Source organism: Periplaneta americana, chromosome 8, assembly GCF_040183065.1.
Source record: "Periplaneta americana isolate PAMFEO1 chromosome 8, P.americana_PAMFEO1_priV1, whole genome shotgun sequence".
NCBI lineage: Eukaryota > Metazoa > Arthropoda > Insecta > Blattodea > Blattidae > Periplaneta > Periplaneta americana.
The window spans coordinates 75,190,095-75,262,183 of NC_091124.1; the positions used below are offsets into that span (position 1 = coordinate 75,190,095).

Sequence of the window (72,089 nt, forward strand, 5' to 3'; positions counted from 1 at the left end):
CATGTGACAGTCCATTCCGTGGCTCATAGTATTTCATCTGCAGTCGGCATCATGGAGCAGTGGACGCATGTTTGCGTATGATTGTTTTGTTAGGAATGGCGAGTCGGTGACCTCGATACGGCGTGAGTTTTGCTACAGATTCAATATTAATCGCAATGATTCTGTTCCCGTGCGTGACACAATCTTATTTGGGTTAAAAAATCTAAAAAAAAGGCGCAATACTGAAGAATAAATCGCCCGGCCCCCAACACGGAGTGCGTACTCCAGAAAATTTTCAGTCAGATAAGCGATACTGCGCAACCCAGGCCGCTCTGCTCGAAAACATTCAGCTGCTCTTGGAATCAGAAATCGTACGGTAAGACGGATTTTGCATGGCGATTTACATTTACACTCATACAAGATAGGTGGTTTCAGCAAGATGGGGCCACGGCGCATATCTCCAGAGCGTCAATGGCAGTTCTTTGCCTCCTGTTTTCCAATCGTCTCATTTCGAGATTTGGTGATGTTCCATGGCTCCCTCGGTCCCCTGACCTGTCCACGTGATTTTTTTTCTATGTGGGTACCTAAAGGCACGTGCTTACGATGATAAGCCCCGAATATTAGATGAATTAAAGGACAGAGTACGTCAACACATCACCCAAATCAACAGAGATCTCCTGGAAAGAATAGAGGTGAATTTTCGTCAGCGCCTTAAACAATGCGTCAACACAGACTGACATCACATGCCAGATGTAATTTTCCGCTCATAATTGAAATGGTATGTTCTCACAAACGTTGTTCTACCAATAAAATGTGTTGAAAACAAAAACTAACTTTTTTATGATTATTTTAAAAACACTTGGTTCCTATGCCCCACCCTGTATGAATATTAAGACTCGTTCATCATATTGTGCCCATCATCTTTCTAGACCTATGTCTCCTATTGGATGATAAGAAAGTAATAGGTATGAAAAACAACCGTGTTCGTCCCTTGGACTTGCTCTAATATTGTTAGTATTTTGTGATATCATGCATTATTTTTGAAATATGCTATATATCGCAAAACTTGTCTTTTCGTTATCGGTTCAGTACAACATATCTCAGTAAAGGGCGTAGAAGTCTTGTATGCTCAGTTTGTTTCACTTATAAATTTATTTCAAATTCCTAATTTACTGGCCTCTACTTTGCAGCGCTGGGGAAATGCAGTTAACGTGTCTCTGTCACTGCAGTCCTACTGCATGTATCTGATATTTATCTTTCTTTTCTGCTGGTTTCCAAGTGAACTCACCGATCAGGTAAAGCATTTACTAAAACCTATATCTATCATGACACGTTCCGCTTTCCCAAATATAGTTAGTGTACATATTTAATATTTGAGTAGCTTAATATCAAAGACGGACATCTGACCTCAATCGAAATTTAGATAGCTGTGGTGTTTATGCAATTTTTCATGCTCTTTCCAGTTATAGTGAAACTATATGCAAACTCTAACACTACATTTATAAAATAAATTGTGTTAAATATTACAAAGAACACTGTGAATTAAAAAATTGCCTCTAGATCAAAACTATGGAGACGGCAGATGTCCGTCTTTGATGTTAAACTACTCATTTGTTTTCTTTTATAACTTACTTCACGTAAATTTACACAGTTCTCATATATACAGTTCATTATTTGGAGCTGTATATTTTTAAGTATCGTTCGCTCAGCTCTTATTGAAATAAATTAAATCTCCTAAAATTTATACATACACAAATAAAACTGCGACATCGGTACTCAAACTCGCGTCTCCAGCACACAAACCAGAAACGTTAACGCTTCAACTAAACGTAATCTTGCCAGAGAAATGTAAGTTCATGGACATTTGTATCCCTGATACAAATTCATTTTTAAAACTTTTTCATTCTTTACCATTCTTCCTTCCTCTGATTGAGATTCTGATATCTATTATCAGGTAGTTCATCTCACTTGATGACATATCCAATGACGTGTAAGGGTGAGAGGAAGGGATAAGTCACGTGTTCTGGCTTGTGACGTGTGCCATAATTGTAGCACAGTTTTGCATCCCTGATCTAGTGACTATGTACAGTAGAACTTGGTTATAGCGACCTCGTTTTGTGCGACACCTCGCCTATAACGTCACATATTCTGTGGTCCCAACTAATTCCCCATAAGACATATGCTTTTCTACCTTGCTTAATACGACAAACGTATATGCGTCTACCTCGGATGTAACGTCATTTTCAACCTCAGTTTGGAATAAGACTTTCTAAGAACCAAAGGATTTTAAGAAATATTTTGCTGAAATCTGGCAAATTCTTTACTTTTCCCTTCTATCATAGACCTCTGGAATGCAGGCAGATTCCCCACCCCATTGTAACCTGCCCGAATTCATGCGGTATTAATGGTACCTGCATGCGATCAGTTTCGACAGGAAGTTTTCACTAAGTGCACGCATTTTAATGCAGTATGGCCACTAAAAGAAGTGACACTTTAGAAGCCATAAGAATTGTGAACATTTATACGAAGCTAGAAGAGGGAGTATGAAGCTAGGAGAAGAAGCAGTAAATTGCAACTGAAATAATGAACATAGAATTTAATTTAGAAAGTGTATATTGGGCAAGTAGGAGACAACAGAATAAAATGACTGATTACTTTACTCCTCAGTAAATAAGTTTGGTAAGTAATGAACAAACTGTTTTAATACAGAATACTGTATTTATAATTGTACGTGTATTTTATTGTGTTCATGGTATGCTTAAAAGTGAATACATAAATCTAAAATAAGCTTAATTATGTTTAATATTTTTCATTTTCCACCTCACTAGACTGATAATATGAATCTCGGTTACTACGACACTCGTTTATAACAACATAATTTTCAAGGTCCCTTGGATGTCGTTATAACCAAGTTCTACTGTATTTAAATTTCGTAAGTTTCGTGATGTCCTCAAACGGTAGTAAGACAATAGGCTACAATAAAAAGAGGTATTATGAAAATGCTCATGAAATTAAAATGCAATTACATGAGCTATGTTGCTATGATAATAGAAGACTGGGCATAAAAGGCTGTAAGTGTCAGTATCTTTTAAAATTAGTTTTCCCAAGGAAAAAAGTCTGTGTTCCTGGCTCAATCCACTGAGAAAAATGATTAGTGCGAATGTAATTTTATTTAGCCTAGCTTCTCTCATAGATGTGCAAAATGTATGATATTACATTACTAGTTGCAGCAGAAAGCTGTTTCCTACTGTTCGTCTCTTTGGCACTTACAGCTTTTTCATGCCCAGTTCTCAATTGTAATGAAAGTTACAAATTTAACAAATTGCGTAAGGAAAGTTACACTTGGGAATTACTAAACTCTCTGTCCCTTTCTTTAAGAAAAAATATATTCCTTTGAAAATTAAATGAATGGTCGTAGATCATGAGATGATAATTCAATGTTTACCAAATAGAATAGGGGTCAGAAAATTTAGAAAAAATTTAACACAACGGCGTATCTTACAAGATTATCTCAAACTGTCCTAAAATAAAATTCCAATGAAGATTTAGGGACACCACTATTAGCAGAAATCGTAAAATAAACAAGATTTCTGTATTTTCAGGGTGAAAGAGTTCGAGATGCGGCCTGGAGCTGTGATTGGATTGGTACTCCAGTATCTTTCCAGCGATCTCTCTCATTAGTGATAGCCAGTGCTAACAAGGAATTCATATTAACTGCTGGAAAGTGTGTTCCAGTGTCTAAGCAAACAATGCTTAACGTGAGTGCTTCAATTACTATTGATAAATGCTTATTTATTAAGAGCATAAACCGTTCTGTAATTGATTTAATAACGAACAATAATGACAAGAAAAGAAGTACTATACTTATGCATTATACAGTTAAAAATTAAGGTGTCTGTATGCACGTCAATGTGGAATGAGTAAACATAGTCCTATAGTTTTGTCTACGGTACAATGTATCAATCATCTTCCGGTACCGAAGAACTCATTTTTTCAATTTCTGATCCGTTATTGCCATTTCTCTCTATCATTACGTCATTATTCTATTTTTATTCTGTCCTCATCTCTCTCATTTTTGTTGAATATCATATAAATCCACACAAGAAGTAGTTTACTCTCTACAGTTTTCCAGGTGGTATCCATTCTAAAGGTGTTATAGGTAACCCTATTTAGACATTATTTCAAAATATTCATAATATTAAAGTTTTTATGCTTTTTATACCCCAGTCTTTCCCCTATGACTGCGTTTCTAATTTCATTCCTTCTTGATATCATTGCTAAATTCTCCAAGAATTCATTTGTTATCAATAATTTTGTATGATTTTTTCCTTCAAGTTTCAAATATCTGATCTATATGCAATTGTTATACTTTTAACTATTGTGACAAATAAGGCAAATTTAGCTCCTCCAGTAATGCGTTTGCTCCAAAGCAAACCAATTAAAATAGCTATAGCTAATCTTCCTAAATACTCTTATCATTATTTTATTAATTTCATTCTCTCGTTTTCAATAACTTTTAATGTTCACATTTCATGCTTGTATCCACCACTAGATTCTACTGAATCTAATCCATCTTTTGAAATCAAATCTCGATATACTCATACATCTCCTATTGCTACGCAATTTCGTCCGTAATAATAACAAAATCTCGTTCACCATATTTCTCTATATAATTATCCTGATCATTGTACTTCCTATCAAACCCTTGTGCTACAATTAACTGATCATCAGAAACCTGTAAAACATGTATATTAGATTCTCCTGTTTCTATACCCATCAACTTTGAAATTTTTTTTTCCCACATTGTGAAAGTGAGAGAGAACAACCTTTTACATTTTGTTATTTGAGAGGCATTTGCTAGAAATTTCCTTGTCTTAGCTTTAAAAATGAAATTGCAAGTAAATATTCATTTACATTTATAATTGTTTTGTAAATACGAAATACGAAAAGCCTGAAATCCCATAACGGCAACGGCCTCCTACAGGAGAGTGTAGGGTGAGCTGAAGGTCTACTACACTTGGGGAGCCAGTCCAAGAGAGCTTACACTATACTTACAAACTAAACACATAAACAAACTATACCAACTAAACACAAAAAAGTATACAGTCTAAACACATAAATTATGCAAACTAAACATCCACAAAAAACTAAACAAACTAAACACATAAATTATAATATTAACACACAACTATCCACACTAAACACAAAAAATATACAAATTGAACATGTACACATTTTTAACTCAAACACAAACTAAACACACAAAAACCTATACTAATTGCACACATAAATTATACAGCCTAAACACACAAACTATCTAAACTAAACACACAAAAACCATACAATTGAACACAAAAATTATACGAACTAAATACATGAACTATACCAACTATACACGGACTCAAACTATCCAAACTAACACACACAAAAATAACTATATAAACAATATACAACTATACACAGTTTACATAATGTTCGTAATTTCTTCCAGTCTTTTCCATGCCTGCCTGTCCCTCGCTGTTCTCGTCCACTGCGTTCCAGTCTCTCTCCGGAACGCGTCCGTCCACCTTCTCCTTGGACGTCTTCTGCTTCTTTTCCCAATGCGTGGGTCCCACATGGTCGAAGCATACGTCCATATGCTGCAGTCCATCCTACTCACGTGTCCGCCCCATTTCCATTTGAGACGTTGCGACTGCATCCTGCACACAGCTTCTTATTCGGATGTCGGTGTTTCTTATCCTGTCTTGCAGTCTCAGCTGGAGGACTTTTCTTTCCATTTTTCTTTGGAACACACGAAGCTGGTTTTTCTGTTGCTCTGTCAGAGACCAAACTTGGCATCCATACAACATTACTGGGATTACGCAGGTTTCCGGAACTTCAAATTTCAGTTTGGTGCTGATACCAGTGGATTTTAATAATATATAACATAGGGTTTCCTAAGGTAGTACTATTGTAAGCTTTCCCTAAATCAACAAACAAATGTAATGGTTGTCCTCGAAGTACTTTCTTTTGAATCAGCTGTATTAGGCAAGTTATGTGATCAATAAAATTATTGCTGATTTGTCTGCTCTAATAGGTGTTTGTGCTTCTATCTCTCTTTGGGTATATTCTTCATTCAAAAATATTTAATTATTTTTCCATATGAACTGCCTAAAGTAGGCCTACTTGTTACAGTTATAACATTTTAGTTCTTGCCATGATAAATATCTACGACCCAATATTATTAAAAGCTGAATGCAATTGGTAATTTGTGGCGAGATGTTCCATTATTAAGGTATTTTAAAATAGTGGTGAAGTATTTGCAACTCAAATTCAACTTAAAATTTAACTTGTGTGCTTATGAAACTTTGAAGATTGCATAACCTAATTCATGACATATTCTGTCTATTTATAAAACGCAGTTAAACGTAAAGAAGACGTTGGTTAAAATATAGCTTAAGTCAATGTTCTTACGTTCATAAGTCACACTATTAATATACATTTTTGTTAATGTTTGGGATTTCAATTCATCCAGCTACTATTTACAATAGAATATGATTAATTATATTTCCAATTTGTCTCTTTGTATCTTAATATAAGTAAACTTCGTACATTATCTAGACTAATATTTTTATGTCTGTCATTAATACATGTAAGACATACACGTATAAAGTGTTCAAAATAACCAGTATTTATTTCTTTCTTTGTCTTGTTTTACAGATGATACAAGAATCAATTTCTCTCTTCATGTTTCTTATGCAAGTAAGAGGGGAAGACGAAAGCGAAGAATAGATTACAGGCTGTATAATACCTTTATTGTTCAATTTAGATGTTACGGTTTATCAAAATATTAAATTAATACTCATCTATATCCTAAGTTTCAGAATATTTAGATTTACTCCAATTTTCTGTTATTCTTCTGTTTCAAAGCACTTAGATTTATCATATCTTGGTGTTCTATTTTACTGCAGTTGTATAATATGAAGTTGAAGTAATTGTTGTTACTGAAGTAATGAGTAAAGAATTTAATGATTGATCAGTGAATATTTTTTGTTAATCCTTTTTTACGAGTTGCTTGTTGCATTGACTGTGGGTCTCTGTTGCTTTTCCTATTCACTTTTGTGAACAGGTCTGCATGGAGCACGGGCATTGAAAACGAGACAAGATTATTTTATTTATACATAGGTATGATTGTGACAATCAGAGGCTTATGTATATCTATAAAATGTATATTAATATTTTTATCCAGTAAATTATACCAAAAGAGTCTATTCTTTTTTCATCTCAGGTCCAATGTTGTGTAATGAAATTTATGCTCGACCATGCCGAAATGTAATAATTATACACCTGGTAGCAGTCCTTTAATGCATGTCATTAAAGTACACCTATTCATTAAAGTTCAGGTTTTCGATTATTCTCGGATATGCAATCGAAAGACAACTAGCAAAACGTCACGCAGGCTGGAAATCCAATACTGTCGCAGAAGGTTATGTTCTCTTACTATAATAATTAGCGTTAATTGTAAATAATATTCAAATAAATTCAATTTGTCATCTCGTTTTTCAATGTCGAATTCAATTTCAAGGTTATATCAAGTTTAACGTTTATCTTACTAGATTATATCAAGGTCGTCGACATTCGTAGCCCGGAAAAAAAATCAATATTTTCGCGTCTGCACACATCTCACAATTTACGAGATTGCACAAGGTCAGTTTGCTGCCCAGTCACATAACCATAATGTGAATAATTTCAAATTTCAAATTAGAAATATGGTCGAGCATAAAAAGTCGTATGAAACTTGCATATAATGGTAATTAAGACGCTCGTATGAAAATTATGAAACGAGCGCAAGCGAGTTTCATAAACATCCTCGCGTCTTAATTACTATCATTATAGGCTCGTTGCATAATGTCTATTATAGGACAAATATACGTAAATCACGATTTATCTTACATTCATTAAGAACAAGATTTAATGAATATACTTATTTAGAATATAGTACATGTTTTTGAAAGAATATTTATTTGTGTCTCGTAAAAGTAAAATGTCTTATCAAAGGAAGTAATTCATAGTGACATGTGTTTTGTGTCAACTAATCTCACCAGTATAATGTAATTAATTCTCATGTGGAATAAAAGGAATGAAATAACAGTTTTATTTATCCGTTTCCTAGGAAACGTCTGCGAGCAGAGTGCAGAATTTTATTACTGTTTTGTTGTTTATATGATTTACACAGCTATTTATAACAAAGTAACAACAAAATTGTATTAAACACACATCAACGTCTCCACAATATAACGCTCATATGTAAGTTGATGAAGAACATTAGTTTTTTTAACAGCTTGTCTATTAACCAATATTAGGATATTACGAGAAAAAAATTATTCCTATTTCATCTGTTGCAATTTATCTTCAACAAAGAATTTTGTAGTTTGGAGGTCTTTTCGAAAATTTAATTTTTTTTAATAGTGATTTCAATTTTTAGCCAGATATCTTTACAAAAAATGTCATTATCACTTTTGAATATTTTCTACAACAAACAAATTTCAGCGTCGCCGATGTGCCGGAATATTGTCCCTCAGGAGTTCTTTTACATTCCAGTAAATCCACTGACATGAGCCTATCACATTTAAGCACACTTAAATTCCATCGACCTGGGCCGGGATCGAATCCGCAACCTCGAGCACAGAAGGCCAGCACTATACCGACTACGCTTCCGAGGCCGATCCCCGAGTTGTATCCTCTGTTAAGGAAAATAAAGAAGAGCTTTTGAAATACTTCAAAAGGGTTGCAGAGGGAGATAACTCAAATAAATGGGATGATATAACAGTGAGAGAAGTTTTGGCAAAAGAACTTGTTAAATAATAATAATGAATAATTTTTCCCTTGAAATTATTCAAATCTGCTTTACAGGGAGCATTACCTGAAAGACTAGATTTGCATAATATATACGTTACTGTGTACGTTAAAAGAAAGCCACAATTCCAAGTCACACAGAGATTGTGTGCACTCGATGTGGGTCTCTGGCGTTTCGTCAGCCCACGCGAGTTGTGTGGATATAAAAGGAAAAGTTGAGACGGTGTCGGGTGGAGTTGCCGTGTAGCTCAGTTGGTAAGAGCGCTGGTACGTTCAACCAGAGGTCCCGGGATCGATACACGGCCCCGGAACAATTTTTCCCTTGAAATTATTCAAATCTGCTTTACAGGGAGCATTACCTGAAAGACTAGATTTGCATAATAATAATAATGAATTTTCGTGTTTTCTAAATTTCTTTTATGACTCGATGAAACGTGTTAATATATTATACAATTTAATACAGATGCAAACTGCATGTAGATTGAGCATATCTGACGCATTACAACATTCTGAGTCAGCTGTAATGGAAATTAGAGCATTAACGATATAAAATAATGAAGAAGAATGTTCATTTCCTCCAAGAAAAAGGCTGAAAGTCAGTATGCAAGTAGGCTAAACTTGTCGGCAGAAGCCAAAGAAATGTGCTATACCATCATCAACCAATTGAATGGATGTTTCTTGCATTCACATATATTTAGCAGCTTTAATATATCTGATCCAAAGAAATTTCCTTCATACAGAGATAAGTTCCCTATAGACCTTGCTAATATTTTCGTAAAAAATTTAAGTCCTTTAATTTCGAAAGAAAAATTTATTAATTATCAGTAATCTATCGAAATGATACATTTAAAGACATCTTCCTAGTGTGTGATTTGTTCAGTTTTTTATGAATTACACCTTTGAATATTCATTCTCTGAAGTAGGCAAAGTCCTTCGAAGCGAATAAACATCTGTTTCAACAGTTCAGTTAGAACGGAGTTACAGCAAATTAAACAGGATAAAACATTTCTCAGAAACACCATGGGTCAATACAGGCTGAATTCGTTGGCTTTCTGTTCTATTCACAAGGAGCATCTCCATCAAATTCCGAACTTAAAGAACAGAGTTATCGAAAAGTTTGCTAGCCAAAAGGACAGACGAGCACATCTTCTTTATAACTAATTCTGCAAATTGGCGAGTTTAATGTTGAATTTGCATTATTATGTAGTTGGTGGTTTTAGTTGTATTTTGCTGAACTAATTTCTAAGCAGAAACAATTAACTGAAATGAAATAAAAATCCTTAGTGCATTATTTAAAGTAGAGCGCAAAATTTCTGAAATATCTGGCCTCACCAACAGAAATGATCACAACCCGCCACTGTATGTAATATAGTTTCAATTAATTATTGTTAAAAACTTTCAGTTACTTTGTAAGTTCATAAGAAGGGAATAAATAATACAACTAAAAGTTCGTTGTGTTTAATATATTATTAATATTAACTACACTCACTTTTCTACTTTTATAGAACTCTAAATTTGATACGCTATAATAGATTATCCACTGAAAGAATATGAGTTATTTAAGTGAAGATTTTATTACATCAAACATTATGTTATTACCGACGTAAGAACTAATATGTGAAAAAATTACATAATAATTCATTATTTTTTATTTATCAGTTAACATGATTTGTGCATCAAATATGAAAGAAGAAAACTGCCATTCAGAGTTCATATGCAGTATTTAGCTGTAATCATGTTGCGTTAATAATAATAAAATCCGCCTGTCATAACAGGTGAGCCTATAGGTCCGGAAAACAATTAAAAAAATACATATATGGAATAGAGAGAAAAATCAATACAGTAGGTAGCAATCATAGTACATTTAGAAAGTTTAAAAGATCAAAACATTATATAAATGATTATGTAAAATGCATATGGATTTCTTGAAGATATTTAAACATATATTTTTAATATCTTGGATTGTCATATAATATTGTTTTAAAATGTCAGTACTATATTTATACGCCGATCCGCGGGCACCAAAAAGCAAACCCCTCATCTCCCATGTGTAATCAATTGCATTATACCTCTCACTCAAGTGAGAAACACATGGGCGGTAAATTAATTGTTTTTCTTGATCAACCGCTAAGGCTTGAAATAATCCTTTTCGAACCGTACAGTTGGGTCCAATATTACTGTCTTCTTCTTTCGTCTATTAAGAGCAACTATATGAGCTCGTCTGTTACTGCCATCCTCAGGTATACAATGTACTTCTTCACGTACTTCAAGAGTGTTATTTTTCCTTAAATGTGAGGCAGTATAAGAGCAAACATTATGATCACGTACATTCCGCAATAAATATCCTTTAGGACATAATCTTAGCACATGACCAAGAGTCTCAGTCGCCTCACATCCTGGAGTTCTACACTGTCGTGAAGTCGTTGTTCGTCCTAATACTGATCTTACTGCTGCAGTATTGTATGGCATTTTAATGGCAGTGGTCCATTCTGATGACGATAATCCTTTTCTGTTACTCATCTTGGAAAACTGATACTCCTTTTCCTTTATGCTGAAGACTAGCCCAAGCATTATAGAGTTCCTTTTGTAAATGTTTTCTAATTTGACTTCCAGTTTCTGGAACAGAATTGTTATTATATTGGATTGCTAAATTTCGTAAAGATTCTTCAATCTCGGACACTAAATGTCTACTAATATGAAGATATTCATTATCAACTTGGAGTAATGTAATATTAGCCTCCCATTCCATTTTAACAAAGTTCAATCCCCTTAATATTTCGAGGAGCATAAAGCATATTATTCGAACAATCATGTGTAGATTTAACATATCTTTAACAGCTGACCGAATTAATTTATCGACATCTTCAAGAAAAGAAACTGAAATCTTGTTCAATGAAGTACACTGTAAGTGACGAGTAAATCCTGGCCATATAGCCTAAATTGATTAAGAATGTGAAATTTTTTATCTGGTTTCAAACGCATGGAAGTTGATAAGCTATTTAGATCACTTTCTAGTTTTTTATTAAGATTAGTTTTATCAAGAACTATCTCATCTGCAAATGTAACCCCAAGATACTTAATAACATCACCATTTTTTAAAAATTGATATTTTGTCCATTTGGTAATAGTAGTGTTCCCTCTTCCATTTGACCATTAACAATATTGATAATGTTACACTTAGCTGGATTTATTTGCAGACCAAGGGAAGCTAAATTACTAATAGTGAGATTGATTAATTCTTTAAATTTCTCAGTCTCCTACTAGATTCTGTACCTTTCAGATTTTATAAATTACAATAATATTCATATATGGATAATTAGGCTATGTATCTTATTCTAGCTTTGTAAATTCAGATATTAAAATACTAACGTAAGTGAATATTTCTCGAACTAGATCCACGAATAGACTTTCCCATCATCAATGTTCTGAAGTGACAATTCAAAATTCTTGCAGCCTAATTGGCTGAAAGTATATATTTCAAACAGTAAATTTTATTCCTTGGATTTAAGGTGAATAGTAAATATTAGCAGAACAAGGAAACACTATAGATCCAAAATAAAATTAATATTTCTTTCTAACACACGAACTTTAAGTAATCATAAAATCACAAATTGGTATTCGATAATTTAGAAAATTTGCTTTTGGGACATAGACCGAACGCAATTAGTTAGCATTATCATTGCTTTAAATTTCAAGAACATACCGTCAAGGTAAGTAAAAATAACTAAGCTAGACACATAATATAGATGGTAGGCCCTACTTAAGTTCGAGGCATTATCGACACAAGACGCCATTAAGCACTTTTTAACTAACAAACCCAATTATCTTTATTTATATTATACTTGTATTATATATTTTAAAAATATTTGTACAGTTTCCTAAGTGTCAATTAATCAATATCCTGTGCCAAAAATTGTTTGTGTTCTCGTGAAGTTTATTTCAAAATTTAAAAAATTTAAAATATTAACCTGTTAAATTTTATACCTTTAATTATTTTTGTCATAAACGAGTTACGTAATAAGCAACAATATAATTCTTGATTTCTTTTGACCAATTCGTGTATATTATTACAAGTTGTAACAAAAAATATAGCTATGTAATTTATATATTACATTATGTTATATATTAAAATTCAAATATATTATATAAAAATGTTGCAGTTCTATTTTATTGAGTTGTATTGAATTTAATTATATTAACATTACTCTTTTGGTAGAATATAATATACAGACAAACCAATACTATGGTGTGGTATTTCTAATATGTGAGGTCTTAAAAAAATGATAATTTTCTTGTGTTATTTATTAGCGAATAATTTATGTGATAACTTAAATTTATTAAAATATTTTTATTCAAATATTAATGTAGTGGATTTATATGGTTTCAAAATTATTGTATATTGAATTAACAATTAAAAAGATAATCACTTTAGAGGCTGGTAAATCCAAAATCTAATTTCTCTTCCCCTTCCCCAAGGTTATGACGGTTGTGTTGGGGTAGATGAAATTCTTGTCATGGTGATGATGACTTATCTAGAAGAAGGTCCTTTAACTATGGGATTTCTGTGGTAGGGTGGAAATCTACCCATGTTAAATAGATTACACTCATAAGTTTCAAAGTATATATTTAGAATGAATGACGATGTAATACCTCATAGAGATGGAGAAAAGAGCTCTAAATGGATATAAAAATTTTCAGAACCACGTTCATATAACATATTTTCATCCCCTGCATGTGGGGAAGGCTTTCCTAAAGTATTGACATACATTTTTTTTCTAGAATAACTCACCTGGCTGAGAACCCGAGAAGAGTTATTCTACATCAAACGCCGGGAAAGCCTCAAGTCATACATTTTTTTTCTGTATAATACGCATTGCGGCAGACTGGCTAGAGCGTCGACTTTTCATGCTGGTAACACGGATTCGAATCCCTGAGGATCAAAATGGAATTTGTGGTGGACAAAAACGATGTTTTGTTGTAGATTTTCGCGAGGTATCACGTTTAACTCTACAATAATTCCACTATTCATTAATTAATAATCATCATAATATCTTACGTAGTTCGGCTCATATACAGTAGTGCACCAAACGCAACGTCTACGTAGCGACTCAAAGAACTACAATATTCGGCGCCTTGCCCACTAGATGGGGATGTCAATTTCTCGCCATTAGTTAAAGAAATAGCAGTACACTTGACATTGCAATTATTATTATTATTTTTATTATTATTATTATTATTATTATTATTATTATTATTATTATTATTATTATTATTATTATTTCATTCAGTGTTCTGTCCAAGTGCACTTTTTTCACCGCAAATCCAGCATTCTCCTATCTTTCCTATTTCCTGCCTTCCTCTTTGTCTCCTCATATGATCCATATATCTTAATGTCGTCTATCATCTGATATCTTCTTCTGTCACATACTCTTCTCCCGTTCACCATTCCTTCTAGTGCATCCTTCAGTAAAAACTTTCTTTCCAGCCAGTGACCCAACCAATTTCTTTCCCTCTTCCTAATCAGTTTCAACATCATTCTTTCTTCACCCACTCTTTCCAACATAGACTAATTTCTTATTACAGTATGTCTGTCTACTTCACACGTTCCATTCTTCTCCATATCCACATTTCAAATGCTTTCCTACTCGCTTCTCTTCATTTCGTCGTAATGTCCATGTTTCTGTCCCGTACAATGCCACATTCCAAACAAAGCACTTTACTAGTCTCTTCCTTAGTTCTTTTTCCAGTGGTTCGTGGTCCGTGGTCCGCAGAAGATGCTCCTTTTTCTATTGAAAGCTTCCTTATTTTATTGTTGTTATTGTTATTATTGTTATTATTATTATTATTATTATTATTATTATTATTATTATTATTATTATTATTATTTTGGACTAAATTTGATCAATAGTTACTACAAAATTACACAATTAAATTTGCTATGGTTTTTGTGTGATCAATAACTAAAACCCAACCAATGTATTACAATTCACACTAAAACACAGAGCAAATTAAATTATTGACATATTATAAGGATATCCTAAAACTTTCTAAGTGATACTACAAAATTTGTGACGCAAATATAAAAGCATATAATGGACCTTAGAATATCCCTGCACTATATCCTACTCTGCATGGGCTTTGAGAATAGTCCCAAGACAACATTGTTGCTATTTATGAAAGAAGAAAGATTAGAATATTTTAAGCATGAAGGTGAAAAACTGTTTATTTTGGCGAAAATGTCAATTTTCGGCTCCAACACCTTTTCCTGTTTTGAACCTTTTCTTCTCGTCCTTCATAGGCTTTTCTTTCTCTCCCTCTCCCTCCCTCCCTTTCTCTCTCTCTCTCTCTCTCTCTCTCTCTCTCTCTCTTATACGGAGGAGGCTTATACTGTAGCTGAGGCTTATTGTTCTTACCACTCCTATTCTGTGAATGACTGGGTAGCAGAACTGCCTCGCTCTTGTACAAGTACAGCACGTCACACAGTGAACTAAATCCGGGCTATGATATGGATGATGATACCACAGTCTAGTAGGCCTATATACAGTCGCGAAGCTTGGGGTGATTTTTTGCATTTCTAGCGATAGTTGCTAGCCGCTTGGAGCGCTGTGTGTACTAGGAACAATAGACTGTGTCACTGACAACGTGATCAAAGTGACTCGCTTAACCCGATTACGAAGGGCGGCGTTTCAACCATATACATTAATTGGAATGCATAAAGAGGTCTTTAAAAATGTAGTGTAATTGCATTAATAAAATTTAAAACAATGATTAGGAGACACTTCAGACATAATTCCTTGCGAGTTAAGGTTAATATTATTTTTGGTGTGAAAATTACGTTGTTCGTATGTGTAATAGACCTACCTGCCCTTATTTCGATTAAATTTTGAGAAATTTTATTATATTACATTCATTTATGCACGATTCAATAATTTTCAGTTCCACCGCACGAATATTTAGATACCGTATGTTGAAATTATAGATTATTTTTATTGTCCTAGTTGCCCCTTTCTGTCTAATGCCCTGCCATTCATATGGAAATATCATAGGTTATGTTTACTATATCTTATATTCCTAAATTCGCAATTATAGACTATAATTAAGCATAAGAGTGATATGACAATATTCTGTCTTTATCAAGGAAGGTAGATGTGCTATATTAAAATCACAATATAAATTCTTTTTCATTAAACCTCAAAATAGCTTCCATTCTAAACTTAAAATATTAATATTGGAGTGTAGGCTTTCACGGCCGGCGTCAATAGTAGAAAAGTTTTCCGGGCTATGAGGCCGTGGTCTGTTGGTTGTGAGACCAAACGTTTCGTTCACTGCTGCGGTGAACATCTTCAGTGGTGTCTATTGCTGGTGCGGCTGGTTCTACTGCGTGTGCCGATTACAGTTTGCGCTGAATGAATGAATGAGTGGGGGGAAGTGGGAGGAGAAACTTTAAAGGTACGTGAAAACACGTCCTTTTTGCAAGGGGGGAGTTGAGGCTGTGAAAAACTGAATATGTGAGCTCCAAGCCTCTTGGCCACTTGTCTCACTTCGGGTTTCGCCGCCCCAGTGAAGGAGCGCTAGAAATTTCCAGTGGGTAAGCCGAAAATGGACGTAACTGATTAGCTACAACATACGGGATGGGAGGAGGGGCAGAAGTACAGCGACCTGATCTGGAGGAGAGACGCGATGGAGGAGAAGTCTAGGCACGAAACGGTGATAGCCAGTTTGGCTGTTTGAAGATTCGAACGCGTAGGGATTAATCTTACAATAGCCAATTGGCGCTTTGATGATTTTTCTCAGATCAGGAGACCAGCCAATTGGCTCCTTGATGACTCCAGTGATCTGTACAAGGGGATGATTGAACCCTGCCAGGGCCCGAGTTCGATGTGAACAATCATTAATCTTGAGCCGTCACCAATGTCTGGGGAAGTGAATGCAGGTCCGTGGCCCATTTCTTTTAGGGCTCATCCCGACATTTGTCTTAACGCCTTAGGAAAACCACGGAAAAACCTTAGGCAGGATGACAACCGCCTGCGCTGGCTGCATCGTTGTGTATATAGTGCGGGAGGGGGGGGGGGCTTGCTGTTGTCGCCTCGGTCCGCGCTCGAATAAAATATTAATGCGAAAAGATTATGTTAACATGTAAAATTCTGTTCACATTAAAATAACACAGTTTTGTAATTATTTCTGCAACATATTATGCAACAAGAAGTAAACGGAACTTATGGACACATTACACTAAATAAAACTTAGCTATGATACGCAATAAAGTTATAATATAATAATTCACTGAGCTCCATACACTGAAATAGAAAACCCGAACATATATCACGGCCTGGTCTAGCTCGAAAAGCCATTGACTGTGCCGTATTTCGCACAGTTGTGAAAAGTTGTGTAAACTGTGAAATGTTCGTTATCGGTTGTAATAACTATAAATGGCTAAAATACAATAATTTGAGTAATAATATGGGACAAGGAGACGTTTGTTGCACTATAAATTCTAAGAAAAAGAGATCAGAGTTATCCTTCCGAAAGATCCAGGAAGGTGAGTTTATAAAATATAATATATACTTTATGAAAATAATATATAAACCTTATGTATTTCGTATTTCAATAGTGGTAGGAAGGTGTTAATTTTTCAATAGAACACGATATCAAAAGTACAATACATTTTATCGTCTGCTAGGGAAAGAGTCTGTGATGAGGCGATAGTAGCGATCTTGGTGGCTAGCAACTATCTACGGATGCATATTTCAACTGTCTATGTTTGCATATTTAGTAAGTATTTGCGTATTTAGCAATATTTTATCTTCGCAACTGCATATACTAAACTGTGATTATACGACGTCAAGGTCAGAAAAATGCGCTTGTTTTGACATAACTGGTCTAGTATATACAGTTACGAAGCTCAATACGTCTGGAATATGCATCCATAGATAGATGCTAGCCACTAGGATCGCTACTATCGCCTCATCATATGCAATGTGGAACAGTACTGGCACAGTCTATTCACAGTCTACTATATACAGTCGCGAAGCTTGAGGTCTTTTTTTGCAAATCTCGTGATAAAGCGCTCCAAGCGGTTAGCAACTAGAAACAATAGACTGTCCATGGTCGACTTTGGACTGTGTCGTATTTCTATCGAGTGCTAGCTCGTTGCGTATTTCATATTGATGCTTGTGAAATGTTCGTTATTGGTTGTAATGAAAATGTTAATGGCTAAAATATAATAATTGGAATAATAATATGGGGCAAGGAGGAGACGTTTGTAGTGCTATAAATTGTAGCAACAGTGAGAGAAAGAGGCCAGAGTTATCTTTTTTCCGATTTCCGAAAGATTCAGAAAGGTCCCTGGGTTTCCACAAGAATGCTGTGCAGAAACAAAACTCTTAATTTTGAAGTTCTTTGTGACTGTTAGAATACATTATATCCTTAAATTTCACAATGAAATGTTTCAATATAACCGAAAGGACATTAGATACGGGTTAAAGTTCTGTCACTTAGGCTGCTAAATTTCCAGAGAAATAAAGGTTAGGTCTATTTTTTTTCAGAGGATATATTTTTAATTGTAGCTATTAATTTTGTTATTATTTTTATGTGTTATTTTACTAAATACGTAGAAAAATTAAGTTCGTTTTAATGAAATTTATTGATCACGTTTTATTTTCAATTCTGGTGGGATTATTATTCCTTAGGCCTACTTTTTTTTTCAAAGGATATGTTTTTAATTATAGCTGTTGATTTTGTTGTTATTTTTATTTGTTGCTTTACTAGAGACGTAGAAAAAGTATGTTACAATAAAATTTATTGATCACGTTTTATTTCCAATTCTGGTGTGATTATTATTGCTTAACCTCATCCCACTTTGTTAACTACGTAAGCCTATACTACAAGTACCGGTACACGTAAGTTACTCCATTAATTCACATTTCCATTATTATTGTTGTAAAGGGAAATGCAAATTAATATTTATTGGTTTCATAGTTCATTATCGCTATAATCTTGAATGAGTGAAGCTATTATAGTAAATTTCAGTTCGTTTTGCACAAACAAAAATTATATTAACTTATTTCTTGCAGGTATCTTCGAGTTTATGGTGGAATTCGACTTCATTAAAATAATAAATTAACTTTATGCATTTAATATTTCAATAATGGAAGGAAGGTGTTAATTTTTCCAAAAGAACACGACAACGAAAGTGTAACATATTTTGTCGTCTGCTAGGAGAGAGATCTGCGATGATGAGGCGATAGTAGCGATCCTAGTGGTGGGCAACTACCCACGTTTGCATTTTTACTACATATTGAGCTTCGCGACTTTATATAGTAGACTGTGGTCTATTGTTCCCAGTACCCTCATCAACTCAGGCTACGTGATCGTAGGCCTATAACTAGACTGTGGTATTAGTCTTAAATATTTTCAATAGAGAGGGTTCAGGTTGCTTGTTTTTATGACCTTAACAGCTTCGACGTCCAGTCTTGTTCTCCTGCTTTATCTGTGCGTAGTTAGTAACGGTGCGCTTTAGTTTAAGTGAAGTTTTTAGTGTGTTTATTATTCAGATGTTGATTTCAGTGTGTATAAAACAAACAGGAATGTTGCACTATGTTTCATTGATTATAAGAGATGGAAATAAGGTTAAATATGCAAATATTTTCTGCAGATGTAGACAAAAACAATGTTACTCCGTTTTTTATACGACATTTCTGTTGGCTTCGGTAACTTACACGAATTGCTTGCAGTAACCGAAACAGAATATCATGTTCACATTAATTTATAGAAATAATGAAAGCACAGAGTTAATTAAGTATAGTTTTGAACGTACTAGTGAAAGTTCAGACAGTAGCTGATATCACTAAAAATATTTCGTACTTACAGTATTTATGTGTATACGCGCGAAGCTATGTAGACGGAAAGTCTTGTTTTACTGAAGGTGGCAGTGTTGTGATTTCAGCTTTTAAGATATATCTTGATTATATGAACAACGAGAGTGTTCTAAGAGGAGATAATTTTGCGTGTGTTGAGTGAAATAGAAATACGGTCTACAAATTATTCAAAATGACTTATACTTACGGAACAGAAAATCAGCTCTATTAACTAGGCTTATGTAAAGTTGTACCTATTCATGAAATAGTGTAAGTAGCCTATATCGTTACTAATTTTGTACTCAACACGTATATTTAAAAGCATTTAACCTCCGTCGAACCCTTTTACTGCGGCAAATGTGGCGAGTCGGACCACAAGCATTTGAAGACAATTAAATGGTACAACCTTCTTTGCGCGTACTTGCAAACGTTTTGAATGTATAACAATAAACATTATTTAATGATTATTTTCTATCGTTTACAAACTAAAAAGAGTTAAGAAAAGGGAAGAAGAACAGTTCGAAAACAAGGACGGTAGTGATTACTCCAAGAAAAAACTACAGGTATGTTGAGGCTCCTACTGATGCTCCTATTAGCTGAGCCACAGTTTTCAACGAAGTAAAATGTAGGCGCTACAATATGTCACAGAAGGTGAGTAGGTCTACTTTGTTTTTATTGTAACTTGAATGGCTCGTGCTTATGAGCTCTGTGTTATTACTAGAATTTTCGAGCGTTTGTCCTGTATTCGCACTTTTAATTTGTTAGGCTTGTGGGTCCAACTGTGGTTTTTGAGTTCATGGGCAGGCGCCCATTCTGAGCCTGTGTTAAGGTAGCTGTATTGTTTATGGGTTTCATGCCAAAAATTTGAGGCTAAAATGCAGAATATTGTTACCTGATTTGTAGAAGTTTTTCTGTTGTTTCTTGTAGTGATGATACTCGTTGTTTCAGTTATTGTTTTGATGCTGAGTGTTATGATTTAATTATTGATGATGCAGTTATTATGTTATTTTTATATCTATTTTATTATTGTTAATGCTACTATTATTATTGTTATTATTGGTTTTTAGTTGCTTATTTAACGACGCTGTATCAACTACTAGGTTATTTAGCATCGAAATTGGTGATGGCGATTTAGTATTTGGCGAGATGAGGCCGAGGATTCGCCATAGACTACCTGACATTCACCTTACGGAAAACCTCGGAAAAATCCCTACCATGTAATTAGCCTAAGCGGGAATCGAACCCGCGCCCGAACGCAATTACACATCGGCTCATTCATATTTTTAGTATTACTACAAAATAATAATTATAATTTATTCTTATTATTATTAGTCAGAGTAGTAGTAGGAGGAGCAGTCCTGTTAATGTGGACATTTGGTAACCGTAGGACGTAGATGATGATGATGATGATAAATGAATTGATTGAGAAATGAGTCCAAGCCACCAGCGGAGTTGCGCTTGGGCGCATGTTCGATCTCTGCTTGGACTCATTATCTGGTTGGGTTTATTCAGAGGTTTTCCCCAAACGTAGGGCAAATGCCAGGTAATCTAGGCTAATTTTCGGCCTCATCTCGCCAAATACCAAGTCGCTCTCACCACTTCCATCGAGAATAAATAACCTAGTATATGATACAACATCGCTAAATAACCAAGAAAAAATGAGTCCAAGGCCGCTAGTCCGTGATTTATGAAACCCAGTGGTAGGCTAATTATCTATAAATACTGGCTTTGGTTTTTTATGAAATTAATATTTTAAAACCTTCTGATTATATTATTCCTAATGTGGAAACACTTAGAAAAATTGAGCTGGAAACAATCATAGTTTAGATTTATTATACAGTATTTACGTACTTACTGATATCGGCCGATTGGAATTGGTGGTCACCCATTTTGTGTTCGATGTTTATAACAGGACAGGAACCGTTTGGCTATGACGCATGCGCCGACCTCATGCAGTGCCGGAGTGATCCTTACGTGAATTTATTTTCACGTGTACATTCCAGATCAAATCAAGCAGTTCCCTTCGTGCTCTGGTTACATATCTCGCATATACGAAGGTTAGGTTTGATTAGTTTAGGTTTTTATTAATAAAGTCCGCGCAAGATCAACGCGAGCCTAACGTGTATAAATACATGTTTGATGACGTCACATTAATTCGATATTCCATTGTTTTCATTTTGTCTGTCACTTTGAGATTAGCTCTTGTGATGGAGCGTGTAGTTCTACATCTCGTGATAGTGGTTTGTGTGGAGCTTGTCGGATATTTAGCAGAGTTGATGTAAAGAGCGCATATCCAGATCATCGTGAATGCATAGGCCTAATTGTTTTTAATGGAAATGGGAGAAATTAATCCACGTCTTCATTAATGTGAGATAAGTGATCGTAGTTAGCTATTAAATTAAACTATTTCGTCGTTGACATAGGTTAGGTTAAACTATATTAGCTTATCTATATCAGTCTCCTAACTGTCCATTGTGCAACTCAAATCAAGAAATAGATTCAGAACATCTCAAAATCTGTGCGTCAGTGGCTAACCATGACAGTATCTCTGAAAAATATTGGAGTGCAAGAAGTCGAATGACTTTATTGTCAAATGCATGGCATATTAGCTGATCGTTACTAATAACTGAAATGTAGCTCTGAAGTTGTCTACATTTAAATTGTTTTGTTTTTGCACATTTTTTGTGTTCTGAATTTGAGAAAGTTGGGAGTTATTAGATTTTATTTCAAGTTTGCCTATTTCGAATTTTAAAGTTTTCCACTCATTTTTTCTTAGTGATTTAGTTTTTGGTGCAACAATCGGGGATTTTTGGAATATATTTTTCTCGAAAGAACAGAACCAGTACGTATAGAACGTAAAATTAATCCGCGGCTGTTTAAGCCCATTAAAAGGCAGAGCCGACCATCCGACTGCTGGCCTCACGTTCTCACGTTTCTGTAGAGTCATCCCACCATACCGGAGATATCGTGTCGTTAGCAAAAAAATTCCTACCCCAGTCGTTATAGTTGGTTGCCGTAACCGGATTTCGCTTCCTAACATAGCTCTCCGAATAAATTCATACATGCATAGTGTTATGCCAAATGACAGGTCTTTCACTGCAAACTTAGTTTTCTTCAGTCTTTCCTATCTTCTGCCTTCCTCTCAATCTCCGCATATGATCCATATTTATATCTTAATTTCGTCTGTCATTTGATATCTTCTTCTGTCCCGAACTCTTCTCCCGTTCACTATTTCTTTCAGAGCATCCTTCAGTAGGCAGTTTCTTCTCAGCCAGTGACCTAACCAATTCCGTTTCCTCTTCCTAATCAGTTTCAAAATCATTCTTTCTTCACCACTCTTTCCAACACAGCTTCATTTCTTATTCTGTCTGTCCATTTCATACGCTCCATCCTTCTCCACATTCACATTTCAAATGCTTCTAGTCGCTTCTCTTCACTGCCTCGTAATTTGCATGTTTCTGCCCCAAACAGTTCCACACTCCACACGACGCACTTCACTAATGTCTTCCTTAATGCTGTGGAATGGTGTAGGGTGAAAGAAAATCGGGGGCGGTAGCCCCGATTGAATCGATATTTTAAGTATTGCCTTCATGCGTGACGTCATATCGCGTCATCGATCTCCTATTGGTCGGAAAAACAGCGACTGATTCTTGGACATTACTGACAAGAAAAGAGTATGTTTTTTGAGGACATAGTTAAGAGATAGGTGGCTGAGGACTGTAACAGTTTTAGTGAGTTATACTGGTTGATCCAATTATTCTATGACCAGAACTGCGGGACGAATTGTCCAGAAGTTTCCGGTGTTTGACACGGATACTTGTTTTGTACTTACCTTGTCTCTAATCAGCGTCTGTTTTTTCACTTGTACTGCCTGTCATAATTCGTGTATATTCAGCTGTTTAAAACCTGTTTTTTCCGGACCCTGGATACAATTTGTATGTCTCGTGTAAATGGAGAAAATATTCAGACAGTTTTAAAACTTTGAAAAAGGAGGGAGGTGTACCGAGTGATAATGGCGATTTGTATCTGTTTAAGTTTTTGTATCGTCAACTCTTAAAATGGAGAGGCTTCCTGTACAGTTTACGGCAGTAGATATATTTATTTATATCGTTATTCAGCAATATTAGCAAATTGTATCCAGATTATCGCTTGCAATATCTAAGAGCAATAACATAGACCTGCATATAATATAAAGATAAGTATTATTAAGGTAATTCAACTACCGTTTTATACCGTTGGAGTATTTTAGCCACTATTAAGGAAATGAACTCTAAGCCTGCTTGTTATTAAACAGGAATAATCTCTGTAAACGAATGTTTGTTACGTTGTAACATTGTCAGAGATCATTTCTTCTGATGCAGAAAATATGCAGTAATCTAAATTTTGTGCTAAACATCCATATGTTTCATTTCCATATAGGATTGTAGCGGGTGTAAGTGTCATTATTTTAACTGTTGATTATTCATGTCATAAAGAAGAAAAATGCCCTTACAATTTTCTTCTAATTGCAATATTTAACTAATTACTAAAGTTCACAATGTTGCACGTTTGACGTTGCTGGATGGGGTGGAGGGGGTTTACAAGTGCACAGTATAGCTCAAGCGGGTACAGACATACCGGTACAAAACAGAATGCAGGGGCGGACCAGGACAATTGTTGTAAACAAAAAACGAGCAGCAAATACAAACTTTCAATCTCATTAATAGAAAATTATGGTAAATATCCATTTTATTTAAAAATATTGCTCCATGTTTTATTGTACGTCTAATACAGAAACAATAATTTTATTGTTTACTGCACAAAATCGCACGAAATTGTTCTCTAGTGCAAAATTTTAATCTCCACCGCGTTCGTAAAGCAGTATCAATGTTTAAAGAAATTTCTAGTTATGTGATTTTCCAAACGGGATAAAGATTCCCAGTTTCTAATAATCGCTGAAAAACTGCTACAGAAGTTCGCCGATTAGATAACATTCTTTACGGTAAACGTTGACAGTACATTCTTCTTGCCGCACTTAAATTATGACGATTTTCCCCATAAATTAATAAAATATGGTGTTCTTGAACTATGAATTGCATTGTAAGTTCTTTATCGAATTCCTGTACAGGGAACTGTCATCCACTCGGCAGGAGACTTATGGACAGGGAGCTTGAACTCAGCTGAGATGCATAAATCCCGTTGAACGTTGCAACGTCTCTCACGCCAGAATATTAACAAATTTAAGCATGCATTGTTATTTAATTTCACGAAAGCGTAATAGAAGACACAAATATTCTTACTTACTGGCTTTTAAGGAACACGGAGGTTCATTGCCGCCCTCACATAAGCCCGCCATTGGTCCCTATCATAAGCAAGATTAATCCAGTCTCTACCATCATATCCCACCTCACTCAAATCTATTTTAATATTATCTTCCCATCTACGTCTCGGCTTCCCCAGAGGTCTTTTTCCTTCCGGCCTCCCAACTATCACTCTATGCATTTCTGGATTCGCCCATATGTGCTACATGCCCTGTCCGTCTCGAACGTCTATATTTAATGTTCTTAATTATGTCAGATGAAGAATACAATGCGTGCAGTTCTGTGTTGTGTAACTTTCTCCATTCTCCTGTAACTTCATCCCTCTTAGCTCCAAATATTTTCCTAAGCACCTTATTCTCAAACACCCTTAACCTATATTCCTCTCTCAAAGTGAGAATCCAAGTTTCACAAGCATGGAGAACAACCGGTAATATAACTGTTTTATAAATTCTAACTTTCAGATTTTTTGACAGCAGACTGGATGATAAAAACTTCTCAACCGAATAATAACACGCATTTCCCATATTAACTCTTTGCTAGATTTACCTACTGATGTAACTGTTTTCGTAATTTTACTAACGATATTCGCAATATAACGTAAATAAAATAAGGAAATATTTTTTTTCTCAGAAAACATTTAAATTTTGATCCTATGTTGTATGAACATTTTTTGATACTGTATACCGTACCCGACGACTGTGAGAAGGACGGCATTTATACCCCTTGCACTTTGTGTGGAAGTGAAATTGCCTTGCAGATTTCCAGAGCGAATAGCTCATGTTATACAGTATGTAATAAAAACTATAATATCATATTGGTGAAAAGTTTTTTTCTGAAAATTTTTTTCCCCAAATGTTTAAAAATCTCTTATTGGGTAAGTATTGCGAGTAGGATCGTGATTTTTGTCCATACTGACAGGAAATCTAATAAAGAATAATTGATCCCTTTAGCGTATAATAATAATAATAATAATAATAATAATAATAATAATAATAATAATAATAATAATAATAATAATAATTTATTTATACTAGCAGTATTTCAATAGCGTGGACGGTTTTCTTGTAAATTTAATTTTAAAAACTTATAAATTCAAGCCATTGCATGAAGCGAGTGAGTGGCAACGTCACGGTAGAATGTTGCTTACTTACGGAGACTCACTGATTTCGTTGACCTCTTACATCTGTATCACGAGTAGACTGTATTAGCGACGATGTTGCCGGACTGCTCAAACTTCAAAGTTAATTTCCTAATTAATCATGCATTTAAGCACAAAATATAATAAAAGTTTTTCCATTAATGTGTACACTTTCGTCCCTTTGAAGCTGCAAGGTTATTTCACTTCCACCCTGCATACATTCATATCTAATTATAATGTATTATGGTTCATAAGAATTTATGCATGACTGAAACATAGTTTTAATATTGACCGAAGTTTTAACACTTAAGGGGACGATCTTGTCATGGCCCTAGTTATTACATACCATGGTACGCAAGGTTACGAACACGCCAACACATATCTTCTCGATATATAATGGAGTACACCCACTTTTCGGTGAATATAGTGGGTACGCCACTTTTTGGCCACTCTATATTTCGTATTTAACCCGAGACACGACGTCCATGCAAACCCAAGACCGACCAGTGGGCTGCTAGCCTAACGTTCACATACTTCAGCAGAAGTGAACGATCATGTAACCAGTACAGGGGGATAACCGGTGCAAACTTAATATGGTGAGGAAATAAATATAAACTGCCCAAACTAAATGTAGGAATGTCGGAAATTACTTGGAATATTGCATTAGAAAATAACGGCTCGTTTTTCTTTAAAGACTGGTCGAGTTTTCATTCTATGTAAATACTTGTTTGTCAAAATGCGAGATAATTACAACCAACACTGTTCAGCATCTGAGTACCTCCTACTCCAAGCCAACAGATCGGGACTACTAAAATTTTCGATAACCTTCATCGAGGCTTTAATTTCGCAACCTTTACATTAACATGGACAGAGAAATTTATATTGGCCTCCATTCTATCGGCTGTGAAGATTTTTAACTAGCTATGTCCATAGTTTCCGGAGAAGTTTCGACGTGGGTTCACTAACGCTTTTCTCAGGTCCTTATCTGCTAAGAAATTTCTCTTTTTTTTCCGTTGTCACGTTGTACCTCTTCATTTCATAACGATTTATATTGTTGAATAGGGAAGATTATTATATAACAGTGGATGAACACTTCAGAAGAATATATGGCAAGCCTCCCTGATCTTGCGCTTAGCACAACACATGACCACCACTGAGAGAACACAGGACAGCACATGTCTGTATTCTGTCTTTATACGCTGGCTTTCTGTTTCGTATTAGTGTTGGCACCTGTAGGAGGAGGGAAAACCTGACCTTCCAACAAAAACTTAGAAAACATTGGAATGAAGAGGCAATGCAACAAGCCATAAAACAAGTTCGAGAAAAGACGTGAGATACGATTCATCTGGATTCAGTATCACGGTTGGGAAAACACTTTCTAATGAAGATGCTGAATGATTTTTCCTGTGCGTTTCATTTTGACTTAGCAGTTTTGTTAATCTTGTAACTTGTTAATGGTTTTTCATATTTGGACCTCATTTGTGAAGGAAATATGTTAGATTTTGAAGAAATTTGTTTTTTTCAAACATTTTATAAAATTTTACGAACTTCTAAGTCCGGTGTATCATTCACATGGACATTCAGCAAAAAACAGGACGATAGTTTACGTTAAATTTCAAAACATATGTTCCAAAACGAAAAAACAAAGTGGTATATTCCATATTTGCAACACTTTCTCTACTATATAGGGCTATTTGTTGGGATCTTTGCTGATTCTTATTAATGTCCTGTTCGTTTGCGTATCTTACACTGCAGCCCATGCAGATGAAATTCATCATCTGTTCTACCGTTTTATCATCTATCACTATTTCACTTCTTACAGGATATTTCTCTATAAAGGCTATTACTTCAGTGTTCCTCGCTGGTATTTCCATATAATATTCTCTCGCTCATTGTATCGGTTTATATATTACTGCTTGTAAGTTTTGTTCTATATTTAGTATTGAAATCCATCATCAGCATAAAAAAGAGTATTGGTTTCTATATTATTAATTTAATAATTATCTTTAACATCACTTTTCCATCTCTTAATTATGTCGTCAATCGTAGGTATTTGTCATTATCACAGAAAAATTTTGTAAATTTTCATTTTCCGGAAAAATGCAAAACTTAAAAAAAATATTCAGGATACAGTATATTTCGTACGGAGCCAACACATTATTGTAAGACACAGTACAAAAATTAAGGATTATTCTAAAATAATATGAAGAAGTAAGCGAAATATTATGACGCTATAAGAGACTGATCGCCTAAATATAATGCATAATAAAGTTGAGTTTATTTCAAGATATTTTATTGACGTTAATTTTTGGGAAGTATATAAATCTTAACCCGTATTTCGTGCCTTTAGTTCTGTTAGTGCTGATTTTATAAAGTTATTTTTGAAGTTTACATCGTCAAATTCTGTTGGTTTGTGTTTATGTATGCTACTGCAGACCATAATAATTTCATTTCGGCTATCCAGATTATTATGTTGTATTTTTCTGTTAGTTTCCAGCATTAAGAACATCAAAGCGAATGAAGTAGTATCAAAACTTTGTAAAACTTTATTACAATATTTAAGGCATTACTTCACTCAGAGTTCCCCTTTCATTGCAGCACAAGCGGTTAGACAGTGATCAATATTTTGTAGGCTTATGTATCGACTTGTTATGCGATCTGTTTGTAATTCTAGTAATTCATGTCCTCAACTTGCAGTGTTTTTTATTCTTGTATTATATACTTTGCTCCTACTGATTCCTGTAATTTAAAAGTTGCAATTTCATATTTTTTCTTTCCAGTATCATTTGATGTGGTGATATGTATGTATGGTGATATGTATGTATGTATGTATGTATGTATGTATGTATGTATGTATGTATGTATGTATGTATGGTGATATGTATGTATGTATGTATGTATGTATGTATGTATGTATGTATGTATGTATGTATGTATGTATGTATGTATGTAAAGTCACACTTGAGAAAGTTTTATGATTTAAAAGCTGACATTAATTCTCTTGAAGCGTTCCTTAATAAATTACACAGTTTTTCTGAGTACTTGTAAGCAGTTTCAGAGAAAATACAAGTTTGTAGAAATAATCGCATTGCTATTCGAATAAACAAATTCAAATTAATAAGCACAAACTTCTTTTCAAAACACCCGAAAGTGTGAAGTAAATTAATAAGGGAGACAGATTACTGTGATTTAGAGGTAATAAGCGGAAGTCATGCTCTTGTTAGCATGTAGTCAATAAACATCTGCATTCTCTTGAAAACAGCCGACCGAACTCTCCGATTAGTCCTCGGTTGTGAAGAAGCTAGCAGGGAAATGATACGCTCGAGCATATTCAGTCGAGAATTTATAACCGGTCGGTTGAAACGTTTATTCGAGCGGTTGTGAGCGCTCGAGGTCCTTGCACTGCAATTACATCACCTTTTAAAGCCTGATACTAAAAAAACCTACCTAAGAAAGTTACGATTTTGTTTTTATTTCAGATAGCACGAAAATTAGAAAGTATGTGAATATTTAAACAAGGACATATAATTTTTAAATAATACAATTCTTTAAATGAAATGATGTTCTATATTATCAATACTATTATTCGGAATTGATTTTATCGAACTCATAAAAATAACGAAAATGTCTAATGTAGCTTAGTAAATATGTGATAGCATAAAAACAACAGAGATTTTGTGATACGTGTGAAATTTCTTCAAAAACACAAATATTCTACTTCAGTCAATAAAAATAAACCTAATCTACATGTTCACTTTGCTTAACATTTCTACAATAGTGTGAGTTGCTTAATCGCAGACAATGATTGACGTTGGAGCTACTTATGGTAAGATGCATGCAGATTCTACTCGTATTATTCTACCATATATACAACGATCATATCACGAAAAGTCAAGGATGGAGCAAATGAAATTAGTGCTGAAGTTATTCCAAAATAAAAAACAAACAATGGACAAATTGACATTTCGTTTTAAAATTAATAATCTTTGTTCAGTCTTATATAGAATTTCCTTCTTGGTTTCTTTAATGTATTTACTTTTGTCCTGTGCCATTACGAATATTAACTTACAACACTGTTACAAAATATTATAAGTTAACTGTTCAATTCAACTGGAGGATAAACACGAATATATACAGTATTTTTATTTTATTTTTTTGTATTTTATCTTTTTATACTTCATGTTTATATTATTATATACAACACAGTTTGGTAAAACTTTATTTCATTCTATTGATGTATCAATTTCTTATTATATAAATATTTTATTGTAATTTTTATTCAATCTGATAGACTGTACACCCTCTAGATCCAGTAAACAGCTGATAGGGCATCAGGCAGTTTATTAATTTCCATAGCTCATACTGTAAACATATCGATCGAAGATAGTTTTCAGTCTATGATACCTTTCATATGACGGGACGACCGGTCGTCTATGATGTTGCGGTTGGGTGTTTTGTTTTCAGCGGAGTCAGGACACGCGACAGCCAGCCTGCGGAGCGAGCGGCTGATTGCGCTTATTATCAAGACTCTCGGTCGGAAGTTCTTAATAAAATGCAAAGCTCTAGTAGTCAGGCATGCGTTAAAATCCGGTTTTGGATATTTACATGGTTGCATTTTATCTGAGTTTTACTCAACTGCAAGGGAATATCAGGAAATCTTATGCTGATTGGTCGGGCTCATCTCGTCAAATACAATTTCGTTATCATCAATTTTTAACTCGCACTATACCAAGGTACAGTATACTCGCGTAGTCGATAGGCCTACACTGTTGTTGCACTACCGAATTAAGAACGATAGAAAGAAAGAAAGAAAGAAAGAAAGAAAGAAAGAAGAAGAGAAGTAAGAAAGAAAGAAAAAAAGAAATAAAGAAGGGAAGTAAGAAAGAGAAAAAAAGAAAGGAAAAAGAAAGAAAGAAAAAAGAAAGAAGGGAAGAAAGAAAGAAAAAGAAAGAAAGAAAGAGCAAGAAAGAAACAAAAAGAAAGAAATAAAGAAAGAAAGAAAGGAAGTAAGAAAGAAAGAATGGAAATAAGAAAAATAGAAAGAAAAAGAGAAGTAAGAAAGAAAGAAAGAAGGGAAATAAGAAAGAAAGAAAGAGGGGGAAGTAAGAAAGAAAGAAAGAAAACATCAAAAGGTAGAAACAAGGAAGGAAAGAAAAAGGAAAAAGGAAGAGAAAATGGAAGGAAGAAAGAAGGAGAGAAATACAAAAGAAAGGAAGAAAGAGAGACATGCGCAGAATGCTACATCTGTACAAGTAAATCACATTAACCGTGCTGTAATAATAATAATAATAATAATAATAATGATAATGATAATAATAATAGTGATAATAATAATAATAGTAATAATAATAATAACAATAATAATAATAAAAATATCTGAAAGTTAGTTGAAAATAAATTATAGAAACTGGTTTTCGATCGTTGCACCCATTTTAAATAACTAACGCGGAGTAATACATCACAGAGAGTGGTGGAAAATTGCGAGCTGAACTCGTGGCACTACGGTACGACTGATAAACGACTTTTGTTATAGGCCTAATGACATTTGAAGCTTTGCTATCCGTTGATTTCCCTTTGCTTATAGCGCTTCAGATAATATAAAAACAGTTAATGTTTCCCCTACAATTGGTGTGCATATGCTTGATTGTGTGTTTGCGCGCCTTTTTGGAGTACACATGCACACTGTATTTACGTAAGTGTTACAGATCAAGAAATTTAAATAATTCGTTTTTTTGCATGATTATTTTGTATTCCAAGCAGCATCACAAGAATGGAAAAAAAAACAGTGGGTTGTTAATTTTTCCGAAATTTGTAGTCCCTCAATATTACGTAAGTTTAACATGAATTAAATACTTTTATGCTCAAATTATCCTTCTGGATGTACATACATCAATGTTCCCCTATTTATAAGCAATTTTCTTTCTCCATGCTCGAAGTCACTATAGTATGATTAAGGAATCGTCCAGCCAAGGGTTTTAAACTGGTCTGATTAGTACAGTACGATTATTTAGTCCTGACAGTCGCCAGCGAGTCCATTAAGTTACGCCAAGATACCTTCAGGTTAGTCCGTTGCCTGCAGTCAGAGCAATCGGATGTGACGCATGCGGTATATCATTGTGTTTCCAGTACAGTTAAGTTGTACTGCATTCCTTTACCGACCGCTCGCCCTTATATATGTACTTCGGAACTCTCCCCACTACTCCTATTACTTGTCCTCTTTCGTGTCGCTGAGCTGTCAGGACTAAATAATCGGTATGTAAGCCAATGACATTTAGGGGTTGCAGCTAGTATGAGGCAGGACACAAACAATTCCTAAATGTCTTTGGCCTTCTAATTCGGCCGGTTCTAAATTGCATCGAATTATCGTCATATTGGTGTACAGAATTACACCATGAAGCACGCACAGATCAATAATCGTGTCAAACTAACAGATATTCAAAGTACGAAAGAAGTTCCTTGTGATTCGAGGAAGGTGACTATGAGTACCGCGGGAACACAGTTCGACTATTTTCGGCTGTCGCCGATCTTAGTAAATCTTGATATTTGTTCTATTTTGGAATCCAATCTTATTTTTTTCACTTCTAATTTTACATTTAATATTTATTTGCTATTATTTTTAAAACTTTCAACTCGGTTGTCTCTAAACGACGTCTTGTTTCATTTGTCTCAGGGCCGGGAAACAGCCTCTCTCCTTACCTTAGTTACCGTTATGCAGACTGCTGTATTTACAATACGAGTTTTCCTGGACTGTGCCCTAGTTTCTGTTGTATATGAATTAATTAATCTTATTACTGAATTATATATTCTTAATTTTGTATCAACTTTTAAAAGTTTATTTTCCAAATAGTTTTCCTTTATCGATTTGCATTTATATTGACTTTATTTCTTTGGTTCAATAGGTTACTTCCTCTTTTACACTTGCGTAGCTGGTAATATTTAAGGCCAAATATTTGAATTTTAACACTTGTTCAGTAATACACACTAAATTATTATTTTTTTTTTATTATTGGGTTATTTTACGACGCTGTATCAACATCTAGGTCATTTTGCGTCTGAATGATATGAAGGTGATAATGCCGGTGAAATGAGTCCGGGATCCAGCACAGAAAGTTACCCAGCATTTGCTCGTATTGGGTTGAGGGAAAACCCCGGAAAAAACCTCAACCAGGTAACTTGCCCCGACCGGGATTCGAACCCGGGCCACCTGGTTTCTCAGCCAGACGCGCTGACCGTTACTCCACAGGTGTGGACCACTACATTATCCATAAGTAACTTCCGCCTTCAGGGGAATCGAATTATCCACAAGTAATAAGTAATTTGCACCATGAAAGAAATCGAAAAATTATCACAGCTTTTGTTTCTGATTATAGATATAATCAAGCTAAATTATTATGCGATGGTATATGAAATTATAATCTATCAGCTTTCCATATAGGAACCTTTTTGCTTTTGGCTGTCTTTATTGTTTATTGTTTATTGTTAATAAAATAACATTGACAGAAATACAATCTTAGTCCTTCCCTGAAGGAGTAAAAAACTCGTGCTCAGGGAGATATCTAAACACAAAGATAAACACAAAGATAATTTTTTGACACAAACCGGGTCAAGAAAAAAAAATTACAGGATTAAATTAAATTTAAAAATACAATTTCAATTTTAACAATTTAAGTCATACAAATACATATAGATATTAAATCAATATATATTCTTTAAAAATTAAATTCCTAACGCTATTTTTGAAATTCCTGGCACTAAAATTTTGCAAATCTGGATATTTATGAATTATTTTATTGTATAACCTTGGACCAAAGTAGGTACCATGGCTCAGAGCTGTGCTTGTGAAACACTTTGGTTCCTCTAGTCGTATAAAATCGGATCTTTTAATTCCATATTTATGATGATACAATTTGAATTTATTACGGTTTTTATGTATGACGATTAATAAGGCAATATAATAAATCTGTTTAATTTTCAAAACATTAAAATCAGTAAACAAAAGCTCAGATGAATAATCAATTGGTTTATTAAGGCATATTTTATATTATTATTTCATCTATTTTCAAATTTACTAAGTAGTTAGTTAAAGAGTTATCTTGTCTAATTATTTTTCTGCACCAACTAATTTGCATCGTAAAGGAAATCGAAAGATTATCACAGCTATTTTTATTATAGATATAATCATGCAAATTCTTTTGCGATGGTGTATGAAATTTTAATGTATCAGATTTTCATAGAGGAACCTTTTTGTTTTTGGGTGTCTTTATTACTTCATCCATTCTCAAATTTACTAGCTAGTTAGTTAAAGAGATATTTTTTCTAATTATTTTTCTGCACTACTCTATTAATTAGTATTATATTTTTATTAATTTTTGTTACACTATTCAAATATATAGGCCTACTGACAATGTATTTAATTATATCCATAGTAATTGTCGGTTGCATAGAATACATAATAGGCCTACATTTTAAGTTTAATATGATTAAATATATATATATATATATATATATATATATATATATATATATATATATATATATATAATACTTTTGACCCTTTTGCTTCATATTTTAATATACTTATATGTAATATAACACTACATCCCATGCGAGAAATACCTTAATCAAAATTTCCGTTACCTTTTTCACCGAATATATCCACAACACAGAGTGGCTCACGAGGTAATACCACCACTTACACAGCATATTTCCCAAGACTTTTGAGCAATAAATGTCATATAAACATGGGTTCTATTCTCTACATTTTCAGACTTACACTAATTTGAAGTTGTTAAAACAAATATTGTTTCTTTATTAGAATTTATTAGAATTAGACAATGAACCATTCAAAAGTATAATATCTGTATTTTATGTCTTTCTCGTGTTAAATTTTACCGTACATGTTTAACATGTTTCAGCCTGTTATGGGCCATCTTCAGAACTGGTTGGTGCTGGTCTTGGCGCCTTTTGTTTGTGTGGGGGTGTGTTTGTGTAGTGTAATGTGAAGTCAAAGAGTGTATTCTGAAATTGGGTTGTGTGTTGAGAATTTCATTTGGTTGTGTTTTTGTGTGTCAGAACACACACACTCCTTGACTTCACATTACACTACACAAACACACCCCCTCACGAGAAAAACGCGCCAAGAGCAGCACCAACCAGTTCTGAAGATGGCCCATAACGGGCTGATACATGTTAACCAGGTACGGTAAAATTTAACACGAGAAAGACATAACAAATATTCCGTGCGATAGGCCTATAGTAGTGATGTCAAGGCAAGCGCATTTTACTGACCTTGACGACGTGCGCGGGCATCAAGAGCTAAGTATGGAAAGAGGAAGGATTGTGTATATGAATAAGCAGCCTGTTGGATTAAGAAAACAATGGTGCACAAACTTCAGACGGAATGTGAAATTTTATGTCGTTATTTTTATATGGCTTCGTTTTGTTTGATATTATCTATATTGTCAGTAAAACAAACATACTAATACCAATTTCTTAATATTGCAGTTGTCTTTTAAATGTTAATAACATAATAAAGACTTAAGACGGAATATTCACATAAATTCCAGAGTACAACAACTATACCGGTACTGTACTAAATGGATGAAACACATCATTTGTAAAGAAAGTGAAATCTCAAAAAAGAGATTGAGTATGATATCATAAGTTTTAATTGATATTGATGGTACCTTTAGCCTCATAAAAATAATCAATCAAAACAATATTACAGCACAAAGCAAAGTTACCTAGGTGATGTATATGTTTTAATTGTAACTAATATTCCATAACAAAACTCTTATCGCATTATGCTTTTAAGGTGATATTGGTGAGTAACTTCCTATCATCAGAATATTAAATTATTTCCTCGAAGTGTGCTGAAGCTATAGAGCTGACAATTTTACAACACATGGACACGTATCTTTTGCTTATGATGTAACAACAGTTGGTTTGTTAACTTATTTCCTTAAAAATAATTTCCATGCGAATATTTTGAAAATTTGCAATACACTATCTTCAGTTATAGGTATTTACGGTATATTAGATTTACGAAAACATTCTGTAAGACTATTAAATAAATAGGCCTATATCTGAAAATTTCACTTTTCTCTAATAAAAAGTTGAGAAAATATTTCTTTTGAATAAAAAATATCAAACTTGTATAAAATGATCATTAAAATTAAAATTTACATTCTTATCATGCACTTATACCTCTCAGACAAATCTAAAAATTAATATGGATACAGTTTTAATAAGTTCTCTTCCCTTTATCCATTGAATCAGTGCTGGCCATCCCTGAATATAGGTCGACCAAGCGGCATATACTACCTCTTTTGTCTGTCTCTTTCCTTTCCGCTGTTAAGCGCTCAGGCTCTCCTGAGCTCTAAAGCGCGCGCTTGCTCCTATGGGCATCAATTGACATGATTGGCCTATAGTGTTAAAAGTTTTGTAGCCAAGATGTATAATATCCTTAATTGGCTAGTATCCAGAAGCTAAAAATTTGTCGTTAATTCCATATTTGTTACGTATAGAATTTAAAAAAAATATATATATATTTTTCTTACGCATTTATCCCAACAATTGTTACAAATTACGTAATTAATGTAAACTCTTTAACACTATACATTAGGATGCAAAGTTGAACTTTAAAGAATCAAGTTGCTAGAAGTTGTGTAATCTGTAACACTTTTTGTGACAAGTGTGTAAGAATACTGTAATAATTTTAGTTAAAAATTGAAGAAAAAAATTTTTACACGGCTACTAAGAAATTAACAATAAATTTTTTGCTTTAGAATACTAGCCAATTAAAGAAAATATATTTATGAATAGTTCATTCTCTATTTGTAACATTCTTTTACTCTCAAAACTAAAGAAAAAAAAGTCCCCCCCCCCAATTTAGTCCAAATTTAGTGTAACTCTAAAATATTGAGAAGAGGATACATGTTTATATATGTTTTGCTGAGAAAGTCTTCAGAAATAAGCTCTGTAAGTGACTGTAACTCCTCGTTAATCACCCTTTATATACAAAATTAATATTTATAAAATTGTTTTGATCTTCTTGTTTTATATTTTAATGTATGTAATATTACACTTCATACCATGCCAGAAATACCTTAATCAAAATAGTCTTTATTTTATTCCCCGAAAATATCCATTATAATAAAATGAAAAGTCAAAGAGCAAATTCTGTGAAATAAGTGTAGCATATAATATATTTACATAATATTTGTGGCTCATTGGATTCCATTATATAACATTATTTTTTAAGTAATGTTACGTAGGTATTGGAGATGTTTTAATAATAATTTTTAATATACCATGCTGCAGACAATTGGAAGTCACATAATTAATTCATAGCGCCCATTATTAATAATTTATTAGGGACACTTTCATTTTACAGAAGAGGGATGTAAGCAAGTTTTCCTTTAATTTGAGACACAGAAACTAGTCATTCGTGCAGAGTGCGCAGGCTGGTAGACATCGAGGTAGGCAAAGCGGGATGGTTCCGTTCAGAAACGAGGAGACATTTCGAGTCTTCAACACTGTTTTCAGCTTTAGTGGTGTTCGTCTATATAACATACCTAACTCATTTATATATACGATTTTAGTAATATTTGTGAACTTTTGTTCGTGCTCTACAGCATTAGCTTTAGTAGTGAATATCTATGTTAATCTGAATAATTTGGATAAAGCCGTTGATTCGATTTATGCCTTGCCTCCAATTGCATTGGCATTCTGGATACAAGTTTATTTAAGGTATTAACAGCATAATAGATTTATCTAAGTAACGAAGTGTTATAATTTATTTCACAATCACCTTTGTACCTCTATACTATTCATAATACTTAAGTATAAGTCTAGTATTAATAATAATAATAATAATAATAATAATAATAATAATAATAATAATAATACCAATATAAGGATAATAAAACAAGAATGATAGACAATATCTTGTGCCAAACGTGATTACATCTAATAAATTAATTATAATTTCATTTATCAGTTTCAACAAAGTTGTCTGGAACAAACTCCGCTATAACTTAACTGTAGAAACAAGCAATGTCTTGCAATAAAAATTCCGTGTTAATTCAAATAGTTCAACCTCAAACAAAAAAATTCCAGGTATCAGAATGATTTCTAAAAACAAGGAAGCGAAATTGAAGTTCTTTAACGCTGACCAAGTGACAAGTGGAACGATTACATATATTGAGGAACTATAATAAAACAAATATAATTTTAACATTCGTGTAAAGGTTTGTGATAACTAGAGACGAGAATTCCATGCAAATGCATGTTTTATAGCAACATAGGACATAGATAATCAAAGTTAGTACTTATTCATTTCATTACTTTCCGGTTTCAAATATGTGTTCTTTTTCCATGCATATTTGCATGTTTTAGCCTTTTTTGGGATAAAAACATGCAACATGCATATTTAAGCAATTTCTAGTTTATTTCTAGCTTATTCAGTGTAAATGCATATTTGAATGGTTTTTAGTGGATACCTCAGTTTCTCGATTTTTATGTCCCATATTTTACCTTCAGGAATCAGGACTGAAGAAGGAAAAGAAAAAAAACTAAATAACAGAAAAAGATTCATTGAAGTTTGCACCCATAACTTGCGATGTAGAAAGGTTAGTCTCTGCCTGCAGTAACATGACTGATAAGCGCAGGAATCTCACAGTAATCAATTTAAAATGTTAGTTGTTAACTGTGCAAGAAAAAGTGAAGTGAAATAACAAATTTTGAATAAAAATGAGAACGCATATTTTAATGTATTTTTCGCTTCTTCGTGCATGTTTCATAGTTTGATAGTGCATGAATGCATGCATACTTTGGGATTTCATAGTGCATGAAATTCTCGTCTCTAGTGATAACCATGTTTGAAAGTATCATTTGAAGACTTATAAATTGAAGCTATGTTACAATACAATTCTATATAAAGTATTTCATTTGAAGCTGATATTTCTAAAATGTTTTGATACATTTTCCCCATCTCTTATATTATATAAAATATCCACTGGAAATGTTTTGTAGTGTATCGAGTAGGTATCTGAATGAAAAATATCTCTCTGAACACTTCATAATTTAATATTGTAGAAACAATAACATCCCAAATTGAAAAGTATGTATTATAAACTATTTGGAAAATTAAGCGATTTAATTAATATTATAAAACTTAATAGTGAATATGTATTAGACTATATTATTTTCTTTTTATTATTTTTGTGAAATTTGGTATGAAGTTAGATTAATTGTAATTATGATAATAATTAATGATAACGGTAGTAATAACAACAATTATTGTTTTACTATTTTGTTATTAGTAGTATTCTTTTCCTTTCCTTTGAAGATTAAATCTGTGCATAGTTATAGCACGAATGGCCGTACAGGCTCGTGCGAAGGATATTGTGTAGGCTTACATGAGTTTGTATAATTGCGTATCAATAAATGTACTTAATTCATTCATTCATTCATTCATTCATTCATTCATTCATTCATTCATTCATTCATTCATTCATTCATTCATTCATATTATTTTCTTTACAGATTTCGAAGGGATAAATTAGTACGATTGCTTAGCTTTGCTGACTGTTTCGTTTGGGAGGACCTGCCTCCAAAAGATCCCGTTACTGGAAATACGGGTATGGCAGTGTGGATACGCCGAATCAGGACCACAGCAGTGAGAGTTACAATCCTCGGCCCCGGCATACACTTTCTTCAAATCATTACACAAATGTTCATAAAAGAGGAACGATTCTTGAATTTAGACGCCTGGTATCCATACGACTGGACAAAAAGTCCGGCTTATGAATTAACCATCTTAACGCAGGTATGAATAATTTTTCGAAAGTGAGCGAGTGCCGTTATAGTCCACAATTGACGCAAAGTCATAGAGTGATTATAAGTGTCAGATTTGTTTAAATTTGTCAGTGGTTTCCTTATCTTATACTACGAAGAATTATTTCCTGTTCAGCGGTTTTATAAAAATGTCTGGTATTATAAGTCTCTCAAGCAGGGAATACCGACGGAAGGAATGCGAATGAAACAATGCGTAATGAAGAGAGGGCGACAGGAAAGGTCACGAGATAGTTTGAATGAAATTCAAGAGTACAGTCGGAAGAGAAATGACATCGATATAGTCAGTCTTGCGTTGTGATAGTTACATTACGACTTTAGTTTGTTCCATTGCATGTGAATACGTGTCTTTTATCGCACGATATTATTATTTCATTCGTAAACATATGTTGCGCCTTTAATTAGCTTCGAATTTTTCTCTTGTTACGTTGTTTATTTCCACTTGTTACGTTGTTTATTTCCACAGCGGTGTCCTCATTTGTTCTTGGAAGAGACAGTACTTTCATCGGCCCGCACCTCTCACCCCGACGGCGTGCCTACATACACAAGTCAAAACAGACAGTAACGTCACCATTGCTTTTAGGTAATCGTTCTTTGCGCGAGCTATACAAGTTATACCCCAGTATTGTGTTAAAATGTACTATAATTCACATATATTAATCAGTGCCAGAAAGAATCTTATTCATAAAATCTCCATTATTATTGCAAATTAATTGAACGAAATATATTGTTAACAATTAAGTTTTTTTACTGAATTCAAGGTACGTTTCGAACATAAGCATTAGTTTATGAAATGATGCTATTAGTAATCATTTTACTACTTAGATACTGATTGTAAATTCCACATTATATTCAGAACTTCCTTTGAGGTAGTCCTTTCTTACAGAAAGTACGAACATTTCTGTATTTTTTTATTGGGATTATCTGATTCGTCAAGAGAAGCACAAATTATAATGAAATTCTACGCAGTTCTAGCGTTTGTGACAACTAATTCAATTTCACAGTCATTAGTAGAGACAATCTTAAGCGTGCCACTGAAAAAAAACATTCTAGATATTGAATATGCTTATAGCTGTACACTAAAAAGTGGATGCAGAGAAATGATTGATTCCTACCTAAATTCATAGTCTCATTCTCTTCCGAAAGAAGACACTGCTCTATTTTCTGCTATCTGAAATCAAAATCACGAAGGTCATGGACCAGTTCCCTCCGCATTTATATTCTAATCACTGGTAATCCGTTGCACTGTTCCCGCCGTGCCACTTACAGACTTGGGACTGGCATAGTACGTTCAAATGAGTGTTACTTGTATTAACTTGCACTAATTGTGTGGTTTTAATATTGTTTCTGTTGTTCGTAAGATAATATTCAATTCCACACGTTATCTTGTAAAAATTTATAAAAATGAAATGAAATAATTTTCAGTGCGATGTTTAGCTTTAAATAAATAAGGTTGTGTTGTAACAAGCGACTTCAGTTACATAACCTGATATAGTTCACATCTTTCGAAATAATTGGTGAGGAACTGAAGTTTATTGAGTTCCTTTGTGTTAGACAACTTAACTTTTGCGGACTGTTTCATAGCAGAGTTTATTTTTTGTGACTACCTAAAACATCTTAAACAGTTCTGTAAAAGTAAAAATGTATAGGTGGGCTACAAATAGAAGCATAAATTGAACTTTGCATCAAACGTTTTTCATGCATTCGTAGATTCTTTCGTAGAAGCAAATTTTTTGCCTATACAGTAAGTACTTGTAAGGGGTGGACATTTTTAATATTTTTTAAATTATGTTTTATTTAACTATGCTCGCAACTGCCGAGGTTATATCAGCATCACCGGTGTGCTGGAATTTTATCTCGCGGGAGTACTTTTACATGCCAGTAAATCTAGTGGCTTGAACCTATCGCATTTAAGCACACTTAAATATCATCGACCTGGGCCGGAATCGAACCTGCAACCTCGGGCACAGAAAACCAGCACTCTAGCGACTGCGCAACCCAGGTCGACAATTTTTAATCTTCAGCTATATAATTGTCACATAATAATAAAAAAATAACTAGTTTATTATAAGCTGTCGTGTTCGAAATTATAGTTCTGTGAAACAGTTGCATACAAAATTGGAACCAAGCATTGCTTAACCCAAGATATATCTTAGAATGTTGTCATATAGTAAGACAGATTTCTGAATGGAACTGTTAGAGCTACATCCTGTATTTGATGTTTAATCCATCTGAAATTGTTGTGTTCTTTGAAATTGCTCTACACAGTGCAATAGATCAATATTTTCAGATGCTAATGCTTGAGCCTGTCGAATTTAAGCAAACTTAAATATCCTCGACATCGGCCGGGATCGAACCTTCAACCTCAGGCACAGAAGTACAGTACTCTACCGACTGCGCAACCCAGATCAACAATTTTGAATCTTATAATTGTCACATAATAATCACAAAATTGAACTAGTTTATTATAAGCTATCGTATTCGAAATTAGAGTTCTGTGAAACAGTTGCATACCAAATTGGAACCAAGCATAGCTTAACCCAAATATATTATGTCTTAGAATGTTCTCATATGATAAGACAGATTTCTTAATGCAACTATTGGAGTTACATCCTGTATTTGAATTTTAATCCATCTGAAATTGTTGCGTTCTTTGAAATTGCTGTACACAGTGCAATACGATAATTATTTCCAGATGCTAATGTGATTTTATATGTTTATTCAAATTGACTGAAAGATAACTGGCTTTAGAATGGGATGGAAGAGAGCTGTTTGTGTTTATAAAAACATGTCACCGGGAAGGAATTGTGCTGTTACTATCTTCAGATCTTTTCTGACCACGATGACAACTGACACACATTCGGATTCTGTTACATAGGACTCGCTTATATAATTTTCAGAGTCTACGTGCAAAATCTTGTTAGATTTGACACTTTAGCAGGCACTCTATATTCGTTTTACATTTTTCTAAGAGAAATATTGACATACGGTACAGATTTTTTAGATTGGTATGTACAGTACACTGAGATACTGTTATGCCGATGAGAGGACTTTACCAGGGATTTGAAACCACATAAATTAATTATTATTTTAACAATAAAATTTGAAAAAAAAAAAGTAATAACCTTAGACTTACATTGTGTCGATTACACTGGTCAACAGTCATTTTGCGCCAGACATAAACCTAACAAATTCTTACTAATTTCGACCTCCTGAATTCAAACATAACAAGCAAAATGCTCCATCTGTTCGGGTTTTCGAGATACACAATATAATTCATTCTGTATGCATTTTATTAAAAAAATAACACATTTCATGTGCAAATATTTTGTTTCACAGATGTGATGACCCATTATGTGAAAACAATATTAGTATAAATAGGCCACCATGTTAAAAGCACTTGTGGAAACGAAACTTATGTTGTTGCTTTTTTACGAGCCTATTTGGAGGGGGTGAAACTGGTTCGCCGTATGAATTCGATTGAGTTTACCTAATTTTGAGATGTGTATTTCTTTCACTGTGATCAGTAATGACATTACTGTAGTTTATATTTTGCAATAGACCACCCTGTCAGAACCACTTCTAAAAGCGGAAATTGTTTTATTGCCCTTTTCGGTTCCATTTGGAGGGGGTGAAACAGGTTCGCCATATGAAATCGCTTCAGTTTACCAGAAGATTTCCGTGCTATTAGTATTCTGTGTAATCTTTAAAGTGTACTTTAATGATAATATTCAAAGTACGCATGGTTTATATGTGTGGATTTGAAGGTTGCAGCATTGCTTCTTGAAATGCAGTTAGACTACACAAAATTATGCTGCTTTCTGTGCGAATGGGACAGTTGCGCTCGAGATGAGCGTTATAAAATAAAAGTATTGCCAACACGACAATCACTAGAGCCAGGGAAGAAAAATATTATACATCAACTCTTTGTACATCAAAGGAAAGTAATTTTACCCCCTTTACACATTAAGTTAGGGTTAATGAAGAATTTTGTTAGAGGGATGAATCATGAAACTAATGCATTAAAACCCTATCCGGGAAAATTTTCCTGCTATTAGTGACTCAATATACAAGAGGGAGTTTTCAATGGACCACAAATTAAAGAAATAATGAAGGTCAATCACTTCGAACCTTTGTGGGAAAGAAAAGAGAGAGCCGCCTGGATTACATTCAAGGAGGTTGTATTAAAATTTCTGGGTAACCTTTGAAGTGAGAACTATGAAGAATGAATGTGAATGTTAATGAATGAATGAATGAATGAATGAATGAATGAATGAATGAATGAATGAATGTTCGCCATGATGTCCCATGTTGGGCACAGGCCTCCTGTGATGGGGTTAGAACCCCCTCGACAGGGATGGCTCAAGTGTACTCGCTTGGTGAGCCAATCCAGGCGAGCTTGTCGTGTATACTACTTTTGTGACATGGTTAATAACCCTGTTCAACTTTAACTAGTCTCAGCACTCTGTTCTTTGTTCATTTTTTTTTCTTGCACTACACACATTATACTGACACTGGCACTTTGACAAACACTGATTGCTATTTACACTTTTTACCTGACATTTTCTCAACACTGACTTTATTATTTACAAAATTTATCTTACACTTTCACTAATACTGACTTTACTATTTACAATATCTTAACACTGATTAGTGCAAAATTTACTATTTGCGTGTGAAACTATGGGTTGTAACATGTCCCTGAAAACTCACTTCCTTTACTCCTATCTTGACATTTTCCCCGAGAATTGTGGCGATTTCAGTGATGAGCATAGTGAGCGCTTTCATCAAGAAATTTATATCGTGGAAAAAAGATACCAAGGCCAGTGGAGTACCAGTATGCCAGCAGACTATTCTTAGACTTTATCTCGTGATTTACCTGATGCCCAGTATAAAAGAAAATGTAGGAAAAGAAAGCTATAATCTTCTGAACAGCGAGTATTTAACCTTAGTCTCATTATGTAAAGCAGTATTTTGAATAGATATGAATTCGAAAATTTCTCAAAAACAGTAACTAAAAACTGTTTTTGATTGTCGTATTCGCATTCAAGAGGTTCAAATTATATAGAAAACAGGTATTACATGCCCAGCTAAAAAAAGTTAAAATTGTTACACAGTATTATTTAATGATGCTGTGAGAACTATTAGATTATTTAGGGTCTATGGGGAATTGATGACAACGACATAGTATTTGGCGAGATGAGGCCCAGGATTCGTCGTATAATTTCCTGTCATTCGCCTTACAATTTGGGAAATCCTCGAAAACATTCCAGCCACGTAATCGGCCCAAGATTGAATCAAACCCAAGTTCGATCACAGTTCAGGAGCAGCACCGATTTCTATCAGTGTTATTCTAGTTTCACTACTGTAAATTCTAGAAAAAATGTAGGCCAAATTGTGTTAAAAATAATAATTCACAGTCAATAAATATTTCATATAAATTATATTTTGATGTTTATTAAATATTTTGACGCATGTTTATATTAGTTTCGATAAAATTGAGTGCATAGGCTCTCCTCGAAATTGAGCGTCAATTAACAGAAAGTCGTGTCAGTGCAGTGCACGTTGTCGTGTAGAATTTGCCGTGGAATGCAATACAATGGCGGTGACAGCAGTGAGATCTGATACGAATTCATTATGGATTATTTATTATTTTATTATACTTACCACCTAGTTGCACGAACACGGAATAAAGTCCCGATAAAATACATTACATGGTTACGCGAGAAATGTGTTGTACTAACTCAAAGTAGTGCATTATCCGGAGGATATCTTCCTAATAAGCTATTCCATACCTTAAATCGCTGTTAAATTGTTATCTAGAGAATAAATTAGGCCTATATATAATGGCATCAGCACTAGACATGAATCTTTCTGAAGATGATGATGAATTATTAGCTACTATATAGCCCCTAATGTATTTTTGAGAACGTAGAAACAAAATAAAATAATGCGTATACGTGATCCGTTAAACAAGTATAACAATTAAGAATATCTGGCAAGTTTCAGGATGAAAAAGGACACCGTTTTAATCGTGCTGGAATATCATAGATGATTTGGAACACAGGCCAGGCAGGTAAAGGTAGTTCACAATTATCATCATTGTAAAGAAATGGTAGTTCTTGAAAAAATTATGTTTTTTTGCAAATTCATAAGGCAGTATTATAAAATACAATAGCAGTATTACATTCTGCGTTCTTGTAGGTAGCATTAAATAACCTACTAGCAGACTCTCTTGCTCTAGTTTTGTCTTTTGATTGTAATTTATGGCATTAGTTTTTGTTATCTAGCACGTTCTTACAGCCATTCACCATCTCAACTAGCTTAAGTGTACCTTCTGCTTTTAATTTTGATTTCTAATTCCTCTTGGTTTGCTCGATTCTTCATATTGAGGCCCATAGACAAAATAGTGGTACTATGTTCAGAAATATGTCGACACTTGCTTGTATTGTTAAAGTACTTTATAAACAAAGAACCATAAAAAATATTGCCAACCTCTGTTCAAATTCTGCTGACTATGGAATAGATAACCTGGAAATAAACTAATTTCATAGAACGCAGTATTCCATAGTTGTATGAGCAACAGTAACGTAAGAGAAAAATGCTATTGTGGTGGTATATAAAGGCAATCATGTCAGCACCTGGTGAAAATGTAATTGGCAAAGTTTGTAAAGGAAGTCTAAAACTGTTACCGAAGATCTGAATACACTCATAAAAGAATGTATTGAATGGCAATATGTAGTATTTCAATATGTAAATTTCACATATGTTTCTCTTCAATTCTCTTCACGCGAAGTTATTTGAGCTCCAACAGTACCGATTTGTTTGGATCCGATAAACTTTTCCATGAGTATTTCCTAAGTATTTCCAAGAAATATACCAGAGCTAATAACACTGTAACTATACATCTTGATTACACAACTCTTAACACTATATCACGTCGGAATATGCATTTTATTGCTTTCGCGTGTTAAATATTTGATACAGTACCTTGTTGATTAGTTTCAGCCTGTTGTGAACCATCCTCAGAACTGAGTGATCCTTGTTTTAGCGCCTTTAGTTTCCGTTTCCTGTTGGGATGTGTTTGTGTAGTGTAATGTGGAGTCAAAAAGTGTGTGTGTTCTGAAATTCAGTTGTGTGTTGAGAATTTAATGTGGATGTGTTTTTGTGTGCCTGTATATTTCGTATTGTCCTAGTGAGCTCAGTTTCTGTTTTTTTTTTTTTCGGTCGAATATGTACATCTGTTGAAATATCACAGAATAAAAATGCAATTTCTAACAATGTTTGGATTTCACTCGTTTAGCATTTAGGATGTAATTTTTCTGCTTAAAATATTTAATTCCTTATAGTCAAAATTTATATGTCATATTTGGTAAATTTATGAAATTGTAAAGATTTCAATAAGAATTTCTTTCTAAATTAAATGTGGTGAAAGTATGACTTAAACTACAAATCTGATTTTTGTAGGTTATCGGAGTTCTTGGGTACTCTTCAATCGTGTATGTATTTCCACCACTCTATGCTACTTTGGTGGTCATTGCATGCAGCCAACTTGAAAAAATGAGGATCGCATTATCGAATATAAAACAGCAACATATTGCAGCTCCAAACGACGAGCAGTGGCAACTCCGAGCTTCAGATGACGTTTTTACTCGTATGGAGGGGCAAATGAATAAATGTATTAGACTTCATCAGGAGATAATCAGGTAAATTTATTAGGTGATATAAATAAATCGCAGGACGAACTAATGAACATTTATTATTCGTCCCTTTTCTTTTGCTAAGTATATTTTCTTTACTTTCCATTCTTTCGTCCTTTACTACTTTCCACTTTCCCGCTAACCCTCATTCTATATCTCTTGCTTACACTACTTACTAGTTAGTTTTATTTAAATCTTCTTCATCTGTTTTCTTCAAATCTAAAATAATGTAATACATTAATTTTCTGAAATTAAAGTACGTTACACCATATATTATTATTATTATTATTATTATTATTATTATTATTATTATTATTATTATTACTATTATTATTACTACTACTACTATTACTTGTATATACAGGGTGGAAGGGGATCGATGCACTAACATTTAAGAGGTGATTCTACATGTTAAATATAACAAAACATTTATAACATTTTTCCTTTGATAATGCACCATTAACCAGGAAAAAATAGTTTTTCCCAATGTTCGCAAAGCTCTATTGCGCTAATGGACCGAGAGAAATCAAATAGATAAAAATCAATCAAATAGAAAAAAATAATCTTAACAGTTAATATGTTTAGTCTTTTTTTTTTTTCAAATTAAACCGTTTAGCCATGAATTTAAATTGAATAATTACGAAAATCGTTAAAATAAATCTTACAACAAAGATTATTGCCGCGCGTCACCGACTGAGTACAGCAGAGGGAGAGAGGAAGGTAAGGAGTGCACGCCGAGCTTGCTAGAGTAGCCGTGCTGTTGCCAAATGCTTTATGGAAAGATAAAACGGTGAATGTTAGAGAAAAACTTGTTTGGATTTTCAAATCTCTCCTCATGATCTATCCATGTTACCTACCAGTTTCATTTTGGTGCAAAAGTTACCTTTCACCCTGTATTTATATGATATATAAATGTATTATAAATATCAGATGCTATTAGTTTCCTTTGCAGCTAGTTTCTTTAAAACTAAATATATCTCTTTGAAATTAAGCATTATTGATTTATTTCTGAAATTCTGTCACTTATCAAACAATTATGATTCTAAGGGCCAGTTTCACCGATGGATATTAGAAGTTAAATTATTATACTCATATAACAATAAATGAAACACAAAACCTGTTTCATGAAGAGCTGTTTAATTTTAACAATTATGATAATTTATTTCATAAATTAATATCACAATTTCCTGTGTTAAAACCTCAAAACAACAAAAAAAATTTGAACTGTGACTCGTGTAAATTATGCTGTGGAAACAGAATTGCTATATTTAGATAATTCAAATGTGTGTCGTCGTTAAGAGAGAAGTATAAGAATTAGTGAACTCGAAAATTTAGCAACGTAACATTTTTCGGTCGCTCTTCAATTGATAGAAATATTACTGTAAATATCTCTGTATTCATGTCGCTATAGCATTAGAAATTTTTTGGATGATTTTACTCACTGTTACTTCAGATATTCCAACAACATTTTTCAGATGGACATTAGCTAACATTTTGTTAACTCTTGGGAAAATCGGGAATAGTAGAGAGGCCGTGTCTGAACTGAAGCATTTAAAACCGCGTTTCACTCGCTTCACAAAGAGAAAGATAGTGTAATTTTACAACCTCTTTGGAAATTATTTTTTATTATTAATGAAACGCGAAACTGAATGCGTGGAAAAAAGTGCCCAATTTGAATGACATATAAAAGTCTATGTTAGTGAAAATCTAGAACACAACAAAACAGACAGTGTAAGAATGAAAGCTATGGATGACTCGTTGGGACGGATTCCTAATGAATTAAATTTATATACAGGGTGTAAGGGGTATGAGCTGTCCTTTTCACAGTCGTCGGGGACGGTTTACAGGATCAAAAAATGTCCATAAAACATAGGATCAAAAATTGATATTTTTTCAAAAAAAACATTATTTTGTTATTTTATTTTCGTTATACTGCTTATATCGTTCATAAAATTACATCAATAGGTATATATAGCAAAGAGTTTTAGTTTAAATAAATATTTGTGTGTTCTATTGCGTTTTCGTGAAATTAAATAAAAATGCATGCTTAAATTTGTTAATATTCTGGCATGAGAGACGTGGCAACGTTCAGCAGGCAGTACTCTGCACAGACATAAGTACGAGTCAGATGAGTTCAAGCTCCCTGTCCATAGCTCTACTGCTGAGCGGATCGCATTTCAGTACAGGTTATTCGATAAACAACTTACAATGTCATTCACAGTTTAGGAATATCATATGTTATTACCATCGACGCTTTCTTCAAAAAAGGTTACCTAATCAGCGAACTTCTGTAGCAGTTTCTGAACGATTATTAGAAACTAGAAGTCTCTTACCCCATTTGGACAATCACACAACCAGAAATTTGTTTAAAATTGATACTGCTTTACGGAAGCGGGAGAGATTAAAATGTTGCATTAGAAAAAATATTTGTGTGATTTTGAGGAGAAAACCATTATTGTTTATTCTTTAGACGTACAATTAAAAAATGAAGCAATATTGTTACATAAAATGTAAATTTACCATAATGTTCTATTAATGAGATTGAAAGTTTGTATTTGCTGCTCGCTTTATGTAAACAATAGTATTGTCATGGTCGCTCCTGCATGAGAAAAGAGCTTCTGTTCGTACCGGTACGTCTGCACCCGCTTGAGCTCTATTGTGTACTTCTAAACCCCCTCCTCCCCGCTTGAGCTGTACTGTGTACTTCTTAACCCCCACTACTCCGCTTGAGCTGTACTTTGTAATTCTAAACTCCCTCCTCCCCATCCAGCAACGTTGCAAAACATCTGTTATTGTAAACTTTAATAATTAGTTAAATATTGCAATTAGAAAAAAATTGTAAAGCTTTTTTCTTCCTTATGACATGAATAATCATCAGATAAAATAATGGCACTTAAACCCCTTACACTCTGTATATTAAGAAACAACGTGTTAGTGCATTTTTAACCTTTCTTAAATAAACTGGCTCTCATAAAATTTTCTAAGTGTGACACTGCCAAATTTCTTGTAAGCTAATAAACTTTGTAATGTAAGAGTTATTAAAATTTTCATTTGAATTGAATTACGTTTATTTTCAGAAACGTAGCTATATTTTATGTTAAAACAATATCATTTAATGTTACGATATTATATAATTATATAATTTTAATTATTGCGTATTAACAAATTTCAACGCTGAACGGACAATACTGAAAATTATTGATGCAAATTTTGCCTTTATTAGGAGCATCTGCTACTCTGAATTTACACCACTGAATCAAATAAATTTTTGTTTCTCACGCCACACCTTGGTAACTAAATAAAACAGAAGATCTAGCACTATATAATGTTAACAGGTGTATGTAGTTTATATGTAAATTGTATATAATGTAGACCTACTTATTCAAATAAAAACTTTGAGCATAACGTGTCCACTGCTGTGGAGTCACGGTTAGCGTGTCTGACCGTGAAATGAGCGAGCCCAGGTTGAAATTCTGGTTGGGACAAGTTACCTGGTTGAAGATTTTTGCGGGTTTTCTTTCAACCCATTAAATGCTGGATAACTTTCGAGGACTCATTTCGCTACCATTATCACCTTCATCTCATTCAGACACTAGATAACCATAGAAGTCGATAAAGCGTCGTAAAATAACCAATTAAATAGCATAACATCCAATTGCAATTAATCTTTGAACATAACAATTACTTGAAAGGACCCTTGAATTTCGCTACACGAAAATTGGATGGTCTTTTAGTATTTTGTTGACTATAATTCATACCCCCTTTATCATTCCATCCGATATTATAGCCAGAAATGTCAAATTAAAACCAACAGAATGCACTATAGACATCAGTACCGTATGTTGTCCTCATTATACCTAGCGATGGGTGACTAAGAAACAGAAAGGATGAATTTTGTGACGTATGTGATGGTGTAAACTGGCCTCTTCTTATCAGATTATGAAATATTGTATGTGTTAAATCAAAATCCACAGTTCTAAAATTCTTTAGGAATAAGATTCAATTGTCGTGGCACTGTCTGTTATAAATGGAAACGACGGCATTGTTAGCATACAGACTTTCATTTATAAAAATGCCGCTGAGAAAATAGTATCAAAGTAAATGGACAAAACTAATATTTTTCTACAGGTTCACTATGGAACTAGAAGAAAATTTCAGTACCTTGTTTGTTGGCGTTTTTCTAATACTCATGCTGTCACTATGTTTCTCAACCTTTTCTGCTGTCCTGGTAAGTGTATCTGCTTATGGTTTCATAATACTTTGAAAGTCATATTTATCTAGTAGTATTATTATACGTACTTTAAAAATCATCTCGTACATAGTAGTAATATCCATTCAGTCATTCATTCAGTATTGAGCCCAAGGGCAGGTCTTTTACTGCAAACCCAACTTTCTCCAATCCTTCCTATTTTCTCCCTTCCTCTTTGTCTCCTTTTATGATCCATATATCTTAATGTCATCTTCTTCTACCCCGAACTCTTCTCTCGTTCACCATTCCCTTCAGTGTATCCTTCAGTAGGCAGTTTCTTCTCAGCCAGTGACCCAACCAATTCCTTTTTCTCTTCCTAATCATTTTCAACATCATTCTTTCTTCACCCACTCTTTCCAACACAGCTTCATTTCTTATTCTGTCTGTCCATTTCACACGTCACATCCTTCTCCATATCCACATTTCAAATGCTTCTATTCGTTTCTCTTCACTTCGTCAAAATGTCCATGTTTCTGCGCCCATACAATGCCACAGTCCATACAAAGCACTTCACTAGTCTCTTCCTTAGTCCTTTTTCCAGAGGTGCGCTGAAGATGCTTCGTTTTCTATTAAAAACTTCCTTGGTCATTGCTATCCTCCTTTTGACTTCCAGGCAGCAGCTCATGTTACTGCTTATAGTATAACCCCAAGTATTTTAAGCTGTCTACTTGCTCTACTGCCACATTTAGAATTCGAAAGTTTGCCTTCTTTATTTTTCTTCCTGTGACCATGGTCTACGTCTTATTTGAATTCATATTCATCCCATACTGCTCACAGCCCCATAGTAATATAAAACTTACAAATTCATCTTGTGCATAATAATATCAGCTGATCAGTTCAAGAGGGAAATAACTGAAAATTTAAAATTTGAGAAAACTGAATTTTAAGGCTTAATGTTGCTGTAAAGAATGCAATTAATAGCTCTAATTTGAAGTTTATAGTATATATAAAAACATAATTAACAGAATTTGGAGTAATTTCAACGATCCTTTGATTTTTAATAGCAATATAAATTATAGAAATATGAAAATTAAAAATAAAATTATGAGTTTACATCGTTACATTCACTAACGAGTTTGGAAATAAATGAATATTCAGACTCGTTGATCACGTTATGCCCATCATCTTTCCAATGACGCCTTGGTCTTTCTAGACCTCTGCGTCATCTTGGTTGAAAAGAAAGTAATAGATAAGAAAAAAAAAATTGTTCATTCCTTGAACTTGCTCCAATATTGTTGGTATTGTGTGATATCATGCATTATTTTTTAAATGTGCTATATATCGCAAAACTTGTCTTTTCGTTATCGGTTCAGTACAACATATCTCAGTAAAGGGAGTAGAAGTCTTGTATGCTCAGTTTGTTTCACTTATAAATTTATTTCAATTTCCTAATTTACTGGCCTCTACTTTGCAGCGCTGGGGAAATGCAGTTAACGTGTCTCAGTCAGTGGAGTCCTACTGCATATATCTGATATTTATCTTTCTGTTCTGCTGGTTTCCAAGTGAACTCACCGATCAGGTAAAGCATTTACTAAAACCTATATCAATCATGACACCTTCCGCTTTCCCAAATATAGTTAGTGTACATATTTAATATTTGTTTTCTTTTATAACTTCCTTCACTTAAATTTACATAGTTCTCATATATACAGTTCATTATTTGGAGCCGTATATTTTTAAGTATCGTTCGCTCAGCTCTTATTGAAATAAATTAAATCTCCTAAAATGTATACATACACAAATAAAACTGCGACATCGGTACTCAAACTCGCGTCTCCAGCACACAAACCAGAAACGTTAACGCTTCAACTAAACGTAACCTTGCCAGAGAAATGTAAGTTTATGGAAATTTGTATCCCTGATACAAGTTCATTTTTAAAACTTTTTCATTCTTTACCATTCTTCCTTTCTCTGATTGAGGTTCTGATACCTATTATCAGGTAGTTCATCTCACTTGATGACAATATCCAATGACGTGTGAGGGTGAGAGGAAGGGATAAGTCACTTGTTCCGGCTTATGACGTGTGCCATAATTGTAGCACAGTTTTGTATCCCTGATCTAGTGACTATTGCTATGTATTTAAATTTCGTAAGTTTCGTGATATCCTCAAACGGTAGTAAGATAATACAATAAAAAGAGGTCTTATGAATATGTTCATGAAATTAAAATGTAATTGCATGAGCTATGTTGCTATGATAATAAAAGACTAGGCGTAAAAAGGCTTTAAGTGTCAGTATCTATTAAAATTAATTTTCCCAAGAAAAACAGTCTGTGTTCCTGGCTCAATGCACTGAGAAAAATGATTAGTGCGAATGTAATTTTATTTAGCCTAGCTTCCCTCATAGATGTGCAAAATTTATGATATTACATTACTAGTTGCAGAAGAAAGGTCTGTTTCCCACTGTTTGTCTCTTTGGCACTTACAGCCTTTTCATGCCCAGTTCTCAATTGTAATGAAAATTACAGATTTAAAAAATTGCGTAAGGAAAGTTACACTTGGGAATTACTAAACTCTCTGTCCCTTTCTTTAAGAAAAAATATATTCCTCTGAATAATAAATGAATGGTCGTAGATCATGAGATGATAATTCAAAATTCACCAAATAGAATAGAGATTTGAAAATTTAGAAAAAAAAAATTAACACAACGGCATATCTTACTAAAATGTCTCAAAGTCTACCTAAAATAAAATTTCAATGAAGATTTAGGGACGCCACTATAAGCAGAAATCTGAAAATAAAAAAGATTTCTGTGTTTTCAGGGTGAAAGAGTTCGAGATGCAGCCTGGAGCTGTGATTGGATTGGTGCTCCAGTATCTTTTCAGCGATCTCTCTCATTAGTGATAGCCAGTGCTAACAAGCAATTCATATTAACTGCTGGAAAGTGTGTACCAGTGTCTAAGCAAACAATGCTTAACGTGAGTGCTTCAATTACTGTTGATAAATGCTTATTTATTAAGAGTATAAACCGTTCTATAATTGATTTAATAACGAACAATAATGACATGAGAGGAAGTACTGAACTTATGTATTATACAGTTAGAAATTAAGGTGTCTGTGTGCACGTCAATGTGGAATGAGAAACCACGGTCCTGTAGTTTTGTGTACGGTACAATGTATCAATCATCCTTTCAATTTCTGATCCGTTATTGCCATTTCTCTCTATCTTTACGTCATTATTCTATTTTTCTTCTGGCCTCATCTCTCTCATGTTTATTGAATATCATATAAATCCACACAAGGAGTAATTTATTCTCTGCTTATTCCAGGTGATATCCATTCAAAAGTTGTTTTAGGTAAGCTTATTTAAACATTATTTCAAAATGTTCATAATATTCAATTTTTATGCTTTTTATATTCCAATCTGTCCCCTGTAACTGCATTTCTAATTTTATTCCTTCTTGATAACATTGCTAAATTCTCCAAAATTTCATTTGTTATCAATAATTTTGTATAATTTTTTCCTTCAAGTTTCAAATTTCTGACCCATATGCAAATGTTATACTTTTAACCATTGCGCATTGTGCCAAATAAGGCAAATTTAGCTCCTCCAGTAATGCGTTTGCTCCAAAGCAAACCAATTAAAATAGCTATAGCTAATCTTCCTAAATACTCTTATCATTATTTTATTAATTTCATTCTCTCGTTTTCAATAACTTTTAATTTTTACATGCTTGTATCCACCACTAGATTCTACTGAATCTAATCCATCTTTTGAAATCAAATCACTATATTCTCGTACATCTATTGCTACGCAATTTCGTCCATAACAATAACAAAATCACGTTCACCATATTACTCTATATAATTATTCTGAACATTGTACTTTCTATCAAAATCTTGTGCTACAATTAACTGCTCATCAGAAAACTGTAAAACATGTATATTAGATTCTCCTGTTTCTATACCCATCAACTTTGAAAATTTTCTTCCATATTGTGAAAGTCAGAGAGAACAACCTTTTACATTTTGTTATTTGAGAGGCATTTGCTAGAAATTTCCTTGTGTTAGATTTAAAAATGAAATTGCAAATAAATATTCAATTACATTTATAATTGTTTTGTTAATACGAAATACGAAAAGCCTGAAATCCCATAAGGGCAACGGCCTCCTACAGGAGTGTAGGGTGAGCTGAAGGTCTATTACACTTGGGGAGCCAGTCCAAGAGAGCTTACACTATACTTACAAACTAAAGACATAAATTATAATCTGAACACACAACTATCCACACTAAACACAAAAAATATACAAACTGAACACGTATACATTTTTAACTCTCACACAAACTAAACACACAAAAATCTATACTAATTGCACACATAAATTATACAGTCTATACACACAAACTATCTAAAATAAACACACAAAAACCATACAATTGAACACAAAAATTATAATACATGAACTATACCAACTATACACGAACTTAAACTATCCAAACTAACACACACAAAAATAACTATATAAACAATACACAACTGTACACAGTTTACATAATGTTCGTAATTTCTTCCAGTCTTTTCCATGCCTGCCTGTCCCTCGCTGTTCTCGTCCACTGCGCTCAAGTCTCTCTCCGGAACGCGTCCGACCACCTTCTCCTTGGACGTCTTCTGCTTCTTTTCCCAATGCGTGGGTCCCACATGGTCGAGGCATACGTCCACCTGCTGCAGTCCATCCTACTCACGTGTCCGCCCCATTCCCATTGAGACGTTGCGCCAGCCTCACTGCATCCTGCATACCGCTTCTTATTCGGATATCTGTGTTTCTCATCCTGTCTTGCAGTCTCACCTGGAGGACTATTCTTTCCATTTTCCTTTGGCACACACGAAGCTGGTTTTTCTGTTGCTCTGTCAGAGACCAAACTTGGCATCCCTACAACTTTACTGGGATTACGCAGGTTTCCGGAACTTCAAATTTCAGTTTGGTGCTGATACCAGTGGATTTTAATAATATATAACATAGGTTTTCCTAAGGTAATACTATTGTAAGCTTTCCCTAAATCAACAAACAAATGTAATGGTTGTCCTTGAACTACTTTCTTTTGAATCATCTGTCTTAGGCAAGTTATGTGATCAATAAAATTTTTGCTGATTTGTCTGCTCTAATAGGTGTTTGTGCTTCTATCTCTCTTTGGGTATATTCTTTATTCAAAAATATTTAATTATTTTTCCATATGAACTGCCTAAAGTAGGCCTACTTGTTACAGTTATAACATTTTAGTTCTTGCCATGATAAATATCTCCTATCCAATATTATTAAAAGCTTAATGCAATTGGTAATTTGTGGCGAGATGTTCCATTATTAAGGTATTTTTAAAATAGTGGTGAAGTATTTGCAACTCAAATTCAACTTAAAATTTAGCTTGTGTTTTTATGAAACTTTGAAGATTGCATAACCTATTTCATGACATATTCTGTCTATTTATAAAACGCAGTTAAGCGTAAAGAAGACGTTGGTTAAAAATATAGCTTAAGTCAATGTTCTTACGTTCATAAGTCACACTATTAGTATACATTTTTGTTAATGTCTGGGATTTCAATTCATCCATCTACTGCTTACGATAGACTATGATTAATTATATTTCCAATTTTTCTCTTTATATCCTAATAAAAGACAATTTCGTACATTATCTAGACTAATATTTTTATGTCTATCATTAATACATGTAAGACATACACGTATAAAGTGTTCAAAATAATCAGTATTTATTTCTTTCTTTGTCTTGTTTTACAGATGATACAAGAATCAATTTCTCTCTTCATGTTTCTTATTCAAGTAAGAGGGGAAGACGAAAGCGAAGAATAGATTGCAGGCTGTATAATACCTTTATTGTTCAATTTAGATGTTACGGTGTATCAAAATATTAAATTAATACTCATCTTTATCCTAAGTTTAAGAATATTTAGATTGTTATAACTTACTCCAATTTTCTGTTATTCTTCTGCTTCAAAGCACTTAAGATTTATCATATCTTGGTGTTCTATTTTACTGCAGTTGTATAATATCATGTTCAAGTAATTGTTGTTACTAAAGTAATGAGCAAAGAATTTAATGATTGACTTAAGTAGATATTCAGTGAATATTTCTTATTAATCCTTTTTTACGAGTTGCTTGTTACATTGACTGTGGGTCTCTGTTGCTTTTCCTATTCACTTTTGTGATTGTGACAATCAGAGGATTATGTATACCTAATGTATATTAATATTTTTATCCAGTAAATTATACCAACAGAGTCTTATTCTATTTTCATCTCAGGTCCAATGTTTTGTAATGAAATTTATAGGACAAATACACGTAAATTGCGATTTGTATTACATTCATTAAGAACTAGACTTGATGAATATAATTATGTAGAATATAGTATATGTTCTTGAAAGAACATTTATTTGTGTCTTGTAAAAGTAAAATGTCTTATCAAAGGAAGTAATTCATAGTGACATGTGTTTTTTATCAACTAATCTCACCAGTATAATGTAATTAATTCTCATGTGGAATAAAAGGAATGAAATAACAATTTTATTTATCCGTTTCCTAGGAAACGTCTTCGAGCAGAGTGGGGAATTTTATTACAGTTTTGTTGTTTATATGGTTTACACAGCGATTTACAACAAAGTAACAACAAAATTGTATTAAACACACATCAACGTCTCCACAATAGAACGGTCATAAGTAAGTTGATGAAGAACATTAGTTTGTTTAATAGCGTGTCTATTAACCAATATTAGGATATTGCGAGAAAAAAAAATTGTTCCTATTTTATCTGTTGTAATTTATCTTCAACAAAGAATTTTGTAGTTTGCAGGTTTTTTCGTAAATTTTATTTTTTAATAGTGATTTCAATTTTTAGCCAGATATCTTTACAAAAAAGTATCATTATCACTTTTGAATATCTTCTACAACAAACAAATTTCAGCGTCGCCGATGTGCCGGAATGTTGTCCCGCAGGACTTCTTTTACATGCCAGTAAATCTACTGACATGAGCCTATCGCATTTAAGCACACTTAAATGCCATCGACCTGGGCCGGGATCGAATCTGCAACCTCGAGCACAGAAGGCCAGCACTATACCGACTACGCTTCCGAGGCCGACCTGAGGCCGAGTTGTGTCCTCCGTTAAGGAAAATTAAGAGGAGCTATTGAAATACTTCAGAAGCATTGAAGAGAGTGAGGACTCAAAAGAATGGGATGATGTAACAGTGAGAGAAGTTTTTGTGAAAAGAACTTGTTAAATAATAATGAATTTTTGTTTTTTTTTTCTAAATTTCTTTTATGACTCGATGAAACGTGTTGATATTGCAAACTGCATGTAGATTGAGCCTATCTGTCTCATTACAACATTTTGAGTCAGCTTAATGGAAATTAGAGAGAGCATTAACGATATGAAATGAATGTCGATGATGAAGAAGAATATTCGTTTCCTCCAAGAAAAAGGCTGAAAATTAGTAGGCAAGTAGACTAAACTTGTCGGCAGAAGCCAAAGAAATATGCGATACCATTAACAAACAATTGAATGGATGTTTCCTGCATTCATATATTTAGCAGCTTTAATATATTTGATCCAAAAAAAAAAAAATCCTTAATACAGAGAGAAGTTCCTTATAGACCTTGCTAATATTTTTGTAAAAAATTTGTCAATTTAAAGACAATTTCGAAAGAAAAATGTATTAATAAATTAATGATAAATTTAAAGACATTTTCTTTGTGAGTGATTTGTTCATTTTTTTATGGATTAAACCTTTGAATATTCATTCTCTGAAGTGGACAAAGTCCTTCGAATCCCACTAAACATCTGTTTCAACAGCTCAGTTAGAACGGAGTTACAGCATATTAAACAGGATAAAAACATTTCTCAGAAACACCGTGGGTCAAGATAGGCTGAATTTGTTGGCTTTCTGTTCTATTCTTAAGGAGCACCTCCATCAAATTCCGAACTTCAAGAACAAAGTTATCGAAAAGTTTGCCAGCCAGAAGGACAAAATAATTCTTTATAACTAATTCTGCAAATTGGCGAGTTTAATGTTGAATTTGCATTATTATGTAGTTGATGGTTTTAGTTTTATTGTGCTGAACTAATTTTTAAACACATACAATTAACTGAAATTAAATAAAAAATCTTAGTGCATTATTTAACGTATAGCGCAAAATTTCTAAAATATCGGGCCCCACCAATAGGAATGATCACAAGCCGCCACTGTGTGTAATATAGTTTCAATTATATTTTAAATTAATTATTGTTAAAAACTTTCAGTTACTTTGTAAGTTCATAAAAAGTGAATAAATTATACAACTGAAAGTTCGTTATGTTTAATATATTATTAATATTAGCTACACTCACTTCTATACTTTTATACAACTCTAAATTTGATACGAGATAATAGACTATTCACTGAAAATATATGCGTTATTTAATTGAAGATTTTACTACATGAAACATTATGTTATTACCGACGTAAGAACTAATATGTGAAAAAATTACATAATAATTCATATTTTTTTTTTATTTATCAGTTAACATGATTTGTGCATCAAATATGAAAGAAGAAAACTGCCATTCAAAGTTCATATGCAGTAATTAGCTTTATTCATGTTCGTTAATAATAATAAAATCCGCCTCTCATAACAGGTGACCGTATAGGTTCGGAAAATAATTAAAAAAATGCATATATGCAATAGAAAGAAAAATCAATACGTACAGTAGGTAGCAATCATAGTACATTATGCAAATTAGAAGGATTAAATGATCAAACATTATACTCGTATAAATGATTATGTAAATGCATATGGATTTCTTTAAGATATTTAATCAGATATTTTATTATCTTGGGATGTCATATCATATTGTTTTATCTTCTCCATATCCACATTTCAAATGCTGTCCTACTCGCTTCTCTTCATTTCGTCGTAATGTCCATGTTTCTGCCTCATACAATGCCACACTCAAAACATAGCACTTTACTAACCTCTTCCTTAGGTCTTTTTCCAGTGGTCTGTGGTCCGCAGAAGATGCTCCTTTTTCTATTGCAAGCTTTCTTATTTTGTTATTATTATTATTATTATTATTATTATTATTATTATTATTATTATTATTATTATTATTATTATTATTATTATTATTATTATCATCATCCTCATCATCATCATCATTATTTTGGACTAAATTGATCAATAGTTACTACAAAATTACACAATTAAATTTGCTATGGTTTTTGTGTGATCAATAACTAAAACCGAACCAATTTATTACAATTCACACTAAAACCCAGAGCAAATTAAATTATTCACATATTATAACCATATCCTAAAACTTCCTAAGTGATACTACAAAATTTGTGACGCAAAGAACATTTCATAGATATAAAAATATATAGACGAATGGAAAGTGAAAAAATAGCACGCAAATATAAAAGTATACATTGGACCTTAGAATATCCCTGCACTATATCCTACTGTGCATGGGGTTTGAAAATAGTCCCAAGACAACATTGTTACTATTTTATGAAAGAAGAAACATTAGAATACTTTAAGCATGAAGGTGAAAAATTGTTTATTTGGCGAAAATGTCAAATTTCGACTCCAACACCCTTTCCTGTTTTCAAAATTCTCTCTCTCTCCCTCTCTCTGTGAATGATTGGTTAGCAGAACTGCCTTGCTCTTGTACAAGTATAGCACATCACACAGTGAACTGAACCCGGGCTATGATATGGATGATGGTACGACGTCAAGGTCAGAAAAATGCGCTTGTTTTGACATAACTGGTCTAGTATATACAGTTACGAAGCTCAATACGTCTGGAATATGCATCCATAGATAGATGCTAACCACTAGGATTGCTACTATCGCCTCATCATATACAATGTGAAACCACAGTCTATTATATACAGTCGCGTAGCTCAATATGTAGTAAAAATGCAAACATGGGTATTTGCCCACCACTAGGATCGCTACTATCGCCTCATCATCGCAGATCTCTCTCCTAGCAGACGACAAAATATGTTACACTTCCGTTGTCGTGTTCTTTTGGAAAAATTAACACCTTCCTTCCATTATTAAAATATTAACTGCATAAAGTTAATTTATTATTTTAATGAAGTATATTAAATTCCACCATAAACTCGAAGATACCTGCAAGAAATAAGTTAATATAATTTTAGTTTGTGCAAAACGAACTGAAATTTACTATAATGGCTTCACTCATTCAAGATTATAGCGATAATTAACTATGAAACCAATAAATATTAATTTGCATTTTCCTTTACACCAATAATAATAATAATGGAAATATGAATTAATGGAGTAACTTACGTGTACCGGTATTTGTAGTGTAGGCTTACGTAGTTAACAAAGTGGGATGAGGTTAAGCAATAATAATCACACCAGAATTGGAAATAAAACGTGATCAATAAATGTTATTGTAACAGACTTTTTCTACGTCTCTAGTAAAGCAACAAATAAAAATTACAACAAAATTAACAGCTATAATTAAAACATATAGTTTGAAAAAAAAAGTAGGCCTAAGCAATAATAATCCCATCAGAATTGGAAATAAAACGTGATCAATAAATTTCATTAAAACAAACTTAATTTTTCTACGTCTTTAGTAAAATAACACATAAAAATAATAACAAAATTAATAGCTACAATTAAAAATATATCCTCTGAAAAAAAAGTGGAAATTTAGCAGCCTAAGTGACAGAAATTTAACCGGTATCTAATGTCCTTTCGGTTAGACTGAAACATTTCATTGTGAAATTTAAGGATATAATGTATTCTAACAGTCACAAAGAACTTCAAAGAGTTTTGTTTCTGCACAGCATTCTTGTGGAAACCCAGGAACCTTTCTGAATCTTTCGGAAATCGGAAAAAGGATAACTCTGGCCTCTTTCTCTTACTGTTGCTACAATTTATAGCACTTCAAACGTCTCCTCCTTGCCCAATATTATTATTACAATTATTATATTTTAGCCATTAACATTTTCATTACAACCAATAACGAACATTTCACAAGCATCAATGTGAAATACGCAACGAGCTATCACTCGATAGAAATACGACACAGTCCAAAGTCGACCATGGACAGTCTATTGTTTCTAGTTGCTAACCGCTTGGAGCGCTTTATCACGAGATTTGCAAAAAAACACCTCAAGCTTCGCGACTGTATATAGTAGACTGTGGTGAAACAGTACTGGCAGAGTCTATTGTTCCTAGTACCCTCATCAACTCAAGCTTCGTGACCGTGGACCTATAACTAGACTGTAGTATTAGTCTTAAATATTTTCAATAGAGAGCGTTCAGGTTGCTTGTTTTTATGACCTTAACAGCGTCAACGTCCAGTCTTGTTCTCCTGCTTTATCTGTGCGTAGTTAGTAACGGTGCGCTTTAGTTTAAGTGAAGTTTTTAATGTTTTCATTATTCAGATGTTGATTTCAGTGTGTATAAAACAAACAGGAATGTTGCACTATGTTTCATTGAGTATAAAAGATGGGAATAAGGTTAAATATGCAAGTATTTTGTGCAGATGTAGACAAAAACAATGTTACGCCGTTTTTTATACGACATTTCTGTTGGCTTCGGTAACTTACACGAACTGCTTGCAATAACTGAAACAGAATATCATGTTCACATTAATTTATAGAAATAATGAAAACACAGAGTTAATTAATCATAGTTTTAAATGTACTGGTGAAAGTTTAGACAGTAGCTGATGTCACTAAATGTATTTCGTACTTACAGTATTTAAGTGGATACGCGCGAAGCTATGTAGACAGAAAGTCTTGTTTTACTGAAGGTGGCAGTGTTGTGATTTCAGCTTTTAAGATATACCTTGATTGTATGAACAACGGGAGTGTTCTAAGAGGAGACAATTTTGCGTGTGTTGAGTGAAATAGAAGGTACGGTCTACGAATTATTCAAAATGCCTTATAATCACGAAACAGAAAATGAGCTCTATTAACTAGGCCTTTGTAAAGTTGTACCTATTTATGAAATAGTGTAAGTATATCGTTACTAATTTTGTACTCAACACGTATATTTAAAAGCATTTAACCTCCGTCGAACCCTTTTCTTGCGACAAATGCGGCGAGTCGTACCAGAACCATTTGAAGATAATTAAATGGTACAACCTTCTGTGCGCGTACTTGCAAACGTTTCGAATGTATTACAATAAACATTATTTAATGATTATTTTCTATGGTTTACAAACTAAAAAAGAGTTAAGAAAAGGGAAGAACAGTTCGAAAACAAGGACAGTAGTGATTACTCCAAGAAAAGAACTACAGTTAGGTTGAGGCTCCTATTAGCTGAGCCACAGTTTTCAACGAAGTCAAATGTAGACACTAAACATTTCACAGAAGGTGAGTAGGCCTACTTTGTTTTTATTGTAACTTGACTGGTTCGTGCTTATGAGTTCTGTGTTATTACTACAATTTTCGAGCGTTTGTCCTGTTTTCGCACTTTAAATTTGTTAGGCTTGTAGGTCTAAATGTGGTTTTTGAGTTCACGGGCAAGAGCCCATTCTGAGCCTGTGTTAAGATAGCTGTATTGTTTATGGGTTTCATGCCAAAAATTTGAGGATAGAATACAGAATATGCTTACCTGATTTGTAGAAATTTTTCTGTTGCTTCATGTAGTGATGATACTGTATTCGTTGTTTTAGTTATTGTTTGGTGCTGAGTGTTATGATTTAATTAATGATGATGCAGTTATATTATGTTTATATCTATTTTTGTTATTGTTATTACTGCTATTATTATTGCTATTATTGGTTTTTAGTTGCTTATTTAACGACGCTGTAGCAACTACTAGGTTATTTAGCGTCGAAATTGGTGATGGCGATATAGTATTTGGCGAGGTGAGGCCGAGGATTCGCCATAGACTACCTGACATTCAACTTACGGAAAACCTCGGAAAAATGCCTACCATGTAATCAGCCTAAGAGGGAATCGAACCCGCGCCCGAACGCAACTACACATCGGCTTATTGTTATTATTATTTTTATTATTATTACTACAAAATAATAATTATAGATTTATTTTTAATATTAATAGTCAGAGTAGGAGTAGGAGGAGGAGTCTTGTTGATGGTAATCCTAGTTGATGATGATGATGATGATGATGATGATGATAAATGCAATGATGCGAAATCAGTCCAAGCCACCGGCGTAGCTCAGTCGGCTAAGGACCTTACCTGTCGATCCGGAGTTGCGCTCGGGCGCAAGTTCGATCTCTGCTTGGACTGATTACCTGGTTGGGTTTATTCCGAGGTTTTCCCCAACCGTAAGGCAAATGCCAGGTAATGTAGGCTAATCTTCGGCCTCATCTCGCCAAATACCATGTCACTCTCACCACTCCCGTCGAGAATAAGTAACCTTGTAGATGATACAGCATCGGTAAATAACCAAGTAAAAATACGAGTCCAAGGTCGCTAGTCCGTGATTTATGAAACCCAGTGATAATTATCTATAAGTAGTGGTTTTGGTCTTTTTATGAAATTAATATTTTAAAACCTTCTGATTATTATTGCTAAAGTGGAAACACTTAGAAAAATTGAGCTGGAAACAATCATAGTTTAGATTTATTATACAGTATTTACGCACTTACTGATATCGGCCGATTGGAAGTGGTGATTGTTTGATTGTGTTTGTGTGACTATTGTGTATTAATTTATGATATATGGTACGGAAAGCTGCATATTTGTGTTATAGAAGTGTTACGTATGTGTGTTGTTAATGTTTTTGTATGTTTAAAATTGATAACTGATATTTGTTTTGCAATCGCAATTCCTAATTTACGGATCGTTTGTTTTGTTTGCGTCGCATAAGCTAATTTAATTTTCTTTTCCATTTCTCTTTATGCTTATCCTTTTTGTGTATAAAACTATAGCCCTAATATACATATGTAAAATAGGGCTAACCCCCATTGGAGATACAATATTATTATTATTATTATTATTATTATTATTATTATTATTATTATTATTATTATTCATATCGTTATAAAACGATAACAGAATACAAATGATGACTTGAATTTTATTCATATCTCCAAACAACGATAACAAAATGTAAATAACGTGATATCCATAAAGAACGATAACTGAATATAAATTATAATTTGAATATCATTTACATCGCTAAAGAACGATTAAAAAATAAAATGAAAACTTGAAGAAGGCCCGAACCCACAACCTTCGAATCATTAAACAAGCACTCTACCGCTGGTCTACGAGGCGCAGATATGGAACATTTTCATAGCTCCGGAACTGCTTGTACAAGCACATGCATCGTGTAACATCGCCGCGATCCGAAGTGGACTTAGAAAATATTCGCTGTTCACGAGTGCGGCCACTTTTTTTTTGACAACTATACATTCCAGATCAAATCAAGCAGTTCCCTTCGTGCTGCTTTTACATATCTCACCTATACGAAGGTTAGGTTTGATTAGTTTAGATTTTTATTAATGAAGTTCGCGCAAAATCATCAGGAGCCGAACGTTTATAAATAGATGTTTGATGACGTCATATTAATTCGATATTCCATTGTTTTCATTTTGTCTGTCACTTTGAGATTAGTTCTAGTGATTGAGCGTGTAGTTCTACATCTCGTAATAGTGGTTTGTGTGGAGCTTGTCGGATATTTAGCAGAGTTGATGTTCAAGAGCGCATATCCAGATCATCGTGAACGCATAGGCCTAAATTGTTTTTTAATGGAAGTGGGAGAAATGAATCCACGTCTTCATTAATGTGAGATAAGTGATCGTAGTTTGCTATTAAATCAAACTCTTTCGTCGTTGACATAGGTTAGGTGGAACTATATTAGCTGATCGTTACTAAATTGAAATGTAGCTCTGAAGTTGTCTACATTTAAAGTGTTTTGTTTTTGCACATTTTTTGTGTTCTGAATTTGAGAAGTCGGGAGTTATTAGATTTTATTTCAAGTTTGCCTATTTCGAATTTTAAAGTTTTCCACTCATTTTTTCTTAGTGTTTTAACTTTTGGTGCAAAAATCAGGGATTTTTGGAATATGTTTTTCTCGAAAGAACAGAACCAGTACTTAGATTTTTAACGTAAAAATAATCAGCGGCTAAAGAGCCCATTAAAAGGCAGAGCCGATTAGCCGAATGCTGGCCTCACGTCCTCACGTTTCTGCAGAGGTGAACGATCATCCCACCATACCGGACATATCGTGTCGATAGCACAAAAATCCCTACCCCAGTCGTTATAGTTGGTTGTTGTAACCGAATTTCGCTACCTAACATAGCTCTCCGAATAAATAAATACATGCATAGTGTTATGCCAAATGACAGGTCTTTCACTGCAAACTTAATATTCTTCAGTCTTTCCTATTTTCTGCCTTCCTCTTAGTCTCCGCATATGATCCATATTTATATCAAATTCTAGCATATACAGTCACGAAGCTTGAGTTGTGAGGGCGCTAGGAACAATAGACTCTGCCGGTACTATTTCGCATTGTCTGTAATGAGGCGATAGTAGCGATCCTAGTGGTTAGAAACTATCTATGGATGCATATTTACTGCGTATTGAGCTCCGTGACTGTATATACAAGACTGTGTTTATATCTTAATGTCGTCTGTCATCTGATGTATTCTTCTGTCCCGAACTCTTCTCCTGTTCACCATTTCTTTCTGTGCATCCTACAGTAGGCAGTTTATTCTCAGCCAATAACCCAACTATTTCCTTTTTCTCTTCCTGATCAGTTTCAGCATCATTCTTTCTTCACCCACTCTTTCCAACACAGCTTCATTTCTTATTCTGTCTGTCCATTTCATACGCTCCATCCTTCTCCATATTCACATTTCAAATGCTTCTAGTCGCTTCTCTTCACTTCCTCGTAATGTCCATGTTTCTGCCCCAAACAATTCCACACTCCACACGAAGCACTTCACTTGTCTCTTCCTTAATGCTGTGGAATGGTGTAAGGTGAAAGAAAAGCGGGGGCGGTAGGCCCGATTGAATCCATATTTTAAGTATTGCCTTCGTGCGTGACGTCATATATCGCATCATCGATCTCCTATTGGTCTGAGAAAACAGCGACTGATTCTTGGATATTAACGACAAGACATGAGTATGTTTTTTGAGGACATAGTTAAGGGATAGGTGGCTGAGGACTGTGACAGTTTTATTGAGTTATACTGGTTGATCCAATTATTCTATGACCAGAACTGCGGCACGAATTGTCCAGAAGCTTCCGGTGTTTGACACGGATACTTGTTTTGTTCTTACCTTGTCTCTAATCAGCGTCTGTGTTTTCACTCGTACTGCCTGCCATAATTCGTGTATATTCAGCTGTTTAAAACCTGTTTTCCCGCATCCTGGATACAATTTGTATGTCTCGTGTAAATGGAGAAAATATTCAGACAGTTCTAAATATTTGAAAAAGGTGGGAATGATAATGGCGATATGTATCTGTTTCAGTTTTTGTATCGTCAAGTCGTCAAATGGAGGGCTTCCTGTACAGTTTACGGCAATAGATATACAGGGACATCATTTTATTTTTACTTCAATTTTTATTGTACCTAAGTTTTTGAACGTACTTCACTCCCACCCCTTCTACTAATGAAGTTCCAACTGTTTTCCAAACATAATCAAGGCCGCATGTAGTAAGGAGCACTGAGTTAGTGAGTATAGTACGTTTCAGAAATATTTTCGCGTTTTCCAGTGACGAAAGAGCTTTCAATATTGAATCATATTTTCGCACAGGTACTGTCCGTTTGCCTACGTCGCATCCCGACTTCCCCCACCTGCTTCTGCATGCCCCTCTGTAAAAGCTGGGCTGTCTTAGCTCCTTTTCTGAAAACATTAATTTCTGTCAGGAATTGGACGTTTACGTAATATTATACAACTGTTTAAAATAACTTAAATAAAAGGGCCTCGTTAAGTAATTAACTGTCACGTGATTTCCCCCCTTTCTACGATCCTGCGGCATAACCACTTGGACGGACAGTAGATGACATGTCAGAGTAATTTTATCTGTGCGGGTCGGGCAGAAGTGAAGGTTGAATTTAGAGTACGTCAGGTACTCTTTTATAGAGTAGGTACAGAATTATTTCAACATGAGGTACTAGTACGAAGGACGAAACTGCTAATTGGAATTAGATGCAATAGTATATAGTGCGATAATATGCACAAAAGAACTGAAGCCTGTATCGAAATGAACGGCCACCATTTTCAAATATGTGTTTAAATATCCATATTATGATTATATTTCAATTTAACTTCATTCTCTAAACTGTACGCTAATGTGCTGTAGACAATATAATATACACTGCATAATGAATACGTTCGCATGGATAACTCAGTTCGTGAGCAAAAACACTTATTGTTAATACAGTACTGCATTTTGATTAAACAAAAACTTAATGAAAATTATCGAACTCAAAATCGCGATATTTCCTAGTTTACGTAAATAGATGAACTATTTTTATTCCCTCCTATACCTAGTAAAGTGATTTGTTTGTGTTTTACGCTAGTATCATCGAACTCCAGTCATGGAAGGGGATAGCGAACGGTGTTTCCGGTTCTCTAAAAGTATAGCCAGGTTAATATTAAAAATGTTAGTAAAAATAAAATGATGTCCCTGTATATATATATATATATATATATATATATATATATATATATATATATATACATATAGTTATGCAGCAATACTAGCAAGTTATATCCAGATTAACGCTTGGAATATCTACGAGCAATAACATAGACCTGCATATAAAAGAAATATAAGTATTATTAAGGTAATTCAGCTACCGTTTTATACCGTTGGGGTACTTCAGCCAATATTAGGGAAATGAACTCTAGGTCTAGTTGTTATTGAACAGGAATAATCTCTGTAAACAAATGTTTGTTACGTTGTAATATCGTGAGAGATCATTTCTTCTGATGCGGAAAATATGCAATATCTAATTTTTGTGCTAAATATCTTCATATTTTTCAAGGAATCCTCATTATACTTCATGCAAATGAAACATCCATACGTTTCATTTCCATAAAGGATTGTAGCGGGTGTAAGTGCCATTATTTTAACTGATGATTATTCATGTCGTAAGGAAGTAAAATGTTCTTTTAATTTTATTCTAATTACAATATTTAACTAATTACTAAAGTTCACAATGTTGCACATTTAACGTTGCTGGATGGGGTGGAGGGGGTTTACAAGTAGGTCTACACAGTAAAGCTCAAGCGGGTACAGACATGCCGGTACAAAACAGATGCTCTGTTCTAATGCAGGGGCGGACCAGGACAATTGTTGTTTACATAAAACGAGCAGCAAATACAAACTTCCAATCTCATTAATAGATCGTTATGGTAAATATCCATTTTATTTAAATATATTGCTCCATAGCTTATTGTACGTCTAAAACAGAAAAAATAATTTTATTATTTACTGCACAAAATCGCACGAATTTTTTCTCTAATGCAAAATTTTAATCTCCCCCGCTTTAGCAAAGCAGTTTCAATTTTTAAAGAAATTTCTAGTTGTGTGATTTTCCTAACGGGGTAAAGACTCCCAGTTTCTAATAATCGTTGAGAAACTGCTACAGAGGTTCGCCGATTAGATAACCTTCTTTGCGGTAAAAGTTGACGATACATCTTCTTGCCGCACTTGAATTATTACGATTTTCTCCATAAATTAATAACATATGATATTCCTGAACTATGAATGTTATTGTAAGTCTTTAACGAATTCCTGTACTGGGAACTGCCATCCACTCGGCAGGAGACTTATGGACAGGGAGCTTGAAATCAGCTGAGCTGTACGTCTGTCAGCTACATAAATCCCATTGAACGTTACCACGTTTCTCACGCCACAATATTAACAAATTTAAGCATGCATTATTATGTAATTTTACGAAAACGTAATAGAAGACACAAATATTCTTACTTACTGGCTTTTAAGGAACCCAGAGGTTCATTGCCTCTCTCACATAAGCCCGTCATCGGTCCCTATCCAGAGAAAGATTAATCCAGTCTCTGTCATCATATCCCACCTCACTCAAATCCATTTTACTATTATCCTCCCATCTACGTTTCGGCCTCTCCAAAGGTATTTTTCCCTCCGGCCTCCCAACTATCACTCGATATGCATTTCTGGATTCGCCCATACGTGATACATGCTCATCTCAAACGTCTAGATTTAATGTTCCTAATTATGTCAGGTGAAGAATACAATGCGTGCAGTTATGTGTTATGTAACTTTCTCCATTCTCCTATAACTTCATCCCTCTTAGCTCCAAATATTTTCCTAAGCACCTTATTCTCAAACATCCTTAACCTATGTTCCTCTCTCAAAGTGAGTGTCCAAATTTCACAACAATCTGTTCTTGTATACCAAAATAAATAATTTGTCTCGTAATGAGTTGAAATGTACATCCTTCATTGTAATTAGATACGCAATTCGTTCGTCTATTGTGGATGAGTGTCATGCCAGAAATAGCAATAATATTTGTCATTGAGGACTCTTTAGATCGTTCGATGACATAGTTTAGTTAGTTCACCAAGTGATAACGTAATTACATAAGTAGTACATATGAATCGAAGTAGGTTAAGTTAATAACCTCTGCTACAAACAAAAATAAATGTAAACATATTTTGAAATTCTGCAAAACGCTAAAATTCATTTAATTACAATTTTAAACATACTACATAATATATTATAATATAAACTATGACACATAAGGTGATATGTGATAAATACATCTATACAGCTCGCATAATGTGTTTTTTGTGAAGTTACAATAGATAATGGAATAATTAGCAAAGCTTCCATTTCTACGTAAAAAACTATATTACAAAACTTTTAGAGAATTCTCACTATATCCGTGCACATGACTAAGAGTTTTTCTGAAAATAGCAATTATTAATTTTAAACAATTAAAATACAGAGTTTTCGGAATACACTGCAGGATATCGCGTATATTACTCTGAGAATTATCTTACAGTCTTAACTTCGGGAGTCTAACGTTGAAGTATAAATACTTCCGACTCCCTGTGTAATTGATATATAGGCTAACCTGCTCAGTTTACTAAATTAAGCAACAACCTTTCTATTTCTCGTTGTTTTCTTGGTCTCTCACTTGAAGAAGAAACATGAAGAGTGAGATTGATTCTTGAATCATCTGTAAATCAAAATATGAACTGATAAAATATGATCACTACAAAT

At 33.8% G+C, this 72,089-nt stretch overlaps 2 protein-coding genes across 4 annotated transcripts in view; both read left to right on the forward strand.

The window, feature by feature from the left end:
- The window catches only part of LOC138704300 (odorant receptor Or2-like), a 19,287-nt gene extending 11,047 nt beyond the window's left edge, over positions 1-8,240 (forward strand). Inside the window, exons 4-6 of the mRNA XM_069832164.1 lie at positions 1,170-1,274; positions 3,582-3,737; positions 6,679-8,240. Coding sequence (XP_069688265.1) covers positions 1,170-1,274; positions 3,582-3,737; positions 6,679-6,750 — 333 coding nt within the window. The 3' untranslated portion in view covers positions 6,751-8,240. The remainder of the gene's footprint in view (positions 1-1,169; positions 1,275-3,581; positions 3,738-6,678) is intronic.
- An 11,059-nt stretch (positions 8,241-19,299) lies between these two features.
- Positions 19,300-58,535, forward strand: LOC138704301 (odorant receptor 22b-like). 3 transcript variants are annotated; one of them, XM_069832166.1, is made up of 7 exons: positions 19,300-20,321; positions 39,657-39,939; positions 47,433-47,671; positions 51,794-51,893; positions 53,329-53,433; positions 54,676-54,831; positions 57,647-58,529. In XM_069832166.1, the coding sequence occupies exons 2-7, from the start codon at positions 39,754-39,756 to the stop codon at positions 57,716-57,718; spliced, it is 858 nt and encodes a 285-aa protein (XP_069688267.1). In that variant the 5' UTR covers positions 19,300-20,321; positions 39,657-39,753; the 3' UTR covers positions 57,719-58,529. The 3 variants fall into 3 exon arrangements, with proteins under 3 accessions (XP_069688267.1, XP_069688268.1, XP_069688266.1); XM_069832165.1 differs by lacking the exon at positions 19,300-20,321 and adding an exon at positions 37,578-37,859 and having other exon boundaries at positions 57,647-58,534; XM_069832167.1 differs by lacking the exon at positions 39,657-39,939 and having other exon boundaries at positions 57,647-58,535.
- The last annotated feature ends 13,554 nt before the right edge of the window (positions 58,536-72,089 follow it).

Bases quoted from the DNA above. Each gene is read 5' to 3' on its own strand.
- LOC138704301 (XM_069832165.1), top strand. From the start codon at position 37,603: ATGGTTCCGTTCAGAAACGAGGAGACATTTCGAGTCTTCAACACTGTT. The intron at 37,860-39,656 runs GTATTAACAGCA...TTTTCTTTACAG, and splicing joins TGGATACAAGTTTATTTAAG to ATTTCGAAGGGATAAATTAG. The intron at 51,894-53,328 runs GTAAGTGTATCT...TCTACTTTGCAG, and splicing joins CAACCTTTTCTGCTGTCCTG to CGCTGGGGAAATGCAGTTAA.